This window comes from Phasianus colchicus, chromosome Z (genome assembly GCF_987193195.1).
Source record: "Phasianus colchicus chromosome Z, bPhaCol1.hap1.1, whole genome shotgun sequence".
Taxonomy (NCBI): Eukaryota; Metazoa; Chordata; class Aves; order Galliformes; family Phasianidae; genus Phasianus; species Phasianus colchicus.
In genome coordinates, this window is record NC_143476.1 from 39,502,266 (window position 1) to 39,574,354 (window position 72,089).

Sequence of the window (72,089 nt, forward strand, 5' to 3'; positions counted from 1 at the left end):
GGATGCTTTCTTTAAAAACAGATGCTGAGGAGAGCTGTTTACTCTTCAAGGATGCCTTCCTAAGAGCGCAAGAACTCTCTGTCCCTCTGAACAAGAAAGCAGGCAGAGGAGGGAGGAAGCCAGCGTGGCTCAGTAAGGACCTGCTGAGGGTGCTGAGGGTGAAGAAAGGGGTGTACAAACTCTGGAAACAAGGGCGTGCCACCTGGGAAGAATACAGGGATGTCGTCCGGACTTGCAGATGTGGGATCAGGAAAGCCAGGGCGCAGGTGGAACTGAACTTGGTGAGAGATGTGAAAAACAACAGGAAGACTTTCTATAGGTACATTGGCCAGAAGAGACAGGCCAAAGCGAGTGTACCTCCTTTGGTAAATGTAAAAGGAGAACTGGCTTCAGCGGACGGAGAGAAGGCTGAGGTACTGAATGAGTTCTTTGCCTCGGTCTTCACTGGCGGCCAGGACTCCAGTACTCCTCCCGTCCCTGAGCCCTGCATCCCTACACCTCTGGGCGGGGACTGGGGTGGTAAATACCCCCCCGCTGTGAGGACAGAGCAGGTCCGAGACCGCCTCATGAGACCAAATGTGTACAAGTCTATGGGGCCGGATGGCGTGCATCCCAGGGTTCTGAAGGAGCTGGCTGAGGTGGTTGCTGAGCCGCTCTCCATCATATTTGAGAAGTCGTGGCTGTCAGGTGTGGTCCCGGATGACTGGAGGAAGGGTCACGTCACTCCCATTTACAAGAAAGGGAGCAAGGAGGACCCCGGGAACTACAGGCCGGTGAGTCTCACCTCTGTGCCTGGGAAGATCACGGAACAGATCCTCCTGGATGACGTGCTTGATCACATGAGGAAAGGGCGTGTGATCCGTGACAGCCAGCACGGCTTCACCAGAGGAAGGTCATGCTTGACCAATCCGGTGGCCTTTTATGATGGAGTGACGGCATCGGTGGACAAGGGAAAGGTGACCGATGTCATTTACCTGGACTTGAGCAAGGCCTTTGACATGGTCCCCCACCACATCCTTCTCTCCAAACTGGAGGGATGTGGATTTGATGGGTGGACCACTCGATGGATAAGAAACTGGTTGAAAGGCCGCAGACAGAGGGTGGTCATCAATGGCTCTATGTCCAGGTGGAGGCCAGTAACGAGCGGCGTCCCCCAGGGGTCTGTCTTGGGACTGGTACTCTTTAACATCTTTATCAGTGGCATCGATGATGGAATCAAGTGCACCCTCAGCAAGTTTGCTGACGGCACCAAGCTGAGTGGTGCGGTCGACATGGTTGAAGGAAGAGATGCCATTCAGAGGGACCTCGAGAGGCTAGAAAGGTGGGCCCGGGTGAACCTGATGAGGTTCAACATGGCAAAGTGCAGAGTTTTGCACTTGGGCCAGAGGAATCCCAGGCATCCCTACAGACTGGAAGGAGCGGTCCTTGAGAGCAGCCCTGTGGAGAAGGACCTGGGGGTCTTGATAGATGAAAAACTTAACGTGAGCCAACAGTGTGCCCTTGCGGCTCGGAAGGCAAATGGGATCCTGGGCTCCATCAAGAGAGTGTGGCCAGCAGGGACAGAGAGGTGATTGTTCCCCTCTACTTTGCTTTTGCGAGGCCCCATCTGGAGTACTGTGTCCAAGTGTGGAGCCCCCAGTACAAGAAAGACAGGGAGCTGTTGGAGAGGGTCCAGAGGAAGGCCACGAAGATGATCAGGGGACTAGAGCACCTCTTTTATGAGGACAGGCTGAAGGAACTGGGCTTGTTCAGCCTGGAGAAAAGAAGGCTGCGGGGTGACCTCATTGCAGCCTTTCAGTACCTAAAGGGAGCCTACAAACAGGAGGGAAATCAACTCTTTGAAAGGGTGAGTGACAGCAGGACAAGGGGAAATGGTTTTAAGCTGATGGAAGGGAGATTTAGGTTGGACATCAGGGGGAAGTTCTTTACAGAGAGAGTGGTGAGGTGCTGGAACAGGCTGCCCAGAGAGGTTGTGGATGCCCCATCCCTGGAGGTGTTCAAGGCCAGATTGGATGGGGCCCTGGGCAGTCTGGTCTAGCATTAGGTGGGATGGTTGGTGGCCCTGCGTGTGGCAGGGGGGTTGGAGATTCATGATTGTTGAGGTCCTTTCCAACCCTGGCAATTCTGTGATTCTGTGATATGGTTTTCAAGACAGTGCTCAGTAGCTAAACACCAGATACACAGCTCTAAGTACTTAAAAACTCTATTTCTGCACTGCAATAGCCCTGGCACATCTATCATTTTGTTGTTGGAATACTGGATAATTGGGTAGTATTATTTTGTAATCACAGAAAATCACAGAAAATTCAAAAGATGGCGCTAGATCAGAATCAGCCATGGAGTTCATATGTAGAAGAGCTCACATGCAGCAGGGTGCTGTTAGCAGAAGTGGTCCTTTCTTCTCAAGCCTGCAGGACACTAGCTGCCATATTACTGGTCGTTGGACTTGTGGACTCAGTGTGTTCTGAGTCCCCTGAATGAAGCATCATCCTTGCTTGTTGCACACATTATTAACACTTAATATGTGTCTGTATTCTTACCTTTGTGAATGATTTTTAGTCCTCCTTGTGTGTACAGAATAACTCCAGAACCTGAATGCACCATCCTAAATCCAAGTAATCTCTACCAGAATAGAAATTTAGTTGAAGAGGAAAAAATAAAAATACCTCCAGCTGCAAGTGTCTATTTTCTACAGTTTTTCCTTCACTGAGAGTACACGTGTCCAAACTATTTTACCATCAACATGATGAGAAGAATGAGCATGGCAGAACCTTGCTACTGTTAGTCTAACATAAAAAAAATTCCTTGGAGGAGAAACAGTAGCAACACCTAATTGTGAGGATGGTCCCATTACTTCAGGGGGATCATAACAAGTCCATGCTTGAGCTAGATTCCTGAGTACACTCACCGTCCTCCCCAGGGGCTTCCTTACAAGCCCACTAGGAGCCCCATTTCAGCTGTGTCTTTGTCTTCATCCCTGCTACTCCTGCCTGCAGCCCTCACACCTATCCTGGACCTGCCCCATCACCAGGGCTGTCAGTGCTCTGGTCAGTGCCTGTCTGTGCCAACCACATTGGCACTCCCCCTGACTGTGTGTTGTGGTGGATGTGGCTGACGCTGGGTTTCTGGCTCCCATCCCTGAGGGATCAGCCAGCTCCTGCAGCTTCTGGATGATAACCTACCTATTTTGTATTTGAGTTGCTCGCTTCAGAATTAATGTGGAATTTCGCTCACTGATACCTTTAGAAGTCACAAAAACTGAGCAGTGAAATATCAAGCTATTTTAATTGAACATCAACATGTCATATTATCAGGTGATTAGCTTGGCATACCACAGGCTGGAACTTCTGAATATGTTACACATGTAGGTATCAACACTCTCATAGATATGTAGCATTTTTAAATTAGTCATCACTGCATTGGCTACCGATAATGAAAATAATAATTGAAAAATGTGTATTATCAGTATTTTCACATAAATATATAATTATAATTATTATTTAAATATTCATGCAGTGTACTTATCAGATTAGGATTATATTTCCTGTCTGTGGTAAGGTCATCATAATAACAAGTTCTTGTCTAAAATTTCAAAAGTAACATTGCCCTAAGGAAAGGAAGGGTTAAAGGTGCTGGCGCTACGCAAGAATATGAATTGTGTGTTAGAAATAGCTTTCAAATTAGAAAATTACTAGAAAATGAGATAATCTATGTGTTGACAAACAGCTAAGGACAAGAATATTCTAATTAGTTGTTTGGAAAAGAAATTCTCTAGGCAGCGTATTGAGAAGGAGATGAAAACAGAATGTTATATTCTGGAGAATGACTGTAAATGCTTATTATTATGTGGATGCAGAGAAGCAGCAAAGCAATGTAAATTTACTTCCTTCTATTATTCAGAGAGTGACTGGTGTTGAAGACTGAATTTTTCTGAATTTTACAAAGAGGAAGGAATTTTACAAAAGGAGAAACTGTTAAAATATAGAATAAATCCTCTAAGGATACTTGAAGAACAGTATCTTCTTGCTCTTAAGATTAAGGATAAGAGTTTTCACTAAGAAACACCGGTGTGTCAGTACTGGCATCAGTGATAGTACATTAATTTATAATAGCCAGCTCTTCATGATGTTCTGCAAACAAATGCAGACATCCCACTCGTATACATCTCTTGCCTGCATTGTTCCTTGCAGACCTACATTCTCATTCAGAAGAGCCAGTGAGATCATGTTTGAACAAGAGGTCAGTGGAATTTATGGAAGGGTATGAAAATCTTATTATTACTTATGCAGTGCCACATGTATTCTCAGAGACCTTTTGTCCGTGCAGAATAAATTATGAAAACAGAAAACAGTGTCCCTTGTCTCAAAGACCTTCCTGTGTTTGAGTATTGGTGGAGTAGAAACTGAGCATGTAGTTGATCCAGATCTGTAAGTGCTCTTATTAATAGATTAAATAGATTATTTAAAAATTATTTTCACATGATTTCAAATCATTCAGAAACCAGAAACCTCTGCTTTTTTTTTTTTTTTTCTGTACTGAATTTCCTAAGGCGACTGAAAAGTCTTGAAAATCCAAAACATTAAGAGACGCTATACATAGTGACTGGGTCAGACGAAAAACTGTTATACATTATATACATGTGAATAACCAGGTTGTTCACAGCTCTGACTCTCAGCTCTCCTGTGCAAGTCTGTTCTTGCAGACTTGATCTGAGACAAACCACTTACTTTCCCAAATGGCAGTACATTTTTCTCAGCCTGGTCTGAGCTTCAGGAAGGTTTTTACATCCCTTTCACAAGCTTGGATGGGTGCTTCCTAAGGTTTCTTTATCAGAGCCATGGGCTCTTTTAAACAATGAGCGCAGCTGTGCTACGTGGTGTGCTCTGCAACTTGTCTGTTGGGGCAAACCCATTGCAAAATCTGGTTTAGACAGTGTGTTGTCATCTTCCTCCTAAAAGTGTTTAAGCCAAATAAATAATATTGAAGATCATACATTAGTTGTCTGGCTATCATATCTGTACACATCAGGAATCTCTCTCCCTTGCTTTTACAGTATTTGTCACTACGGCATCAGGGCAAGTTTCATAGAGTTACAGCATTGTAGGGGTTGGAAGGGACCTCTGGAGATCATCTACTCCAACCCCCCTGCTTAAACAGGTTCTCTACATTAGGTTGCCTGGGAAAGCATCCAGGCGGGTTTTGACTGCCTGCAGAGAAGGAAACTTCACAGTCTATCCACTGCTCTGTCACCCTCACAGTGAAGAAGTCCTTTCTCCTGTTTGGATGAACTTCTTGTTTCCTGTTCATTGCCCCCTGTCATGTCACTGGGCACCACTGAAGAGAGTCTGGCCTTGTCCTCTTGGTGTCCGCCCTTCAGATATGTCTTAAGCATTGCTAAGGGCCATTCTCAGTCTTCTCAGGGCTAAACAGCTCCAGGTCTCTCAGCCTTTCCTCATAAGGGAGATGCATCAGGCCCCTAATAATCATCATTGTGGCCCTTCCACTGTACTCTCTCCAGCAGTTCTTCTCTGAACTGAGGATCCTAGAAACAGACACAGAACTCCTGTTGCTGCGCAACATCGACCTCTGGCGAGGGGACAGTCGGATGGACCAAACAACCAGCGTTCCTACGCCGAAAGCCAATTTATTGCTGCGTAACAAGCACTTATATACCATGACACGCGACCACCCAGGAAACCCATGAACCCACCCAGGAAACCCTCGAACCAATCCCCACTCCCCTTGTACCACCCTCAGCCCTGCCTATTACCCCAATATCTCTCCCCTCTCTATGACAGTTTATATGACCCTGTAATAGTACCCCACTTAAACCCGGTTTCCCCATTCCCAACGTGATAAGCAAATGATTACATTTCTTGATGCGGCAAAAGCAAGAAGTGAGGTCTAATTAGATGCCACCTGATCAGGCCGTTTAGCATTTGGAGTAACATTGGAGCGAAGCAGATTACCAGCAAAATAATCACAATCCACGTAAGAACCGTCCCCAGCACACCTCCCAGCCAAGACCAGTCCCAGGACCACCAACTTTCCACGATGGAAATCTTCTTCGAAGTGTCCCTCAACTCCTGACCCATCTGCTGTGCCCATTGTAGCAGGTTTTCCACAGAACCGTTGCTACAAACACAACAGTAATGTGTGATTTCTTCTGGCTCCAGCCAAGAACATCCTGATCCTAAAACTCAAAGCGCAAAGTCAATGGCTTCCTCATGAGCAACTTTTAAAGCATGAAGCGCTTGGGCTAGGGAATCAATTGCAGCCGCCGAATGATTCGTGTTTTTTGCAACAATGCACGCAAGTTTCTGCACGTTGGTCGTTGTCCAAGCTGTGAGCACAGAGCTAGTGAAGAAGCTGGGGAAAATCCTGAGGGATAGATTTGGCAGGTAGAGTTCCTCATGGCAAGACTCGGAGATATAATTGGTTGTCAAGGCTCTCCTTTCCCTACCCCCATGTCTATGGGAATGTGCTGCGGGCCACAGCAATACCCCAAAGGTGCATAGGCCAAGGGTTGTGTTAGCTGGGACAGTCTTCCACGCCTTGCCATTGGCGCAGACTATCCACAAGGTCCCTGGTAGACGAATGGGAACCACCTTTGTCATATACCTGTCACCCCTCCCAGGGACGCCCGCTAGGTGTGGGCCCCACGTCAACCCAAAACCCACGCGGACAAAAGTGAACAACACGACCATGAAAGGAACCGGCATGCAGCCGAACTGCGCAATTCTTGCATCTGGGGTACTTTTCTCTCTTAGCGAGACAACACGCAGTCGAACTGCGCGACTCTGCATCTAGGGTTCTTTTCCCTTAGCTGCAATAACTTCAATGCTGTGTTCAGCCCCCTTTCCACAAGATTGCAGGGACTGTTTGTTCAGAAGATAATGTTGACATCAGTGTGGCTTGTTCCAAGCTAAAACGACTGTTGCAAGAGATGGTAAAAGACACCCTGGAACTGGGTGGAAAGCTATCTAATGGATCATGTTGCAGTAATCCACTGTAAAGCTGAAAAGAGGCGTGCTAGTGCATAATATATACATAATTCACAGATCTGGTGTCTTTGTCGTAGGCACCAGATGGACCCATCTAGCCGGCAACCAAAGCAGTACCCTCGCTCAAAACGAGAAGTGGGTACTGGTTAACTGACTTTGACCAGCACCCCCTCCGCGAATTCAAACCTCTCCTATGGGAGCACATTCACCTAAGCGAAATCCTCAGCTCGACTCTCAAGGTGATTCAAACTTTATATCGCTGGAGGACATAGCTCGAGCGGCTCCAGCCCTTCCCCCTCTCTAAGCACGTCAAGCCGACGCTTAAGCGTGAGATGTTCCCGCTCAACGATAGCTTGACCCTGATTGTTCCCAGGGATCCCCGTGGTATGATGAATTCCCCATTGGGAGCACCATCGGGCAAACAGCATGCTCCGGTATCCTGGGCCTCTATCAGACACCCCACCTCCCTACGCACCAGTCCCCGACCTTGGACGCATTCTAGAAATAACAACAGGAGGCAATGAAATTGTGCTAGTAATTCTCATGGATCTGCCAAGTTAGCATCGCCGCAGAGCAACAGAGCAAGTCTGTAAACTGACGTAGCCACTGTAGGATGTCGACCAGCTGCTGGAGTTGATGTAAGGTGGTAACTCATGTCATAGGCACGAGCAGCTTTTGTGGCAGGATCATCTGTTCTGTCAACTTCGTTCCCAGATACGAATAAGTAGCAACACATTGAGTCTTGTCCTCACCTATCTTTATGCAAGCCCCCACAGACCCTGCAGCGCAAGCGCCGCCCCACTAAGTTAGCAGGCTCTGTTGATCCCTATTAGGGCATTCTTGAGCTCTGTGGTCAGACACTTTGCAGTTGTAGGAGCCGGCAGTAAACACCTGCAAAGTGTGCACCACAGGCTGTGCCCCTTGAGCTCTACCAAAGTTGCACCCATGCTGAATAAGCTCGCCAGCCGTCGCGGTGGAAGGAAGTGTGGCTAAGGCGCCCAAATGAAACTATCGTTTCCTGGTTAGTTCGCTGTTGGGACAACGGGGCCAGTAGCTTGTCTCTAGATGGTAATGAAGCCCGCCAGCTAGGAGCCATTGCCAGACATCCAGCTATTGACAGAGGAATTAGTCGATGTCTGGATGGGGCTGCCTCCCTCTGGGAACGAGTATTAACAGCCGTGAAGGAAAGGTACCCCTTCAAAAGCGGCTTGAAGCCTATGACGAAAAGATGGGATACAATTGAACAGGGTATCCAGTATTTGAGGGAAATAGCCGTGGTGGAAATGTTGTATGACCCTAACTGTGTTTTTAACGACCCACAAGGCCACGACCCTGAGAAAGTGAGAACAACGCGTGAAATGTGGCAGCAACTCACATCAACAGCACCAGCCAGATACGCCTCTGCACTATTGGCAGCATCTGACAGATACCAGGACCAACAGAGAAGCCCCTTAGTTTATGAATTGATTCTTACGCTCCAAAGCTATGAACAACAGCTACCCCCAACTCGCGCCGCCATCGCCGCCATCTCACAAATGACGGAGCAACTGAATGAAATGCGAGAGCAAGTGTCTTCACTGATGAATCGTGACAAACCTGTAGAAGTATCAGAAACGCTTGATGAAGATCAGAATAGTCAAAAGAGTCTACTGAAGGAGATGAAGGAGATGATGGAACAAGTGTGGATCCAACTAACTAAAGACGATGAACCCTCCTTCTCAGGTACAAAATCAAAAATCTCAGCTGTTAGAGGCAAACGCTCTCCAGCTCCAGGAAGGAATCCTACATCGCGACTTGCCTTGTGGCGTTACTTACGTGACCATGGAGAAGACATGAGGAAGTGGCATGACCAAGCTACTCATGTACTATGAGCACGGGTGAGAGAATGACAAAGCAGATCAACCGCCAGTGCAGTTGCTCCGGTTACCACAGGTAATGAATAGAGCGGCCCTGCCCTCAGTCAGGGGGGGGAAAGGGATAATAGAGTTTATTGGACTGTGTGGATCCAATGGCCTGGCACATCAGAACCACTGAAATATAAGGCATTGGTGGATACCGGTGCACAGTGCACTCTGATGCCCTCGACTTATGAAGGGACAGAATCAATCCATATTTCTGGAGTGACTGGGGGCTCTCAAGAATTGACTGTGTTGGAGGCTGAGATAAGCCTCACTGGTAGGAACTGGCAGAAGCACCCTATTGTGACTGGTCCAGGGGCTCCATGTATACTTGGTATTGATTACCTCAGAAGGGGGCATTTCAAGGATCCTAAGGGGTATCGATGGGCCTTTGGAATAGCTGCTGTAGACACAAACAACATTAAGCAGCTGTCTGTTTTGCCTGGCCTGTCAGAAGATCCGTCTGTTGTGGGGTTGCTACAAGTAAAAGAGCAACAGGTACCAATTGCTACAAAAACAGTGCACAGACGGCAGTACCGCACCAACAGGGATTCCTTGCTCCCCATTCATAAGTTGATTCGTCAACGAGAGAGTCAGGGAGTGATCAGCAAAACTCACTCGCCTTTTAACAGCCCCATATGGCCAGTGCGTAAAGTCAGTGGAGAATGGAGGCTGACGGTGGACTACCATGGCCTGAATGAGGTCACACCCCCACTGAGTGCTGCTGTGCCGGACATGTTAGAACTCCAGTATGAACTGGAATCAAAAGCAGCCAGATGGTATGCCACCATTGACATTGCTAATGCCTTTTTCTCGGTACTGAAACACAGCTCCTTCTGGCACCTCGACTACCAGTGTTGAACTGGATGTTTAAAAGAAAGGTTCCCCCCACCCATCACGCAACTGATGCCACTTGGAGTAAGTGGATTGCGTTGATTACGCAAAGAGCGCGGATGGGGAACCTCAGCCGTCCAGGAATCCTAGAGGTCATCATGGACTGGCCTGAAGGTAAAAAGTTTGGAACACCAGCAGAAGTAGTATCATGAGCTAAAGAGGCCCCACCATACAACTAATTACCAGAAAATGAAAGAAAGTATGCCCTGTTCACTGATGGATCGTGTCGTATTGTGGGAAAGCATCGCAGATGGAAATCTGCTGTGTGGAGCCCCACATGACAAGTTGCAGAGGCCACTGAAGGGAAAGGAGAATCAAGCCAATTTGCAGAGGTAAAGGCTGTCCAACTGGCCTTGGGTGTGGCTGAACGGGAGAGGTGGCCAGTGCTTTATCTTTACACTGACTCATGGATGGTGGCAAATGCTTTGTGGGGGTGGTTACAGCAGTGGGAGCAAAATAACTGGCAAAGAAGGGGTAAACCTATTTGGGCTGCTGAACTGTGGAAAGATATTGCTGCCCGAATAAAGAATATGGTCGTGAAAGTACGCCATGTAGATGCTCATGTGCCCAAGAGTCGGGCTACTGAAGAACAGAAAAATAACCACCATGTGGACTGAGCTGCCAAAATTGAGGTGGCTCAAATAGACCTGGACTGGCAGAACAAGGGTGAATTATTTCTAGCTCGGTGGGCTCATGAGACCTCGGGCCATCAGGGGAGAGATGCAACATATAAGTGGGCTAGAGACCGAGGGGTGGACTTAACTGTGGATGCTATTGCACAGGTTATTCATGACTGTGAAACATGTGCTATAATCAAACAAGCCAAGAAGATGAAACCACTCTGGGAGGAAGGGCGATGGCAAAAGTATAAATATGGGGAGGCATGGCAGGTTGATTATATCACCTTGCCACGATCCCGCAGTGGTGTTATGTGCTTACCATGGTAGAGGCGACCACTGGGTGGCTTGAAACATATGCAGTACCCCATGCTACTGCCCGAAACACCATCTTAGGTCTTGAGAAACAAGTCCTTTGGCGACATGGCACCCCAGAAAGAATTGAGTCAGATAATGGGACTCGTTTCAAAAATTCTCTTGTAAATACTTGGGCATTGAGTGGATTTACCATATTCCCTACCATGCACCAGCCTCTGGTAAAGTCAAACGATACAATGGGTTGTTAAAAACCGTGTTGAAAGCAATGGGTGGCGGAACATTTAAGCACTGGGAGAAGCATTTGGCAGAAGCCACCTGGTTAGTCAATACCAGAGGATCTATCAATCGTGATGGTCCTACCCAATCCAGCTCTCTACATACTGTAGAGGGAGATAAGGTCCCTGTTGTACATGTAAAGAGCATGTTGGGAAAAGCAGTTTGGGTTCTTCCAGCTTCTGGAAAGGGCAAACCTCTCTGCGGTACTGTTTTTGCCCAGGGACCTGGATCCACTTGGTGGGTAATGCAGGAAAATGGGGATGTTCAGTGTGTACCACAAGGAAATTTGATGCTGGGGGAGTGCAGACAGTAATTCCATGTATATGTATATAGACGTGTGCGTGTGATGCATTTTTAATCATTTTGTTTGTTTGTATATGTCCATGTATAAATCTGTCACGGAACCATGACAATATATATATTAAGTGTGATGTAGTGATGTAGAATAAGGGGTGGAATGTCATGGTTTTGGTTTTTGCTTATTTGCTTATTTGATTTTCAATATTCCACATCAAAACATCATGTACTGGAATTAAAGTGTTAATGCTCTAATTCTACGTACCTATCCCTATACATTACAGAAGTCATGGGATCTGACTGTTCTGGGTGGGGCGGTCTCTTACTGCCTGGCAGTGGGTGCTGGAGGGTGCTTTCCTAGCCGTTCCAAGCTTTTTCAGGTTTGACTCGGTCTCGGGAACTCTCTCTCATATCTTATTTGATTTATTAGTCTCAATTTCAATTAGATTGCATTATATTGTATTATTTTGCATTCTGATATCATAGTTAGTAAAATAAGTTCAGCTCCATAGATTGTTGCCGCTGTTTTTTTCCTTTTCCCCCTTTCTTCCCATTTTTTGGGCCCAAGCGGGGGGTGGGGAGGGCAGGGGCCTACTGCCCCCTGTCATGGACATAAACTGATCTAGTTAATTCCGTGACACTGTAGTTCGCTCCTCCCCCCTTTTTCTGAAGAAAATTTGAGGGGAGAAGCATCTTTCAATTTCAAACTATCGTCGCCTGGTCTCCCTTCATTCACTCGCAGACAACAGTTCCACGAGACACGTCCTGAGTTTGAGCAATTCCTCTCCTGATTCAGAGGAGCTCAGTTCCTCTCCTTTTCCTTTAACCACACTCCGATGGTATGATGGAGGGGCCACAGAAGCGGGGGTACCCCTGTTAAGGGGACTCTTACCCACTCTAGCATCAGGAAAACAAACATAATGGCGACCCCCCTTAGACCACAATGTGCCATCAGCTTCCTCCTCCACCTCCTTTCTTTCTCCTATCTCTCTCTCTGAACATTCTGATTCCCCTCCTGGACCCTCATCAATGGCTTCCTCCCTTCAGTCAGACCCTTTCCCCGAGTTCCCCCTTTCTCGAGATTCCTCCTCCAACCCGTTACCCCTGTTGAGTTCCTCCCCTGTCGCTCCCGCAGTTTCCAAGGAAAGAACAGACTTCTCCTGACAGAGCAACCTATACACGGTAGCCCACAATTGAACCTCACCACTAAGTTTCTCTAACATGCCTTTTAGAGCCCCATACGCAGGAAGCAGAGACAGTGCCTCCTCGTCCCCTACGCAGGCACTCTCCCAAAGCTCCTTTCCCACCACCTCTAATACCACCTTCTGCAAACACTATGAAGGCATCGAAGCGAGTTGCCACCGCAATATCCAATTTAAAAGCGGCTGGCACTCCTCCTTATGTAGTGTCATCCCTATTTCCTTGGCCAAGGATTTAAGCGTACTCACCACCTTGTCCACACCAAGCCCCATTGTTGGCCGAGGTCTCGCACACCGCACTCACACAGACAACGCCGCACCTGACAGTACGCGACACACGGGCCCCCTGCGCACCTCACTCGTGCGCCCACGCTGCCTCATGCGGCCACCGCCTAACGTGGCCAGCGCTCATCCCGCGCCCGACGCTTAGCGCCCAACAGATCACATTGGAGTCACCAGATGTTGCTGCAACCTCTGGCGAGGGGACAGTCGGATGGACCGAACAACCAGCGTTCCTACGCCAAAACCAATTTATTGCTGCGTAACAAGCACTTATATACCATGACACGCAACTGCCCAGGAAACCCACGAACCCACCCAGGAAACCCTCGAACCAATCCCCACTCCCCTTGTACCACCCCCATCCCCACCTATTACCCCAACATAATCCAGATGTGACCTCAGCAGGGCTGACCAGAGGGGAAGGATCACCGCCCTCAATTGGGTGGCCATGCTCTTTTAACACACCCTGGGATACCACTGGCCTTCTTAGCCACAAGAGCACACTGCTGGCTCATGGTCATGTGTTGTCCACCTAAGCATCCAGATTCTTCTCTGCAGAACTCCTTTCCAGCAGGTAAGCCCCTACTTGTATGCAGTTATTCCTCCCAGGTGTAGGACTCTGCACTTGCCCTCATGGGGCCTCCTAACGTTCCTGTCTGCGCAATGCTCCTGCCTGTCCAGTCTCACTGAATGGCAGCACACCTTTCTTGTGTGGTAGCCTCTCTTCCCAATTTTGTATTATTCTGTCCCTTCATCTAAGTCACTGATTAAGGTGTTGAAAAAGGCCAGACCCAGTACTGACCAAGGAGGAGCATCACTAGTTACAGGCCTCCAACTGCACTGTGCTGCTGATCACAACTCTCTGAACTCTGCCAGTCACCTCAGTGTCCACTCATCTATCCCACACTTTGTAAGCTAACCTACAAAAATGGGAGACAGTCTCACAAAGGTCTTTCTGAAGTTGAGGTACACATCTGCTGCTTTCTTTTCACTGTCTAAGCCCACAGTGACATCACAGAAGACTGTCAGTTTGGTCAAGCATGATTTCCCCTTGGAATCCATGTTGGCTACTCTTGATAACCTTCTTCTCTTCCAGTTTGCTCGGAGATGGCATCCTCAACTCAGCTTACAGAGGAGGAACACATTTATGTACTTTCTTGTTAAAACATGACCAGACTAAAAAATAAGGTAAGCTTTATGAAAAGAAAATATACTGGTTTGGGGCAGGATAATTTTAATCATTCCACACTTCCAAGCCTGTTTATATTAAATTTTGTTTTTCATAATGTGTCTGCATAAGCTGCATGCAGATTTTCCACTCCTACATTTTAATAGTGAGGAATGTGACTAGACAAGTCATGCAACAGTGAATAAATTGATCCAGAAAACTGAAATAAGTGTGTATTAACAAGATTCTGTAACTTGAAAGAACTGTCCTTGAACAAAGTTTTCACATATGTATAACTCAAAAAGGTCTGTATCTTATAAAGTGTAAACAATGTACATTCATTTATGACCAATTAATATTAAAAATAGAATAGTTATCATCTTTAGTTATCATTATTTATTAAGATGTGATAAAAATTCTACCCTATAATTTGCATACAGTCCTAGTAGAATTTGAACTCTTTCAGATAAATACAAACAAGCTTCTACAGAAGTCTGAAGTTCTGGGCAAAGGTTGAAGTTTAAATGTAAGGCTAATAACAAGTATCTAAAAGAAAGAAGAAAGAGTTTTGTTAAGACTTTCTAGACTTATCTGTTCTTGTCAATAGTAATAACTACATTTCCAAATTTTTTTTTTTTTTTCCTGAAAGGAGTTATAAGTGGAAAAATGTGAATGGAGATTCTTACTAGCCCTTTGATCCAAGATTTAATTTCTAAGATTTTGAAAATATTGATAATATTTTCTTATTAAAGGATGATGTTTTAACAATCCACAGGAAATACATTTTGTGCAAAACATTATCCTTACTGTAGAAGGGAAAGAAAGATATAAATTATTTAGAAGATAGAATCAAAAGCTAAAATATAGGGAGAAATATTACAGGGATACTTATAACTGTGCAAAGTATTAACTATCATTTAAAGCCATAAACTATGCAGAAGTTAGGGTTTCTTTTTCTGGATTAAACTGAGGTTTTGTGTTGTAAGAGAATCTAATGTTAATAAAAACAAGCAAACAAACAAAAAAAAAACACCCAATAATCTCTTTCTTTTTCTAAATAATAAAAAAAAATTCTTAAAAGACATTAGGCAAACTTAGATATGAAGCCTTCAGAAATTCAGTTGATTTTGTAGGCTATGAAGAGTCACGAAAAGAGTGTCTGTTAGATTGTCTTCTAATTTTCTATTTAATTTCCTAGTCTCTTATCTTTGAAGTTCTGGGGAAAATATTTATTTTTAAAGATAATTCCTTTCTTCACAAAATGGCACTCAAAAATATCATATCATATTTTCTATCGGCTAGTGGAGTTAAATCTTACTTTGCTATTACCCATGTGAATTTTTCTGTAGACATTTCTTGAATTATGCTTCTTAATTTTGTGTGATAAAACAGCTGCTATATGCAGCAATGGACTTTTTCAGCATAAATGTGGAAGATATTCCTGGGTAAATAGTATAAGTGCATATTACCTTTTACCACAACCATAACATTGAGCTACTCACAAATACTTGACTGGTTCATAAGCAGGCCTATGCAAGAAGACATATGTGAGGAGCCCAACACTGCCTTCCATTCACTGAAAAACAGGCTATTGCACAATGAGAGCTCTTGAAAGGAATGGCACTAGAGAGAAACTGATTAAAGAAAAAAAAAAAAGGTTTTATTGTGTCTCCACAGAATTCAACAGCAAAACCAGGATGACAATTCATTGTAACAGAACTTCACTTTCTGAAGAACTTGGAAACAAATAAAGGCTAGAGTTTGACTTCTTCATTTCTGTACTGTCATGCCAAAGTGCAAGCTAATTGGAAAAAGCTGTGGGATTCCCTGGTGTTTCCTTACTGCATTTTAGTCATTCTCTTCTGTGGCAAATGCTCAAAAGATGCCTATGATGTGTAACACTGCACATGTTGAGGCTTCAGAGCAAGTTCCTAATGAGCCAATAAATTTCTGTTGCAGAGAGCTGTACCTTAGGTTTCAGAAGTGGTACAGTCTCATGTTAGCCTAGGCAGAGAATTATTAGTTCCTCAGCTTTTTAACACAGCTAATTGTCTTGTAGGGAACAATGCCTCAGTGCTGCTCTGCACTTGTTCATGTAGAAACACCCATAGCATTTCTGAAAACTAAGTATACAGACTTGAATTTTGGCATTTTGAATTTTGGTTGCAAATTAGACCATGACAAAAGTTTAAATAGTTGCTCAGTTATGTACATATTTAAAAAAAAAAAAAACAAAAAAAAACCAAAACAAACAAACAAACAAAGGATCATGTTCACTTCTGCGTTTGAAATGCTGTCTACGGTACAGGAAAACAAGAAATAATTTTAAGAAGCATTTGCAAAGATAAGCAACTACAATGGCAAACTATGTGGTGTCTCAGCAGCCACCATGTGATCCACCATGTTACTCGGTCTGATTAAGCATGAATTTACAATGTCCTCTATATTGCATTCCAGCAAGGTGTTTACTCCAGCTCCACGCTGCATTATGCTCTTTCCTCTTAGCCTCATTCTTCATGCAAATTAAAGTTGTCTTTAGTGCTGTGCTGTGGTTCAAGGCTCTAAATTCAGAGTGTAAACTACCACACACTAACTTCTTCATGTTTGCAAGCCCTTAGACTTCTGGCAAAATAATTGGCTATCACACCAAGTATTTGAAACTTCTTTAAATAGGATTTGAAAGCTTATGAACAAAACTCAGAATAATATTTGAAAGATTAGAGAACATAAATTTGTTTTTAACTTTTCTGAGATGACACAACAATTTACAGTTTTATAGAATAACATTTTTTATTAACATTTTGCCTGTCATTGTCAGAGATTGCATGCAAACAAGAATATTGATGTTTTGTAAATCCTTTTTACCACTACAAAGTACTCTGCTGCTTGAATGGCACTTTTTATTAAGTTCCTGTTTATTTCTACCATTGAACTCACTAGCAACTGTGTATATCCTATCTTTTTGGATTGAAGGTCTCACGCCATGAATTTTTGCTAGATTCTCTCAATAGGCAAAAATAGAACACGAAACTGGAACAAGGCCATTCTGCCACTGTAAATCTTTTGGTATGATATTTATTCTGAAAACTCCCATTCTATTTCATACAATGCTAATAAGAACCTTGGGAAGATTAAGGGGTGACGGGGGGAAATGTCATATCAAATGATGTATTTCAGAACTTCACCTGTAGTGTTTGAGTACTTGAAGGAACAAAAGATTTCTTCCTAGTTTCATGCTGTTTAGTGAAGAGTAAGTATAAGTTCAGAATATTGTCTATTCTTCAACACCACATCTACCTGAAGTTCTGGAAAAAGTGCAGTTCTTGCAGTCTGAAGTCTGCATTAACAACTAGACCCACTGATTTCTTGCAGTCTTCTATCATCACAGAAATATATGGACAGGGAACTCAGGCCTTTTGCTATGGCAACAGTGGCTTGACTGTCAGATTGCGTATTTCTTAAATACTGCATGAAATGCAGCTTTTCAGCATTTTCATCACAGCACTAAGGAAATAACAGCTGAAAATGCAGTGACTAGAAAATCTATTGTCCTGTGGAGTTTTAGCCACAGTCTGGAAAGTAGGTTTTGCTATTGCAGGAAGTTCTTCATGATTTACAGATGCAGAACACAAAGTTAGGGTGTTTGTGTAGAGAAGTGGAGAGCTGGGTGGAGAGATAACATGGATGAACAAGGAAGGGCAACCTGTTTTGTCTACCTGGATTTGTATAAGGTCTTTGACATGCTCCCACTCCACATCTCTATCTATAAATTGGAGAGATGTAGATTTGAATAGATAGACTATTTAGTGGATGAGGAATTGGTTGGGTGGTCGCAGCCAGAGGGTTGTGGTCAATAGATCTATGTTCAGACGGAGACTGGTGAAAAGTGGTGATCTTCAAAATCTTTATCTCTAACAAAGTGGAATCATGTACTCAGCAGGTTTGCTGGCAACACCAAGCTGAGTGGTGCAATTGATACAATTGAAAGAGGGGAGATCATCCAGAAGGATCTGGACAGACTTGAAAAGTTGGCCCTTGAGAAACTAATGAGGTTCCACAGGGCCAAATGCAAGGTCTTGTACCTGGGTCTGAGCAATCCTAGATGTGTACAGATTATGAGAAGAACTCATTGTGAGCAGTACTGCAGATAAGGACTTTAGGTCCCAGTGGATGAAAAGCTGGACATGAACCAGCAATGTGCACTTGCAGCCTGAAGGGCCAACAGTGTCCTGCTCTGCATCAACAGAGGAGTGGCCAGCAGGGAGATGGAGGGAATTGCCCCCACTCTGCTCTGCCTTTGTGAGGCCCCACTTGTATTACTATGTCCAGGTCTGGGGCCCTCAGCACAAGAAGGATGCAGAGCTGTTGGAGGGGGTCCAGATGAGGGCAACAATGATGATCAGAGCGTTGGAGCACCTCTCCGATGAAGAAAGGCTGAGGTAGCTGGATTTGTTCAGATTGGAAAAAAGAAGGTTGTGGGGAGACTTCATTGTGGCCTTCCAGTTCTTGAGGAAAGCATATAATCAGGAGGGAGACTGACTTTTTACATGATCTGATAGTGAGGGGAAAAGGGAGAGCAGCCCTTGTCCAGAGAAGCTGTGAATGCCCCATATCTGGAGGTGCACAAATCCCAATTGGATGGGGCCCTGGGCAGCCTGACCCAGTAGATGGCAGCCCTGCCTATGGCAAGGGGTTGGAGCTGTACAGTCTTTAAGGTCCCTTGCAACCCAAACCGTGGTTCTGCAATTATGTTTTATTTGGAAGGATGCAATATTTTCATGAGATGCTAATAGCAATTTTCTTCTCCAGAGGGGAAAAAAAAAAAAAAAGAGAAACATAAACAAAAAAATCTACCTCTATTTTCCATGTGATCCATTTATTAAGTCTTTTCAGTTAATGCATGTTATTCTGTTATCACGTGGTTATTTTAGTACAGGAATACTTACAGTTTGAAATTTCAATTTTTATTTTTTTTAACCAAATATGAAAACTTTTGTCTTAGTTAATTTTAAAAAGCTATTTATACTCATTGATACTGTCTTTAAATAGTACTAATTTAAACCATTTCCCTTAAACTCTTGTCTTCACTTTTCCATAGTTGATCAAAATGAAACATCCCCTGGTTGAGTTTTTGCAAATTTAACTGAAATGGTTCTGCTCTGTAAAGAAATAACCAAGCAATTTAAACTGTTGTACATTCAGTTTGTGAGCATGCACGTCTTCATAGAATTGCTTCGCCTTCCTGTTCATTTGCCAGGAGACCAATGATATGTAACCTCTATTTTAACCTTTCTTGTGGTTTGCTTTCACTTCTGAACTAGAAGGCAACAATATACTTTTAACACTCACATACATAAATGAAAACACATGCAGTAACAACAGAAATGGGAACAGTGAGCACAGATAGTTTCTGGGTATGTGGGTGAGTGCTTCACCAATAAGTCTGTAAATTATCTTCTAATTGCCTCAGGGTTCTCCTGGGTACAGGATTTCTTTTAATGGTTAAGAACAAAAAAATTCCATGAAGTAAACTCTTTGTTAAATACCAATACCAGTGAAATCCTAATCAAGGAAGTAAGCAATCATACTTGACAAAAACACCTATAATAAGCTTTTGATAGAAATCTCTTTTCTTTATGCCTGAGGGGCCATCTGCCACTGGCTGAATTGAGGGTTTGTAAGATGAAAAGGTTGTGCAGCCAAATCCACCCCCCGAAGATGTTTTGAAAAATGAGGCTGCAGCTGCAATGTCACCATTTATAACAAACAAACAAAAAAATCAAAAACAAACAAACAAAAAAACCCGCTGAGTACCTTCTTGTTAAAATGTCTTTTTACGAAGCAGTGGAGAGACTCGTATTTTGAAGAAGTGATTTAATGCTACCTGAAATCTATCAGACCGAAAGCCTAGGAATAAGGGATATAGAGAAGAGCTCGATGAGAACAAATATTTACTTTGACTCTAAGAACCCTACAGTTGTGTAGCTTTTATGTTAAAACTGCACAGCATAGGAGAGAACCCTGTTCACTGCGCAGTTTTGCTTTGCTAATGGTGTCAGTGAGACATCACATTGATGCAATGTTTAAAAAATCCAAAACATTATTAAAATTACTTCCATAGAAAGGCTAGGTTAAAAATATAGTTGGAAGATAGGTAGGGAAATGATTACTTGCATTTTCACTTCAGAACATTTTAAAGTATGCTTTCAGAAAGTCTTTTCCTCATATGAAACAGTGAAAAGCCATGACAAGTAGAAATTAATAATAGTCAAAGCAGTAGAAGTCATACTGAGTTTTATGTCAGAACTGCAGGATAAAGAAGCATAGTATCTGTTATCTATAGTAGGGACAAATCTTGAAGCCATTAAAGTTCTCCTTGCAGTCTTCATTTTGAATCTGTAACATGCATCATTGCACACAGGAGGCCTAGAAGGTTAAGAAGCAAGGTATCACAGCAGTGCTTTGCATTTAGTCATGCTTGTTTTTCTGACATAAGCAAATTCAAACTACTCTGGTGAGAAATTTAAAGAGCAGAGGCTTGGGAGATGTATTGGACTCTGTTGTGGCTACACATCATCATCAATTTTGTTACCCTAGTTACAGCTACAAAAATCCTTGGATGGTGATGTTTGAACCAAAATTAATCTCTTGACTTTACTAGTAGCTGAAGAAATCATAGTTTTACCTCTAGTCTGATTTTTTTGTGTGCTGGCAGCTGTATTTCAAGGTATGACAGATGTGAACCAGTTCATCAGTCTTAAGAAAAAAAAAATGTATCTTTAGAGGCCACATCTCAATAATCAGAAACAATATACCTAATTATCTATTTAACAAACACAAATACCAAGGAAGTTGGCAGTAATATAGAAATAACACAGAGAGTTTCACTGTTTCTTGTCATTTTACACGATTGTTTCAGGGTGTGAATCAACACTGGTATCTTCACTCTGGAACAATGCTGATGCTTGAGCTGACTGTATCTGGGGTGTATCAAAAGAAGGGTGGCAGGAGGGAGAGGGCATTGTCCCCTTCTGCTCTGCACTTGTGAGGACCCACACATTAGGATTACTGCATTGAGACCTTCCCCAGCACAAGAGAGATGCAGGTCCACTGGATTGGATCCAGAGGAGGGCCACTAAAAGGATCAGAGGGCTGGAACACCTCTTATATGAAGAAACATTGAGAGAGCTGTGCTTGTTCGGACTGGAGATGAGAAATCTCGAGGGAAATCTCTTTGTGGCCTTCTGGTACTTGAGGGGAGCTTATCAACAGGAGGGAGACTGACTTTTTACATGATCTAATGGTGATAGCGTAAGGAGGAACAGTTTCAAACTAAAAGATTTAGGTTTGATTTTAGGGCAGAAATTTTTCACTCAGAGGCTGGAGAGCCACTTGCATGGGCTGACCATTGAAGCTCTGGATCCCCTTCCCCAGAGGTGCACAACTCCAGGCTGGATGGTGCCCTGGACAACCTATCTGGTGGCTGGCAACCAGCCCACTGCAAGGGTTGGGGCTGTATGGTCTTTGAAGTCCTTTCCAACCCAATCAATTCTGTGATTCAAGAGTGAGCCCTACTCATAGAATGACTTGAATCCAGCTCATCTGCAAAACTGGCCACTCTGAAAAAGAGCATCATTCCTATTTTCCAGAGGCAAGTAGGAAAGTTCTAGTCTGTAAAGGTGAGGAAAGATCACGATTAAGGTAGCTGATGCAACCTAAATGTTGGGTACAATAGCCAAGTGTTATAAAACTCTTCAGCTTTTCTTTACATCAAAAGAAAATCACCCCTGCATTTGCTTATCTTTTACAAAAATGCAGATGCTTGACATGTAATCTGTAGTGGATAAGTATAGCAGTTTTTTATTTCTATTTTCACCACTATGACATACTACAGCAGAATTTTCAAAAGGTAGGTACCTCAAAAATCTATGTTGCAGAGTATATTTTCTTACCCTCTAAAGAACTTTAAGCAGGTATTACCTAGCTTTCTTTTCATTAAGGGTAACACACTCACAGATGTTCTAGCTAAGTGCCTCATGTAATGAATTCAGTCTAGCATCTCTCTGAAGAGGGGCAAGTACTGTAACACCAATAAATTTATCACAATATTCAAGGCCACTGATGAGATCTAGATTAGATTAAAAGAAAATATTCTCCACTCTCCTGCATCTTATGATGAGATTTGAATTTGCAAGTTTATGAACTCTTCCTGTCTGCCCTGGCTGTAAAAATGTAATTGTGAATGAAAAACCGATTTGCAGAACATGCAGCAGTATATCAAAAGTCACACTTTGACTCCAGGCTGTGTACTAGTGCACTAAGTTTGTGTTTTTACATAAATTTTCTCACATTCAGATTTGTGAGCCCTGATTGAAGCCTAGTTTTCCAGCTGAGCTTTGCATTTTCCCATTCTTTAAAAGAGCTACAAATAACAATAATTTTTCTTATTTCTATCAAGACACCAATACCCAAATAAAAACAGGCTGAACACATGCGACATGCATGCGTGCACACAGTAGCTCAGTTTTGACTTCAGCAGTTTTGATCCCAGGGCCCACACAAAAGCAGAGGGAGAATAGACTGTAAGGAAGAAGAAATCAGATGTATCTTGTTTATCACTTTTAGTTTTATGGAAAAGCTATACAAAGGGTACTCATCTCTGAAGTTTTACATAAAAACGTAGGGAACTCACTTTTTATGATTGCAGTTTTTCAAAATTTTCATTTCATGTTGCTTCATTCAGTCTTCCATCACATGCTTAGGTGAGCGGGACCTCCACCAGTCTTTACCTAAGGTTCTTTATTTTCTTCACTATCTAAAATAATAAGAGGTTGAGCTTCTATGAAGTATTGTTAATTTGGAAGCATCTGTAGAAACACCTATGTCTATCATCTTAGCAATTTGTCTCTTTTTAAGTATTTGAGTTCCTTCTATATTTGTGTGTGAACACTTTTTACAGAAAAAGATCTACTGAGTCATAATTAAATAATGTTTTTCTAAGTCTATCAAACTGCATAAGGATGATCCCAGACGTCTCATATGTAAGAGAACTTGTACAATCTTTACTGTGTTTTCTGACCATCTTTCCTTTTGTTATAAACAAAATATTGTTATAAACAACATGTTATAACCAGAATTGTATTGCATTCCATTCCTCACAGTACTGTTTTGCTAAAGCATTAAAATCTGAGACAGTTTACCTTCACAGCCACTCTTCAGGATGCCTCTCTTCAGTTGAGATATAAACAGTAATGTTACAAAAAATAGTAGCAAGGAATGCAATTTAACTGATGTTTACACCTTATTTCTTTTTAGTAAACAGCATTAAAGAGAGCCAACAATAAATTTTTGTAAATCATGGGTACCATGGTGGATTCTGCCTAAGAAGATCACAGAAATTGAAAAATTCACTCACAATTTGCATGCTTCTGTTTGGTATATGTTGACTTCTACTGCAAGTGAGGAATAAAAAGTGATCAAACAATCACAGCATGGTAGAAATTAATTCATACACTGCAGATTTTATGGTAGCCCCAGGTGTGTAGTTCAAACCAGACGTTTCCCCACTCTTGCATGCTTGCATCCCATTACAACTGTCTTAAAGGATCTGATAATCACAGAAATTTTCAGCTTCATGGAAATAATAGACACAACCAAAGGAAGGCTGGAAACCTTATGCAAAATTAAAAAATTACAAAAAACATGCTAGGAAAATATGCAGTAATCATTGACTCTGCAGTCCTGATGACATCAAGGCAATGGACCTACATCATTTTTACTGGTTCATTGTATATCTCCCTAGATGCATACAGACACAGTAGTCTTCTTTGTTTTTAGAAGCACAACTGGACAAAGAATAATGCCTATGAGCAAGAATGCTAAAATTTGCCCATCTTGCAATGGCAATTTTGTCATTTTGGATCTCTGCTTAGCACAGATAATTAATTCTTACTTCTGCTACCTTACAAAAGAATGTCTTAACACAACCACAGTTCTTAAAACAGTATGTGGTTCAAGACTTGTTAAAACTTCAGTGCATCTTTTATTATAATATCTTTTTATTAGGCACTGATCAGTTTTGCAAGATGTTTATGGAAAGAGGCTTTGGAATGCAGTAAATTGCACTTCTGTTCTGTAATTAATGATTAATTAATTAATGATTAATTCTTAGGATAATATTCACAAGCAAGTATTTAAAGAAAAAAAAAACTCATTATAAATGAATATTTGTGTGCCATTTTCTAAGGTGATGATTTGGTATTGAATGTATTTCATTAAGGACAAAGAATTTTTCTTTCTCTTTGAAGTTTATAAGAGTTTATGCCTCTCAAAACTGTGATAACTAGCAGTGAATCTTGCAAGTCTGCATGTTCAGCTGACCGTTCGTATGAGAAGTAACATAATGTGGTCTTCTGAGCTGCAGCTTTTTGGATGATGAAGTGGCAGACTGATCTTTCATACAAATCACTGGAAAAAAAACGTATAATGGAGCATACATTACTGCAAGAATTAATTTACAAATGAGAATAAATTAATTACATAATTGTAGTCCATCAGCAATATCCCTAGAGAATTAGGTATATAAGAGTTCTATCTTCATTTTATAGATGAGAAAATGGAGATGTTCATTTTTACTTTTCTCCTCAAGCTGCAAATATGGTGCATATATCAGGGTTCTTAGGCTAATTGTACTTTTGATCTATTCTGACTGCCTGAGGGTATATGTGGAGATCAATACCAGTTAGCCCATGCAGCCTGACTTACCTTCATTACATGCATTTTTCTTCCAGTAGAAAATGGAAAAGTAGATTAATGGAAATCCTCCTAAAGCACAACATTATTTGTCTAGAACAAAAGAACCTGAGTGAGAATGAAGAAATAGTCTATGCGAATATCTAAACTTATCCAGTATCTTATATTTTCTTTTACAGCAAGACCAGTGGATACAGCTTTCTTTCCACTGCCTACAAACTTGTCATCCTGAAATTATTCAGGTATTTTTATCATTAACAGTTTTTCTTCAGTTTAAACACTCAGTGAAATTATAATTACATTCAGACATGATCTTATCAACTATCATATTGCTATTCTTAAAGAGTAGGTGACAGCTATATAAACATTAGCAGGAATACTCATACAAAATTTGGTTATGCCAGTTATCTCATCCAGAGATTCAGCTGTCTAACAAAGTGCTTTGTCGTGTTTGAGCTGGATATATAAAGCGACGAGGTCTATTTTTAAGAAGACAACACTTTCACACTGGATTTATATCCTGTAAGATTTCAGCAATAGTTTGTATTTAAGGAAAATTTCAACTTTCAGCAAATACAACGTACGTGTACCTAATGTGCTCTGTTAATTTCACATCAGATGAAAAAAATATTGAAAGAAAACATTTTACTTTTTAACAATCACAAAAAATGACCTGCTTATCAGATACAGAGGAACCAGAAAGCTGAGAAATAGACTTGCAAATAAGCAATTTTGCATAGAGTAGCTAATTAAAAAAATAATAGTCCTATTGACCTTGAGGAAGAGATTAGCATGTAAGCAATGCAGACGGAATTTCCTTACGCAATGTGTAATTAAATTAGAGCTTTCAATTATATTAGGCTTTTGTAGCTTTCTCAGGGCAAAAGACCTAAACAAATACAGCGCTGCACAAATGCTACTCTTATCACCACCAGGTAATTTGTAGCTACAACAAGATTTTAAACAGACACTTTGAAGTCTCCAGTTATTGTAGAACAACAATAGAAGTGATAAATCTGAACACCATGTAGCAATGCAGAGAAAAGTTGTGTTTATGGTAGAACAGCTCAGGAAATATGACTTGATATGGGTCTTGAGGAAGAGGAATTATTCATGCCCTGGCCCTCCTGCAGTTGACACAGATTGATGCTGACTTGTCATTGATAAATTGAGGATAATGCATTGGTCAACACATGCACCTACCAGGTGCAATCCTGGGGGTACTAAAAGTGGATGCAGATGTCAACATGTAGCAAATATCATATGGACAGTATTTTCAGATTGTAAAGGAGTGGATTAGGTAGAAAGGCGTTACAAAGCAGGAAGACAAACCAAATATTGTCATCTGTCAGTAGCACTGAATCTGAGACAACTCTAATGGACATGACATATGTCACCCTACCATTCTACACAAAATGGACACAGTGGCTAGAAAGGCAGTATAGACACATTTAATTGATGATTTAGGATGGTGGGTTTTTTTTAGCTTTTATGTTACTTTTCTCTATCTACTCCCACTTCTTGGTGTTTTTGTAATTCTCACCTTCAGTTTGAGTTCATACATTCACATTCTTAGAGAAGACATCCTGTGCATCCAATTATGAATTAGCACAGCAGTGTTAAACAGTTTCAGATTCATCCTTGTATTTTAAATTCATTATAGGTACCCAAACTCAAGATTTGCTATTATTAAAATGTTCATCTGAGACGTTCAAATCTAGATATGTCCTTTTGAATTTTACAAAATTTCTTCCAACATTATGAACAGAAAAAGCTTTTGTTCAAAAAGACAAATTCTAAGAACTGACAGATTATACAACCCTGTTTTCTCTCCGTGGTTCAAAAGGTAGTTTCTTTTCATGAAGTTCAAATACCCATCTTTAGCTAGTTAAGAAATAATCTGTGAAATTAAATATGTTTGCTTTTATGCTAGAACTCTATACTTGCTTTACTGAAGGAAGCATCTTACTTGAAGTGGATGAGTGATGTTTATTTCACTTTATTTTCATCTTTTTGTTTTGGATAGCCCATACTTTAATTAGTTTACTACAAATTTGACATTCATTTCCTTCAAATTTAAGTCAAGATAATCTTCAAAATATCAGTGATTCACTCTTTATTCTCCTACAAACCCTAGCACTCCTATTCTTTCCTGATAATTATTCTTAGTATTATGTCTAAAAATAGCTCTACAGATAGAAAAAATTCTATGCTTCGTAATCAAGAAGCTTCTCCAAGGGAAGAGAAAAACCTCAGCAAGAGCACTCCTTTTATCTTTTTATTAAAATTTGGAGGAAGCACATATAAATCAAGCAGTAAGAAGAAATTATCAAAATATGGAGTAAGTTAAAGAGTGTCAGACAGCATTATAGATTCAACTCACTGCGTCCACTAGTAATGGACCATCATGGAAGAATAGATAAAAGCATTTCTACTACTGCAATTTCATTAAAGGATATCTCAATCAAAACCAGGAATCAGCGTCATTTCACCTGTCTTAATGCTGAATGAGAATAGATTAAATTTGTTAGCTACATCAATAAATGCAGTAAATGCAATCAATAAATTCAGTTCAAGTGCTTTCCCATTGCCAGAAGGATCACTGTCAGGAGGTAACTTCCAGGAAAATCTGATTGCTCCCAGGGGCTTGCTCATGATGGAATCCTTCTGTACTGATTTGTATTACCATTTCTCAGTCCCACATTCATCAAACTAAATTTAGGCATTTCATGTACAAAGATTTGTTTTTCTGAGTTGTATCGGGACTTAAACTCTGCTTGTTGGACAGAAATATTGACAGTGATTGTCACAGGCTTGAAATTAGGCCCCCTAACTGGAAATAGAAACATACAGATTTGCAATTATACAATGCAAAGGAACTATTAAACTACTAAAATAAAAAGTTTTAATCAATTATATTTCTTCTCTAACAAACAAATAACTCTAAGATTGACAAGCACCTCCCCTCCAGCAACCGGATGAGAAAGCTGGGGCTCTTCAGCCTGGAGAGGAGAAGGCTCTGGTGGACCATTATAGCGGCCTTCCAGTATCTGAAGGGGGCCTATAGAAAAGCTGGGGAGGGACTTTTTATAAGGGCAGATAGTGACAGAACAAGGGGGAAATGGCTTTAAACTGGAAGAGGTAGATTTACACTAGATTTTAGAAATAAATTCTTTACTGTGAGGGTGATGAGACACTGGAGTAGATTGCTAAGGGAGGTTGTGAATGCCCCTTCCCTGGAGATGTTCAAGGCCAGGCTGGATGGGGCTTTGAGCAACCTGGTCTAGTGGGAGGTGTCCCTGCAGGGGTTGGAGCTAGGTGATCTTAAAGATCCTTTCCAATCCAAACCATTTTATGGTTTTATGATTTGCATCTGTTTATCTTGTGGTTCTATGGTTTTTACACTTCCTTCACTAATAGGAAGCCATCCCCTTGTTCTGTAGTATCATGAGTGCTTTGTGTTAGCCTAGTTCAGAAAAACCATGGTAATGTTTATTCCACTGTTAGTTTTAAGTCTGATATCTAAAAATAAACAGACAGCCTCCCTACAAAAGTTTAGTTCCACTCATTGTTTCATATTTTATTAGAATTACTTGATTAATAGAAATGCAGATTGCATTTTCCTTCTCAAATTAACTGAATAAATATATATTGTTCTAGAAGTTCAAGTTTGCATGAGTTGCATTTATCTTTTGCAGCAATTAAAGTCCTTGAATTCATGGAACAGGAACCTTACCAGAATGACTTGCTATTTTAATATTCATTGAGAGTATTTGTAACAAGAACAAAGTAGCTAATGTGTCTATAGTAAATGCAATTTATAAATTACTGCACTAACATAAATCCTTAAGATTAATGTAGCTTTACTTAGCCAAGCGTCTTATTCATAAGAACAGATTATGTTGTGTCTCTATTCAAATGGAGAGTAGCAGCTATACACATGTACTTCTTTTTAATACAGTGTTTTCAAATATGGAAAGGTATGTTCCTTAAAGAACAATCTTTTGTATGTGAATATATTTAAAGAATATCAGCTTTGTCATCCTAAGGAATCAGATCTATTTTCCCACAGCATCTCATTTCTGGTGCAAGAGGACATTAGCTCATGTTAGAGCTTTCTGTAAAACTGTACACTTCCAAAGTTCTCCAACAAATATTTTAGCGGAGATATCTGCTTGCCTATTATACACATCTGATATGGGATCAAAACACTCTCCCTTCTGTGACAAAATTGTGATTTTGAACTTTTTTGGTTCTACACATATGATCTAAGTCTTAGATCTTTTTCATTTATTGTTAAAATCACTTACCCTAATTAGTTATTTGAATGTGAGTTTTAAAACTTCTGTCCTTTGGTACTCCGAAAACCATAGTAAGATCTGGTATCTTTTCTGTAATCTAACAGAAGTATCTATTCTCTTTAAGGTGGCCAACTGTGTTGTATCTAATTACAAATTAAGCTAATGAACAGTTGTGATGATGTGCTGAAACTTGAATCATTCAGATAAATCAGTATTCAGAATCCAACGAAAAAGGTCTGTACGTACTTAAGTGGTAACACCATCTGTTTAGTTGTGAGGGTATTTCTTTTGTGTTTTAATTTCATATTTTCAAATTTTATTTTATTTCATTTATTTATTTATTTATTTATTTATTTATTTATTTATTTATTTATTTATTTATTTATTTATTTATTTATTTTGTCTGGGGCAGTAAATATTAGTTTCTCAAAAGAAGTTCTGCATACTTTTTAGGTTAAATCCTTATAGTTTTATGTCTGAGAATAAAATATTTATGAGCAAAACATGGAAAAAGTGTTCAGGAAGGTTCGGGAAGGCAAAAGATGACTTTACTGAAGTATTATGGAAGATGTAATCACAAAATATTTCTTAATTCTATGTAGGCCAACTGCCATTTAATTGATTTAATAAACAGTGTAGCTGTTACAAATGCAAAATTGTTTCTGATGGCCAGGCTAAAATGACAGCATTAGATTTGTTCCATTTTGTGTATTTGTAAACAACTAATTATTTGCTCCACAGTTCAAAAAGATGAGATTACATGTTCCCTTTATTCTGAAGAACAACAGAGGAACGACAGAGCGACAGATGAAGCTCTTGTTATGTTTTCTCATTTTCGTGCATCAAAACATGAGTTTCAGTGTAGTTCATGTAACCTAAAAAGTTTAGCATTGAAAAGGTAACTCTTCCTAAATAAGTCTGTAAAAAATCTCACGTAAAAACTCTTTGTACTGCCTGTGATGGCAGTTGCTTCAAGAAAGTCATATCAATTTCAGAATGAATTGTCCGACATAGGAATACTCCCCTCAGTTTGCTCTGTTAGCATGCTTGCTCATGCCTGATGCTTAATCACAAAGTAATTTCTTTGTCCAGATTTTTCTTGCATGTTCTATGCAAAGATTAAAATAATAGAATAGTAGAATGGCTTGGTAGGGACTTCAAGGATCATCAAGTTCCAGCCTTCCTGCCACGGGCAGAGTTGCCAGCTACCAGATCAAGTACTAGATCCAGGGCTCCATTCAACCTGGCCTTGAACATCTTCCAAGGATAGGGCATCCACAGCCTTTCTGAGCAACCTGTGCCCAGATCATCCTTGTGGCCCTCCTCTGGACCCTCTCCAACAGCTCCACATCTTTCCTGTGCTGGGGTTGCGAGGCCTGGACATAGTACTCCAGATGGGGCCTCACAAGAGCAGAGAAGAGAGGGACGATCACCTTGCTGTCCCTGCTGGCCAGTTCTTCTGATGGAAATGAGGATACTGTTGGTATTTTGGACTGCAAGTGCACATTGCTGGTTCATGTTCAGTTTTTCATCCACGGGGACTCTTAAGTCCTTCTTAAGACAGGGCTGCTGTCAGGGATTTCTTTTCCTAGTCTGTATACCTCAACCCAAGTGAAAACCTTGCACTTACCTTTATTGATACCCATGAGCTTCAGAAAGCCCTAATTTTCAAGTTTATCAAGGTCCCTCTGGATGGCATCTTTGGTCACTTGTGTAGTGTTTCCTGATGTTCAAAAAGAATGTTCTGTGTTCCACTTTGTTCCTTTTTCTTTTTGTTCTGCTCCTTCCCACCTTTTGTAATTTAATATCTGGGGGCCTGAAAATGAGTGTTCTGCTGCTGACTTGAGCAGGGTTACTCCTGATGAATAAGGGTGTAAATGTAGAATTAGGCTATATGCTAATGACCATATCAAATTCAAATCAAAGATTAGTATTTATCTAATAGAAAATGCTAAATGCCATGCAACAATAGGTATCAGTCTTTTCATTTGCATTATGAATTATTATCATATATTACACTGTATTTAATCTTCTGCCTGAAGCAGTTTTTCTTGTGAGAGTGTTAGTAGATAATTCATCTCATTGGAGCTTTGGTTGCTCCTTCAGCAGACCCAGTTTAGCCTCAATTTATCACTGAAGTGCTGTCTAACGCAGTTTATTTCTGTTACAATCCTCAAATTTCAAGGTCCATTGTATTAATTATGTACGATATTAAACCACATAGTTCTGTGCCCAAAATGACAATCAACTCTGATGATGAAAGTTTTCAGTACTATGCTTCAGGGATGTTTTTAAATACACATTTGCATGATATGGCTTTTCCTGGTGAGACCTTCAATATTTGAGGGTAATTGCAGGTACACATGGAACAAAATTCAGTCATTTTGACTTAGAATCATAGAATCATAGAATCACAAGGTTGGAAACGACCTGTAAGATCATCTAGTCCAACCGTCTTCACTGCTACCACAAACTACTAAACCATATCTCACAGCTCCTCATTCAGACGCTTCTTGAACATTGCCAGGCACTTGGCTTTGTTGAACCTCATCCCATTCACTTCAGCCCAGCAATCCAGCTTATCTAAATCCCTCTGAAGGGCCTCCCTACCCTCAAGCAGATCCACACCACCTCCCAACTTGGTATCATCTGCAAACTTACTGAGGGTACACTCAATCCCCTTGTCTAGGTCATCAATAAAGATATTAAACAAGATGGGCCCCAGTACCAACCCCTGAGGGGCACTACTTGAAACAGGTCGCCAGCTGGACTTAACTCCATTAACCACCACCCATTGGGCACAGCCCTCTAGCCAGTTTCTTACCCAAAGGAGCATATACCTGTCCAGGCCACGTGCAGCCAGTTTCCCCAGAAGAAGCCTGTGAGAGACAGTGTCAAAGGCTTTGCTGAAGTCTAGGTAGACTACATCAACAGCCTTTCCTTCATCTACCAGTCTGGTCACCAAGTCGTAGAAGGAGATGAGGTTGGTCAAGCATGACCTGCCTTTCACGAACCTGTGCTGGCTGGGTCTGATCCCCTGGACACCATGCACATGCCATGCGATCTCACCCAAGATGATTTGCTCCATTACTTTCCCCAGTACTGAGGTCAGGCTAACAGGCCTATAGTTCCCTTCTTGAAGATGGGAATCACATCAGCAAGCCTCCAATCCTCTGGGATGTCTCCAGTTAATCAGGAGCACTGACAGATGGTCGAGAGCGGCTCAGCAATCACCCCCGCCAGCTCTCTCAGCACCCGAGGGTGTAGGCCGTCCGGTCCCATGGACTTGTGACAGTCCAGATGGAGGAGGAGCTCTCTGACTGTCTCCACCTGAATCGCTGGGGGTGCTTTCTGAGTAGCGTCCCAGACTTCCAGATCAGGGCATAAAATGCCCAGAGGATAACTGGTCTGGCTATTAAAGGCAGATGTAAAGAAGGCATTGAGGACCTCAGCCTTCTCCTTGTCCTCAGTGGCCACATTCCCTGCTGCATCAAGTACAGGATGAGAATTATCCTTGGTTTTCTTTTGCTGTTGATATATTTATAAAAGGATTTTTTATTGTCTTTTACTGCAGTGGCCAATCTGAGTTCAAGTTGGGCTTTTGCCTTCCTAACGTCCTCCCTGCATATCTTAGCTACTCCCTTGTAATCTCCCCAAGTAGCCTGTCCCTTCTTCCAGAGGACATAGACTCTCTTTTTCTCCCTGAGTCTCAACAGTATTTCCCTGTTCATCCACACCGGTCGTCTACCCCTGCGGCTTGCCTTATGGCACTCAGGGACAGCCTGTTCTTGTGCCTTTAAGATTTCCATCTTGAGGAGCATCCAGGCTTCCCGGACACCTTTACCCTTAAGAAGCAATTCCCAAGGGACTCGTGCTACAAGCGCCCTGCACAGGTCAAAGTCCACCTTCTGGAAACTCAAGAAAGTAGTTTTGCTGGTCACTCTTTTGACACCTCCAAGAATAGAGAATTCTACAATTCCATGGTCACTCTGCCCAAGACGGTCCCCAACCTGCACTTCTCCCACCGGTCCTTCTCTTTTAGTGAAGACCAGGTCTAGCAGGACACCACCCCTGGTAGGCTCTCCTACCAGTTGCATAAGGAAGCTATCCTCCACGCAGTCTAGAAACCTCCTGGACTGCTTCCTCTGTGCTGTATTATACTTCCAACATATATCAGGGAAGTTGAAGTCTCCCATGAGAACAAGTGCTGGTGATTGTGTGACTTCCACGAGCTGCTCATAGAAAGCTTCATCCAACTCTTTATCCTGGTTAGATGGTCTATAACAGACCTCCACCAAGATGTTGCCCCTACAGGCCTTTCCTTTGATCCTTATCCATAGACACTCAACTCTGTCATTACTAACCTCAAGCTCTACAACATCAAAACAGTCTTTGATATAAAGGGCCACACCCTTCTTTCCTTGTCTATCCCTTCTGAAGAGCTTGTAGCCACAAGTAGCCACAAGTCACAGCACTCCAGTCATGGGAGTGGTCCCACCATGTTTTGGTAATAGCAACAAGGTCATAATTAGCATGACTCACAGTCACTTCCAGCTCTTCCTGTTTGTTGCTCATGCTGCGTGCATTTGTACAGATGCACTTCAGTTGAGTCATCTGCCTCACCCCCAGCTTAAGCATCGTTCCCCTAGACTCATCTCTTGTGAGACCTGTTTTGTCCCCTTCCCCCTTCATAGCTAGTTTAAAGTTCTTTCAATAAGCCTTGCTAGCTCCTGCACTAGTATTCGTTGCCACCTTTGAGATAGGTGGGTTCCAAGGACAAGACAAGAGGCCAGGGGCCCCATGATCAAAGAACCCAAAGTTTCTGGCTCGACACCAGCCTCTGAGCCAATTATTCATTGCTCATGCTTTCTGATCCCACTCGGTGTCCCTTACTGCCCCCCCTGAAGGTATAGAGCAGAAGATCACTTGAGCTCCCGCTCCTTGAACTGAACGCCCTAAACACCTGAAATCTTTTTTCATAGTTCGTAGATTTGTCTCAGCAATTTCATCACTGCCCACCTGAACTATGAGTAATGGAAAGTAGTCAGATGATCTAACCAGCTTAGGAGTTCTCTCCCTGACCCGAGCCCCAGGAAGGCAGCACACTTCCTGACGGCCTGGATCGGGTCTGCATATGGGGCCCTCCGTTCCTCTGAGAGGGGAGTCACCCATCATGACCACCCTTCTTTCTTTTCTGTTGGAGGCAGTCTCAAGGCATGGGGGTGACCACCTCATCCTAGGCTGTCTCCTAGGCAGATCCTCCATCACTTCTCCACTCACCTCCTCTTCAACTTCCAGCAACTGGAATCTGTTGCTTAGAGAGAGCTGGGAAAGTGGGCTAGGCAGGCGAGGGTGTCTTCTGTAACACCAAGTAGGGACTCTCTTCCAACTTAGTACAATGATAACTTATTCCTAAGTTTATTCTAATAGTGAGCATACAATGATACAGTCTTGCTTACACTTTGATTCTATTAATTCTGATCTTTGTTGAAAAACATACAAACCTCTTTTGTGTTGTTTTTATTCAACTTAAGTGTTCTGAGACAGTGGAGATAACATCCATAACCTGACTGAGTTAGAAATAGAAAGTATAATTTACTTAGTCTCAATTACACAGAAATTTCACACTGAAACAACAACAAAAATTCACAAGCATTCTACAAAAAGAATGAAAGTTTTAGCATTCCTTTAGGGCAGTTATTACATTTTACAGAAAAAAACCACATGCTAAAAGAATGATAATTGCAAGAAGATCAGTAGCCGTTTCAAGGGACTCCACAGTTTCTCTATTAAAAAAAAAAGAACCATTTCAAAGTTAATGAAACTAGCAAAAATCAGTTTAAATACACATTTATTTTGGATTTGTCTGTTAGCTTTTTAGGAAACATTCTGCTGCACACTGCACTATTAAATTATAACTGTATTGCAGTGTTAGTATGCAGGTTGCTCCAAAAGTAATGCCTTCTGTTTATTTCCATGGAAACTATAGCTGTTACAAAGAGTACATTAACACATTGGTTCGAGAGACCAAATCCTCAGCTATAAAACACTATTTTTCAGCATTAGCTATTATTATATTATTATTATATTATTATATTAACTACTATCAGCCATGCATTTTCCCAGTGATGAACAAGAGCCTGCATTCCATGCTCGTAAACATCTGCATCAGTGGAGGTGACCCACTGTCTCTGTTGCCACTGCTGAAATGTAACATTCACCCCTGACTGTACTGAGTTCACTGGTTGGTCTCCATAAGCATTCATCAAGTGTCAGTGGATATCATTGGGTGCCATTTTTTCTGCATGGAGCAATTCAGTTCCATACCTTTGCTCCATATGCATCCCAGAATGGCCAGATACCATTCTGCCAATGGGGACGTTCAGTGTGTACTGCCATGCCATACCACCAACACTCACCTTTGAAATCATAGGCCAACATGATAAAATAGGAAGTGTTACTTTCAGAGCAGTCCTCATATGTTTGTCATATTACGTGGATCTTGCAGAATTTAGCTAATTCATTTCATTATGTAGATATGCTTTAATTTATTGCTACTGTCGTTGAATAAATGAAATAATTAGGGTCTGTCGTCAAACATTTAAAGCTCTGGAATTTGAAGGGAAAAATTGTTTTGAATGTTCATCCTTACATATTTACATCCAGTCACCAAGCATTACTTCAAGTATGGAGGCATAAGTTGGGCCATTGGTTTAGTTAATTCCACCAATGTCCATATGAACATATGATCCTGTGAAGTGCTCTCAGATGGTACCTGGGAGATGGGGTTTGGTGCAGAACTAGTGGCTGGGGGGTGTCATACAGAGAGCTCACCCTGGGTTTGCAGAGGGAGAGTGGCCACGCTGGCATGATGTTTCAGTGCTGCTCATCGTGGGAGTGACGCTTTAGGGAACAAGCTTCCTTCTCCTGCTTCCAGCTTGGGACAAACTGGGCTGCATAAATCCACCTTCAGCTCAAACTTATGGTTGATATGGTGAACTGATGGTGCAGATGTATTTCCATCAAAATGAGCTGCAGACTTCTTGTAACATTTCTAGGGAGGTGCGCAGTACTTGATGGTTTTGTATCTGAAGTAGCTCTCACTACACCTGGGTAGCAGCAGTTTCATCATCTAAGCAAAATTGATAGTCTGGCATCTCTGTCACAGACCATAGAGTTTTTTAAGTTGTCAGTGACTGATTCTGTCCCTGGCTTTAAGACTGGAATAGCAGAGCTACATGCAAATAATTGTAGATTCCTGCTTCAGACAGCTGCCGTTAGCCATACCTGATGTGTCATTGTAGATGACTTTAGACACACAGATTGCATTTTTGCTGAAACACAGTTTTACATCTTGGACTCCAACTGCTCTGAACTGTGTCAGCAAGACTGCTGCATCTGCAGCTTTGCAAAAGAGTTCAGCTCCAATTGTAATATATATAAATTGAGTAAAGAAAACCGTCTTGTGTTTGGGACATGATCTGCACAAACCGCATCTTTGGTTTACCTAAAGTCAAATTACAGTACTGTTTATACAAGGACTTAGCAACTTAGTAACAATCTAAACTATGGTTAAAATGATCCTTGATAAAATGTTAGAACAAAGTGCTGCTGTTCCTTAGTTTGATCAGTCTAAAAGCATACAGAGCTTATATGTCTTTACAAATTAAACAAAACAAAACAAAACAAAACCCAAAAGTCTGTTATATCCTGACCCTATAAATTGCTTAGCAAGAGAGGCAAATGTAAGTCTGCTTCCTTGAGTCAAAATTCAGAACACTTTAACATTATTTTCTGTGTTAAAATATGCTCATGTAAGTTTTTGTTTCCCCTTGCTTTGTGCAGGAAGAAAGCCTCTGTTGCTTTCAAGACTTGTCAGGTTATATTCAGATAAATTATATATTGATGTACAGAGACGTGATAAAAGCAAAAAAGTCATCTTCTCTAAACATGTCAAAGCATGGCATATTGACAGTGTGCACAAACAGAGATTACATTTATTACACATTTAATTAAAAACTTTACTTGTTTTTTACTTAGTCTATGATGCAGTTATTTAGCTTTTGGTAGTATCTCCTGCTGATGATTTCACATCACTTAACTCTTTCTTATGAAGTTACTTTGGAATGTGCAGATTTTTATTTAATTGGAAGTTGTGCTGACCCAACACAATATTCTGTAGCTTCAAACCTCTATCAGGAAGTACAACTACTGTGGTAGGATATGTTGATAATTGCATTTGCTTCTAGTAAACACACCTATTCCCTGCATTTTTTGTGTGTCAGAGTGTAGGGTAATAGGTGGGGTTGAGGGTGATACAAGGAGAGTGGGGATTGGTTCAGGGGTTTCCTGGGCGGCCGCGTGTCATGGTATATAAGTGCTTGTTACGCAGCAATAAATTGGCTTTCAGCATAGGAACGTTGGTCGTTCGGTCCGTCCGACTGTCCCCTCGCCAGAGGTCGATGTTGCGCAGCAACATCAGAGTCTGCCTTTGCTTTGTCCGTATTCCTGTAATTTTCTAATTTTGATTTCATGGCTCCTGCATGTCTGAGACAGTGGGCTTCTTCCATCATTCATGGCCTAGTTCCTCACAGATACACAGCAAAGTGTTAAAAATGTTTTCAGTAGAACATTTTAAAAATATCTGATTTCAGCCTACTTAATCATTTTAAGCAATGCAAAACTCTCCTTGCTGAGTTTTATTTTCTATGGAAACTTCAAATTTAGAAAAATTAGAAATGGTGGAATGGGTCTCATTGTCAATTTTTATCCTTTGCTGACCTTTATGTCAGCAGTCATTTGAAAGCATAACTCCACTGTTGTGTTTGGTTTCATCCACAATTATAATGTTTTTTTTTCTACATGGAGATCCTCAAGAAAAGAGTGAAGTTAATGCTTTATTTCACTGAAGGTTAATCTCACTGTAAAGCATTTACTGAATCCCTGCACAGATTATTTAAATTGGAAGTCATGTGACTTCCGTTCAGTAGAGCTGAAATCTCTTAGGGATTAGGTTACAATGATGGTTGCTTTCCTTCTGAATGAGAAAATCCACGTGGAGCCTGAATAGACTGTGACTTATGCACATTGACTTTAGCTAATTAGCCCTTTGCCTAATTTGTCCTACCTGCCTGTACAAAGCAGTCACCAAGTATTACAAATTATACTTTAGTACAACATTATTAGTGTGGTAACTGACTGCTTTTATTTGAAGAAGCACACTAATAGCAAATACCAGGGAAAAAAAGCACCAAACCACAAGCCTCCTAAGGAAGTAATTGCATATGAGGCATGAAAGTGAGATACTTTCTTGTCCTAAGTACCATGGAGTTTGAATTGTCTGACTGCTTGTGATAGTCTATGAAGAATGTTGACAAGGAGGATGGGAAGCAATAACCACCTGTTTCTTGGAATAGCTTTAAGCAATAACTTCTATCCCTGTATGGCAAACAGTTAAACTTGTATACAAGAATCATACTGAACGGCTGAAAAACAACAGCTTAGGAGATGGGGGAGAAAGATCAACATTACAGAATTTCTTGGAGAACAGACAGACATTGAATTATATTTTACTGATAAGAAAAGTAGCAGGAACATTCAGGTAAAATTTTATGAAAATAAACACTTTCCAAAAGGCTTTTTTATTTCTAGTGTCTGCTTTGGCATTTGATGTCTATGTAATGTTTGGTTTTATTCTCTCTACTGGAATACAGACACAACTATAATCTATCAAATGTGATTGAAAATGTGCTTCATTTTCACAGCCAACTTCTGTATCATGAGAGAAATTCTGGGAACTTTTGCCTTTATCATAATATTACTCCTTCAGCAAAACCATGAGGAGTTCTCAGGATTTGCTCAGGGAGGATGACCTCATAGGACTTATCTCACTTTGTGAGCTTCAAGTTACTTGTTGTAGCTGGGAGGGGACGGACGGATGGACTGAAAAACTGACCCTGACCCCACCTTTTCCTACCTGAGCATCCCACAGGAGCTGCTAGCACATGGCCCAACCTCTTTGGTACAAGCTGACCCACACAAGATAGTGTGTCCTCTGCATCAACCATGATGTGTTGCATCAAGTATTTGGTTAAAAAGAGACCAACAGTAAACCCAAGCACCAACACTGACCTCTAGCTACTCCAGTTCATACAATTTGTGTTTAAACACATTCAACATTTCACCTTAAAAATTCTGAGCATCCTCAGAACTTTGTAGGACACAGTAGTGCTTTCAACACCTCAGAAAGTGGTTTCAGCTAAGGGATGGTGCTAGTTTTGAAGCATTATTCCCTTTTATCTTTCTGTTAGTCTGAAGACTGAACACATATATGCCCTGAATAATGTCTGGGGGCAGTGGAAAGAAAATGCTTGAAGCTTGTTCTAAATCATGTGTGGAGTACTTGTGGGAAACCTGTGCAGTCTTAGAAGTGTCAAAACAGAAGTAGATGCATGGTTTCATCACTGGTCTCATAACAGCTGATGCCAAACAGAATAAGGCACCTTGAGATTGTGGATTATGCTTTTCTGATGACTATGGCCCTCAAGAGAGAGATGGGATCCACTTGTCCAAAGGAAGAGATCTGTGCTGACGAGTTGTCTAACTTGGTGAATTGAGCTTTAAACTGAAGAACTTGGTGTGTGGATTCCAAAATGACAATGCTTATGTCACTAGAAGGAACAAGGTAAGCAACCAAGCAAATCAGAGAAGTTATAAACGCTTCTTGTCTGTCTCCCAGGATAAGACTCAGAAGACAAACTACCTCCAATGTATGTAAAACAGTATGTTCACTGTTTGGGAAACAGGCAAGATGACCTGGAGCTTCATGCACAGAGGATGAATAACTGAAACACTGGGACAGTTCACATGACTGTAAGGACACTATGGAAAGCTACATGCTATTTTGAAAAGTGAAAGAGGGAAGAAGAGGAGGAGTTGCACTTCACATAAGGGAGAATCATCATAGGAGTTAACTATGGTGTCTGTGAAAGCCCTGTGTGTCTGAAAGCCCTGTTGAATGCTTCTGAATCAACATTTCAGAGATTGTTTCCTAGGGGAATTCTACATTAAGTATTTGTTACTGACCTCTCAGTCAAGACAATAAGGCCTTTGTTTTAATTACTTAAGCAAACTTCAGGCCAACAGAATCTGGTTCTCATGAGTGATTTCAACTTCTCAGACATTTGTTAGAAGAACAGTACAATGATGCACAAGTTGTCCTTCAAGTTCTTGTAATAGATAGAGAACATCTTTTTTGTACGAATGTTAGATGTGCTAATAAGGAATCACAGAATTGTGTAATCAGCCATAGAAAGGCTTGGGGTTGGAAAGGACCTTAAACCATCTGCCATGGACAGGGTTGCCACTCACTCTATCATGTTGTCCATGGCCCCATCAAGGCCATGGTCCCTGGCCTTTAACACCTCCAGGAGCACAGCTTCCCCAGCTTCTCTGGGCAGCCTCTGCCACTGCCTAACCATTCTTTCAGTAAAGAACTTCTCAGAAATCACAGAACTGCAAGGTGGGGAGGGACCTCAATAGATCATCAAGTTCAGCTCTTCAGCTGAAGCAGGTTCCCTACAATAGGTCATACAAGTGACCTTCAGCCAGATCTTGAATATCTCTGTAGAAGGAGACTCTGTAACCTCTCTGGAAAACCTGTATTAGTGCTCCATCACCCACGAAGTTCTTCTTCATATTAGTACTGAACTTCCTATATACAAGTTTTAGGCCATTACTTCTTGTTCTATTGCTGCACACCACCGAGATGAGTGTTGCCTCATGCATTTGCCTCCCACCTCTCTTTAGATATTTATATCAGACTTATTTTATTAGTCTTCTTTTCCCCAGGCTGTATAGACCCAAATTACTCAGTCTTTCCTCATACAGGAAATTCTCCATGCCCTTTAACATCTTTGTGACCCTCTGCTGGACTCCTTCTAAGAGATATTTGTCTTTTTGAACTAGAGAGCCCAGAACTGGACATAGTATTCTAAATATGGCCTCCTCAGGGCAGAGTAGAGGGGGAGGATCACTTCCCTTGATCTGCTGGCCACACTCTTTTTAACCCCAGAATACCATTGTGCTGCTTGGTCACGAGGGCACATTCCTGGTTCATGGCCAACCTGTTGTCTATCAGGACCCCCACGTCCTTTTCTGCAGAGCTCACTTCCAGTGGGTCATGCCCTAACCTGTGGTCAATGGTTTACGGGCTGGTTCAGCCCTGTGACTAGCAGGTGGAGGTATCTGTGGATCCGTGCCTCTGGAAAAGGAAACAGGGGACCCCAAAATAATTAAAAACAAAGAAGACAAAGAAGAGCGGATGAAGAAGAGCGCATCAGGTGACCTTGCCAGGAGGTATATCTGCCCTTTGACTGCAAAGCCCCCTGGGGAATGTAGTTCTTTTTCTCTTCCAGACACTTGTACTGATGTTATTCCTCTCCAGGAGCATGACTCTACACTTGCTCTTGTTAAACCTCATCTGGTTCCTCCCTGCCCAACTGTCTCTCCATTTTGTTGAATTATAGCAAAGTCTTCATGTGTATCAGCTAATCCCCCCAGCTTTGTATCATCAGTAAACTTGGTGAGGGTAGACTTAAGGGATCTTCATCCAGGTCACTGATGAAAATGTTGATCAATTTCTTCCTAATGTCTAACATAAATCTCCCCTGTTAGTTTAAAACAATTCCCCTCTTTTCCATCACTATCACACTGTCTAATAAGTCACTCTCCATCTTTTTATAAGCTCCCTACAACTACTGGAAGGAATAAAGCACTGTTGGACTTAATTAAGTCCAGTGCTAACCAAGAAACAAATCAAGTATAACTAACTGAGAAAACCTGTTTAATAGTGTAACAGTTAATGGTAGTCTTGGATATAGTGACCAGGATGTGGAATTTTAGATCCCTCTGAGCATGCTGAAGGTAGGTAGTAAGACAAAGATTTTAGATTTTAGAAGACCAACATGTTCAGAGCTCATTTAAGTGGAGTTCAATGGGAAGCAACCATGGAAGATAAAGGAGCTTTTGTGTGTTGGAAGTTTTCCAAAAGAACTCTCCTGGAACCCTAAGAGCAGTCCATTCATTTCAAAAAAAAAGGGAGGTGAAGCAAGAAGTCACTTTGGCGCATCAGTGAGTTTCAGTAACTGCTCAAAAACAAACAAAAAAGTATACCAGTGATGGAAAAATGGACAGAGGTCCATTGAAAAATATAAGGACATTGCTAAGGAAGTTAGAAAGGCAAAAGCCCAGCTTGAATTACAATTGGCTACAAATGCTGAGGTTTCTTCAGATACGTAAGCAAAAAATAGAAACACAAGGAAAACATAAATCCTCTGTTAAATAAGGCATGCAAATTAGTTATTATCAACACAGACAACTCAGAGATTCTCAACTTATTTGACTCCCGTCCTTACTGGCAATGTAGAGTTCCAGATTTGGAGAATAAAAATCCATATTTATCTGGGCACCAACACAGTGTCAGTGAAGAAAGAGTTGTTCTGAGCCTTATTACCAGTGCTTTCCCCCTGCAAATCAATGGGTCAAGCCAATGATATTATATTACCCTGCTTAAGATTGCTGAATACACCAAATTAAGTGGAGAAGTGGACATCTCTGAAGGGAGAACATCTCTGCAGGAAGACCTTGTTAGGCTAAAATAGTGGGCTTAGAAGAACCTCATGAAGTCCAGTAAAGACAAAAATAGGGTCCTGCACATAATTAAAAGTGTGGTATATGCTGGGGTATGCTTGGTAAGGGAGCAGTTTTGTGTAGAGGGACCTGGGGGTCCTGATGCATAATAAATTCAACATGAGTTGAATTCTACAAGCAGCTTAGTCTAGTGAATGGCAACTCTGCCCATAGCAGGGGCTGTTGAAGCTTAAGGATCTTTAAGAGCCCTTTTAACCCATGCCATTCTATGGTTTTATGACTTAACAAGGCATAGCTGCAGCATAGAAGGCATACAGAATCATGGGTTGTCACTTCAAAGACACCATAATCAGAGATAAGGAAATGAGTGTTACACTCTACTCAGTGCTTGTCAGGCCACAAGTGGATTACTGTGCTAAGTTTTGGTCTCTGCCATTAAAAAAAAGCTTTCAAGGTTCATCTAGTTGACTTGTCAAGCCATCTTGTCTAGGCCCTGATTTTATGTTGGAAGATTGAACCAGATGATTTCTGAAATCCCTTCCAACCTGGGCTTTTCTGTGATTCTGTGATTCTGTATCTTCAGTTCTTTGACTTGTTGCAAGATACTGATCACAACAAATGACCATCCCTTTCCTCTAGAGTTGTTTTAACCTAACAGATGGAAACATCATATGGAAAACTATTGACTCTACCAATGATGCTGAGTTCAGCCCTTTCAGTGCAGATTTACTTATGCTCAATGGACTCCATGTAAATCTTGTATTAATTCGGAATGTGCTCCCATAGTGGAAGATATCTTTTTGAATGTTTAGAGACAAATATGCTTGCTCTATAATGACCACGCGTGTTTTAAGTCTGATTAGTAAAAACATATTTTTGACATGATGACTGCATCCAGCCTGAGCAACAGAGAATCCTGTGACCTGACACTATTATATGTAAATCTATTTACTTGTAGGCTCCAGAGTGTTACAAACATAAAAGTCACTAAGCAACAGTTAGCACAGACACATTGTTTTCATCATCTGAGAAAGGTAAGCACATATCTCCTGCTAACAGTCACTGGCTTCAAGCTATTAGTTTAATTTTGACATGATCACAGTCTTATAAAAATAAATAAGTAAATGACAAATGAGAAAACAACAGGTAAAAGAGAACATCTTTGGTTGATGAAATCATCTGCAGCTTTCAGTGTGCTGCTAATAGGATTCAACCTCAAGTGGATTAAGAACGAGCTGCAATAGAAAAGACAAGTGTAAGAACAGTATAACTGCCCTGTAGGGAATACATCACATTAAAGTAATAGTAAAAAAAAAAAAAAATGTAACAATACCTGAACTGTTCAAATGGTGGGAGTGTCTATAAGGCAAATCTAGCTGAGGATCCAGTTGTGCTTCACAGGTATAGACACATGGTAAACACATGCCTTTGTCCCAAATGTAGATGAAAGAGAACAATGGAAGTGGAAAGATACAGAGCCACTTTATTCAAGTGCAAATAATAGCAGTTGGGCCAAGAGGAATATGAGGTGTATGGAGCTTGTTGTGTATTCTCAATAGGAGTCAGAGGCTAAAACTAGGTTCCCAGTCCTCCACAGTCTTAATTAGAAGAAATTTTCATAGTTACTGCTCTTCTAGCATTTTCCAATTCTTGAATTCACCAGTTACTGCTTTGAATGGCTGTTCTTTACTTAAATATTCATTTTGTTGCTTCACTAGCAGAAGGATACATTATGCATCTGTGCAATGTGTTACTAGTAGTCAAATAAACAAAGACCTCTCTACCCCTTCAGGACAGAAATATATTTCTGCAATACGCACACACCTGTACACACTTACATGAAAACAGATGTGCTTGCTGATATTTCAAAAGAAAAGCGGAGAAGAGTTAGTGAGATTTCAGTACTGTTTACTGCCTTCCAGTCTGCCCAGTGCATTCCCATCTTATCATCAGTGGTCTGTATTTTTCATGGAATCTGGCCTCACAGTGGCAGTGACCACCAGCTGACTTTGTCACAGAAAAGTCAGAGTGAAATGACTGCATTGCCCAAATTCCTTAAACCTCCTCCAAAGATCTTTATTTGTCAAGATTATCCCACTTGCTAATTAAGGACTATAGAGATAAGGTAACTTTGAGGCCATGTTCCTCTTGCCAAAAGCATGGAAGATACAAAATTACAAGACTGCTCTTCATTTTGTGTCATTTCTCCCCATGATTAGGTGGTGGCTGGCAGGTTGTAGTCCAGCAAGTCTGTTGTTCACTGCCAGAAATATGTAGGTGGGCAATTTTTCATCTAACAGGCCTAACTGGCTCTCTTTAACCAAAACCTGCACAGGATGGAACACAGTAGGGGGAGCCTTGTCTGAGCACAAAGAATAGCGAGTGGAGGGTAGCAATGAGATGGCATCCACAGAACAAAATTCAAATTAGCAGCTGGAGGCAGCAATAGATAGGTGGCAGTAACAATCCATACAACTCTCCAGGAAGGGATGAGTGATCTTTAATGGAACTTTGTCATCTGTATCAGTGGACAACTGTGGTGATCTGGTTTCCCAGGTCGTCTCAGTAGACGAAAGTGAGAAGGAAAAAGTGGCTCTGGAGATCTGGCATTTAAGGACAGTTATGCAAAACTGTGAGGGGATCAGAGATCTCTTCACAGTTCCTTCTCATTAAGAACTCTTGTAATGCTGGAAATGAAGAATGGTTCCAGGGAAAATGTCTCTTGTATACTCTCAAGCATTTGGTGTGAAGGAGCAGCAACATTTGTGTTGACCTATCCCTTAATTGCACATGATAAGATCCTAAGAGCTCAGCTTCAGCACTGAATCTTGTAGTGGATAAATTTAATGTAGCTACAATCTCCAGTGCTGACAATGATTTAAGATAGACTAGGAATGGTGCTCTGACCTAGACATTTTTGGTGTATTCCAATAAAAAAATGGAGATAAAAAAATGGAATAGAACAATTAATCAGATTAGAAATGGTAGACTGACACTTGAATAATTTGATGTGGAAAAAGAAAGCCCGTATAAGTTTTTTCTGATCTTCCTTAAAAATATATATATATATATATATATATATATATATATATGTATGTATATTTTTAAATATATTTATTTCCTACATTCCAGTTTATTTTTCATTCAGTTCAGTTTGCTTCTGGTTCACTTAGTTTTGACATATGACTAAACAAAATTGCCAAGGGCACAAAGATGATGGATGATACAATGATGACAGACTTATTTTCATTCCAATTCTAAATTATTGTGAGTAGAACATTTTTCTTTCTAAGTTCAACTTAAAGCATGCATCAAAGTGCGAAAGTTCACCTGACGTGACTGCAAAGGAAGAAAAAGAAAGAGAAAGCTGGGCGGCAGTTTTGCAGACATATTAACTATATTTGGATTCTTCTTCTCTAGGAGTCACATCCCTCACAGCATTGCAAAGAGACACTGGTACCTTCTGGTGTGTTGAACAGCAATATTAATGAGCTCTTTCTCTTTTCTGGGTGGGAAGCAAAGAAAACCACAGCAGAAACATCACAGGTTTGAACCTGCTGTTCCAGTGGAGTGCAGAGTGTTGGAAATAAGTGGCATCAAAAAGCAGAGAGTGTACCCTAAAGGGATCAGCTGTTACTAGTGAATGGGAAGGAAAGGCTGAAGAAATTAAGTCCTCTTATTCCTACCATATGACTGGTAAAGAAAATTGGGTGTTTCCTTAGTTTGCGTGTTCTGCTTCTACTTGGTACAAAAGGAAGAACAAACCTTGCCAAATATGCTGTAGGAAACAAGTTATGCCACTTATCTCTTCCTTCACATCAGTTACCTACCACTACGAGGTCATGAAGAAGATATGGTTTCTCTGTTGGTCTCTATTGCTTTTCACTAATACAAACCTCTTTCCTTAAAACTGGCAATGGTAAATAGATTACTCCATTGGTTTTCTGAAGAAGTGTATTTTCTGTGTTCTTCTAGGACAACAAAGACAGGGAGGAATATTTTCATGATTGAGCAAAACCAGAGTAAGTTAAAAAGGAAGAATTTGCTGCAAATCTCTTGGAAATGAAAGCGTGCAAGGCAGATTTCAGATTTTTGTGTAGTGCATGATGGAACAGATTTTAGGAGCATGATTCTGGAACTCTACACAATGTTGTTTTGTTTTGTTTTATAAACAGCCTGACTTTAAGACAAAAGAGCAAGGTGCTCTCTGTGGCACCTTGCTTGCACATCAGTGTTTAAGAAATCCCTTGATATCCCATGAAATCCTGTGCAAGATGAAATGGATGAACCTTACTGGCAGCCTTTAACAGGTTTGGGCCCTTTACACCATCCCTAAATTTGGCATAAATGACTGATCATGTTGTTGGTGCAAGATAAGAAATTCTTTTCCACTATAGTCGGGCAGTTATCTGAGTAGCCAAAATCAGAAGTGAGATTGGAGACACATTAGGGGAAAGGAAGGATAATGAATTTGGTCTGTATATCAATCTTCAGGAATGGCTAAAGTTTGAGATGGTTTTAATTCTGTTTAGTTTGGTTTTATTTTATTTTAGCCTATTCAATTTTGTTTGTTTGTTTGTAAAAGAAAAAACATGCTTACTTTCATTAGGAAATCAGTGATCAAAGAAATCTGATTTATTTTTTAGCAGACAATTATTAATCTTTGACACAGATCATAGCAGCCACTTAGATGTGGATACTGCTATAGGGAAAGGTCTTATTGATATGTATCCAAGATTCGCAATGTTTAGACAAGATAAAAATACAAACCGAAGTGGGCATGAAAGTAAGAATTAAATAGCAGAAGTGCTTGAGTTCTGGTTAATGAATAGTGTAGAGCATCTAGGATTTTTACCTCTAAGGGATGAATAATCCAAAGGGCCATTTCTGTTGGTTTTGTGTGTGTTTGTTTTTAACTATATGTACTGCAATGGTAACATAATAGCAGAGGTAGATTTAAAAGCTGTTCAGGGACAACCAGACCTGCAATTTGGAGAAAAGTATGCATTTTTAGATCAGCTCTTACTTCTGTATTTCTCCAACAGCTGGTAAATCAGGCAGTACAATAATGCTGCAATTTCCAGACATATGCAGGTTGAAAAATGTATTTGTCAAGCAGGAATAAGGAACTGTTTCAAGATGGTCTGGCACTTCCAGAGTCTCTTTTCACTCAGCCCTCATGCTTCACAGCAGCAGTTCCATTCTTTCAGGCTTCAGACTGAAAACCACAGCCTTTGGGGAAATCTTTCATATATTGTTTCTAAAGCAGCCCAAGCAATCTGTTCCTACAGAGCTGCACAGTGATGTCTTGATTAACCCCTTACGGATATTTCAGGATAATAGTGTAAACTAAGAGGCAGAGTTGGAAGGTAGACTGTCAATCCGGTCTGATCTCAGTAGATCAGTTCTATATTACAGAAGCTAAGGTTAAAACACGCAATGTGATATAGTGTTAAAGATATCCAAGCTAGCTTTGAATGCATACTGAACAATATAAAGACATTAGTTGGTATCTAAGATATGCAAATTTGCACAGTGTAAACATGTCTTGAATTTCACAGAAGAAATATTGGTTTATGTAAACATTTCCCACATGTCCATCACAGTGTGACTTCTGACTCCTTTCTTGTGGACCTAATTGCTTTTTTGCTGAAGACATTCAGGAAGTTCCTTTGCTCAGCTCTTCCAGGAGATCTTTTCTTGCAGTGTCCTGAAACCAATTTCTTCCCTGAAAGAAGAGATGATCTTCAAAGTTGATTTTTACTTCAAGACCACGTTTCTTTATCTCTTGAGCTGTGTAGAATAAATGATGGTCACAAACTTCTCACTTAACAAGAAACTGGTTAAAGAATTTTTTTAGGAAGAAAAACATATGAAAAACAAAATCAGCACTTGAACAGGATGCCATCTGAAAGCAGTTTACATGATGCTATAAAGCACCAAGATTGCTGCTGCAGTTTGACGATGGGCACTAGTGTTTCAGATTCACATACTGCTCTTTGACTTCTTTATTTGTATCTAAAGGTTCTTTTCTGACACTGTATTCCAAAGTTGCTAAGAAGTTTGGTCATAGAATCACAGAATCATAGAATGGCCTGAGTTGAAAAGAACCACAATGATCATCTAGTTTCAAACCCCTGTCATAACAGGGTCGCCAACCAGCATACCAGGCTGCCCAGAGCCACATCCAGCCTGGCCTTGAATGCCTCCAGGGCATCCACAACCTCCTTGGGCAACCTGTTCCAGTGCGTCACCACCCTCTGTGTGAAAAACTTCCTCCTAACATCTAACCTAAACCTCCCCTGTCACAGTTTAAAGCCAATCCCCCATTGCCCTATCACTATTAGCCCATGCAAACAATTGTTCACCCTCTGGTTTATATGCTCTCTTCATTTATAAGCTCCCTTTGATTGATGAATTTGTGTCAGTGTCATCCCACATGACCACAAATACTAATTCTCAAAAGAGATACCTGAAAAAATGGGCCATGATGACTGTCATCATCTGCACTGAAAACTTCTACTTATCATTTAATAATTCTAGGTAGTAGTATAGCATTCATAGCTTATAATACAGACATGGCATCTTGTCTCAGTCCATTTTAAGACTCAGTAAGGTCTAGAACACATTTATCTAGCTGGATATGCTCTGAGCTGGGTATTTGACTGTGTGAACTCCAGAAGTTCCTTCCAATTTAAATTATTCTACTTTGCGGTATTCTCATTTTAATTCAGATGATCAACTAACAAAAATAACACTCTTCATCATATATTTTTCCACTAAGAACAAGCTGCTCTCTCCACTCTTACTGTCACAAACTTAGTCTGAGAATCAGAGATTAGTTTGGGATAGAAGGGACTTAGGAAGTCATATACTTTAGTTCCTGTTTGGAGAAGGATCAGCACAGAAAATTCACACTAAGTTCCCTGGGCATTTATCCACTCCTGTAAATCTTTAAGAGCAGAGAGTCTGAACCCCTCTGAGAAACTTGTTCCAAAGCTTAGTTATATTTATAGTGTGTTTTTGTAGGGTTTTTTTTTTTTTTTCCCCATCTGTTTACTTGGGATCTTACCCATTTTTACATGTTTACATTGTCGCTCTGCTACTTTGCCAGCACTGCTGCAAACAGCCCATCTCTGTAATCCTGATCACCTCTCCATAGGTACTTGGGTACTGTCAGGGGTTCTAAAGCCAGGTTGAAAGAGGCCAGGTCCCACTGCCTCTTCTCAGAAGGTGTGTGCTCCACCATGCTGTCATGGTTTAATTCTCTGAGCTACACTACTCAGTCAACACCATTCCTGTACTGAGAGACTGGAGTCTGAATATGCTAACAAAGTAGGGTTAAGGAAGTGCTGAGGAATGAGCTATGTTAAATCATGTGAGAGTCAGGTCATGATTCAAAGCATAGCTTCAGAAAAGGCCTTGTGGCCTTCTGTGGCAGAGTGGTTACTAAGGTGGATGAGCGAAAAGCAACCGATGTCATCTAACTGGATTTTTGTAAATCGTTTGACAAAGTCCCAAACAACATCCTTGCCTTTAAATTGAAGAGATACATATTTGAAGGGTGAACTACTTGGTGTTCAAGTAATAGGCTGGATAGCCACATTCAGGGAGTTGTGGTCAATGGCTCAATCTCCAGGCAGAGATCAACAATGTGGTCTTCCTCAAACATCTGTACTGGGACCAGTGCAGTTTAATATATTTACCGATTACACAGACAGTGGAATTGAATGCATCCTCAACAAGGTTGTGAATGACACGATTCTGTGGGGTGCAACTAACATACTAGAGGGAAAAGCTGACAGTATGTGCTTGCAGCCCAGAAGATCTACTGTATACTGGGCTGCATCAAAAGGGGGATGGCCAGAAGGGGGGGGGGTGATTGTTCCTTTCTGCTCTGCTCTTGTGAGACCTCACCTGTAGTACAATGTCCTCTGGGGCCCCCAGCACAAGAAGGATACAGAGCTGTAAGAGTGGGTTCAGAGGAGAGCCATGAGGATAATCAGAGGGCTAGAACACCTCTCCAGTGAAGAAAAGCTGAGGTAGCTGGTCTTGTTCAGTCTGGAAAAAAAATAGCTCTGGGGAGACCTCACTGTGGCCTTCCTGTACTTGAAGGGAGCTTATGAGAAAAATGGAGACTTTTTGCAAGAGTATGTGATGATAGGACAAGCAATAATGGTTTAAAGCTGAAATATTATTAGTTTAGATTAGATATTAGGAAGAAATTAGGAAGAAATTGTTCTCTGTGAGCGTGCTAATACAGTGGAACAGGTTGCCCAGAGAAATTTTGGATGTCAGCCTATTTATGACAGGGTCAAGCATTATTCACATTTGGTAAAGCCATGCTGACAGTTCCCATTGTGTTCCTGTTCTTTGCAAGTCCAGAAATACTTTCCAAGAGTGTTCACTTCATGATTTTACTACATGTTCACTTTATGATTCTGACTGGTCTGTACTTCCCTAAATGATTTTTTTTTTTTTTTAATTTCAGATGGTGTGACATTTGTCTTTCCACATTTGTGTCAGATTATTCTAAATCTCTGCAACTTTACAAAGACATTAGAGATTGTGACCTCTAAAGTCATTAGCCAGTTCTGTGCACTATCATATTCACCCCAGTAGGTCCCATGTACTTACAGAAGTGTGTGTTCCCAACTCCTATTTTATATTTCCTCCATTCATGTCAATTCTTCTCCTTGAACTCTTCTAGAAGAAAAAACAAAACAAAAAAATCCTAGGAGACGTTGCTACTGAGCTAAAAAGTTGTGTACTCTCTGTAGAAAGAATAAAACAAAATTGTACCTAAGTGCCCCTCTTACACAATAAATAATGTGTAGCCAAGACTGATCTTTAGATACCTGAGGGAAGCAAGCTAATGTATCATAGAGGGGCATCATTATTAAGTTATCTGTTGTACATCTTGTAGTCCTATGTACAATTTCTGCATGGGAAAAAAAAATGCACTATTAAACGATTAATAAAAACTTGATTTTCAGGAAAAAATAAAATTGGTATATATATGTTAGTATTTGAAGAACAAATGTTCTGCAAAATAATAATTGCAACATACTGGATATTATTTCCATTTTGCAAATATGCTGTGAAGTAATTTTACACTGTATTCATAATTGAGATTTACTATGCTATCTGGAGAATACAGAATTTTGAAACACTTCGGAAACTGAAGACTCCTTAAAAACCAGGACAGAAGAACAACTATATTAAATCACAGTAGGGGCCACTCAATCCTTCTTATTCTACTAGCACAAGCTTTAGGAAAAAATTATAACATACAGAAAACTTAAGAAGGGATGTAAGTGCTTGATTGCCGAGGATCGCTGCTTCGGAGCTGGTCCAGCCAGAAGCGCAGCGACTGATCGCGAGGTACAAGGGGTTTCGGTCGGTTCCCTCACTCAGGGATCCCCGAGAGAGCAGAGCAGCCGGGCAGCTCTCGGCCGGGCAGTTAGTTCTTGCGAGAGCGGCCGTCGCGGCGGCGGCGTTGCCAGGGCAGCGATTCCGCACCCACCCCCCTTGCCTTGAAAAAACGTCGGGGAGGAACGTCGCGTCGCTGCCCACCAGAGAAGGTGTGTGGGAAACACCTAGGCTTATTTGTCGAGGAGAATCCGTAAGCCACTCCTGCACGGGACTCCCCAGCAAGGACGGTTGTTATTGCCAGGATGAGTGATAAGTGCGGGGGCTCCTGTTAACGACCCGGCAACGGTGCGGGGGCAGTGCCAGCACTACCGGCAGCAGGGCGGGCCTGATCAGGCACACCCCGTTAAGGCTATCTAATAGTGAAAAATAACAGGAAGACTTTCTATAGGTACATTGGCCAGAAGTGACAGGCCAAAGCGAATGTACCTCCTTTGGTAAATGTAAAAGGAGAACTGGCTTCAGCGGACGGAGAGAAGGCTGAGGTACTGAATGAGTTCTTTGCCTCGGTCTTCACTGGCGGCCAGGACTCCAGTACTTCTCCCGTCCCTGAGCCCTGCATCCCTACACCTCTGGGTGGGGACTGGGGTGGTAAATCCCCCCCCGCTGTGAGGACAGAGCAGGTCCGAGACCACATCATGAGACCAAATGTGTACAAGTCTATGGGGCCGGATGGCGTGCATCCCAGGGTTCTGAAGGAGCTGGCTGAGGTGGTTGCTGAGCTGCTCTCCATCATATTTGAGAAGTCGTGGCTGTCAGGTGTGGTCCCGGATGACTGGAGGAAGGGTCATGTCACTCCCATTTACAAGAAAGGGAGCAAGGAGGACCCCGGGAACTACAGGCCGGTGAGTCTCACCTCTGTGCCTGGGAAGATTACGGAACAGATCCTCCTGGATGACATGCTTGATCACATGAGGAAAGGGCGTGTGATCCGTGACAGCCAGCACGGCTTCACCAGAGGAAGGTCATGCTTGACCAATCCGGTGGCCTTTTATGATGGAGTGACGGCATCGGTGGACAAGGGAAAGGCGACCGATGTCATTTACCTGGACTTGAGCAAGGCCTTTGACATGGTCCCCCACCACATCCTTATCTCCAAACTGGAGGGATGTGGATTTGATGGGTGGACCACTCGATGGATAAGGAACTGGTTGAAAGGCCGCAGACAGAGAGTGGTCATCAATGGCTCTATGTCCAGGTGGAGGCCGGTAACGAGCGGCGTCCCCCAGGGGTCTGTCTTGGGACTGGTGCTCTTTAACATCTTTATCAGTGGCATCGATGATGGAATCGAGTGCACCCTCAGCAAGTTTGCTGACGGCACCAAGCTGAGTGGTGCGGTCGACATGGTTGAAGGAAGAGATGCCATTCAGAGGGACCTCGAGAGGCTAGAAAGGTGGGCCCGGGTGAACCTGATGAGGTTCAACATGGCAAAGTGCAGAGTTTTGCACTTGGGCCGGAGGAATCCCAGGCATCCCTACAGACTGGAAGGAGCGGTCCTTGAGAGCAGCCCTGTGGAGAAGGACCTGGGGGTCTTGATAGATGAAAAACTTAACGTGAGCCAGCAGTGTGTCCTTGCGGCTCGGAAGGCAAATGGGATCCTGGGCTCCATCAAGAGAGTGTGGCCAGCAGGGACAGAGAGGTGATTGTTCCCCTCTACTTTGCTTTTGCGAGGCCCCATCTGGAGTACTGCGTCCAAGTGTGGAGCCCCCAGTACAAGAAAGACAGGGAGCTGTTGGAGAGGGTCCAGAGGAGGGCCACAAAGATGATCAGGGGACTGGAGCACCTCCCTTATGAGGACAGGCTGAAGGAGCTGGGCTTGTTCAGCCTGGAGAAAAGAAGGCTGCGGGGTGACCTCATTGCAGCCTTTCAGTACCTAAAGGGAGCCTACAAACAGGAGGGGAATCAACTCTTTGAAAGGGTGAGTGACAGCAGGACAAGGGGAAATGGTTTTAAGCTGAGGGAAGGGAGATTTAGGTTGGACGTCAGGGGGAAATTCTTTACGGAGAGAGTGGTGAGGTACTGGAACAGGCTGCCCAGGGAGGTTGTGGATGCTCCGTCCCTGGAGGTGTTCAAAGCCAGATTGGATGTGGCCCTGGGCAGTCTGGTCTAGCATTAGGTGGAATGGTGGTGGCCCTGCATGTGGCAGGGGGGTTGGAGATTCATGATCCTTGAGGTCCCTTCCAACCCTGGCAATTCTGTGATTCTGTGAAGTGATATAAGCTTTAAAAAAAATTAAAAATTAATATTCCTGGTGCTACATACAAGACAGGCTGGGAACTCTTGGGATAAAAAAAACAAAATCACATTGTTCTGTCATACTGATTAGCAATGCTTATGAAAATCAGCACAGAAGCAGGGAAAATGGTGACATTTGCATAGCCATATACCAAGTATATTAGGCTTATATCTTTAAAGCTGCTTAGAGGACTTGGGTACCAATTCTCAGTAAAATATAGGTCTAACAGTTAGGAATGAACAAATCCAGAGGGAAAAGAGCTGCTTCTACAGCTTCTAAGATTTTGAAAACACTAAAATGGAGAATATGGTCTAATTCTGAAAACACCTAAATAGGAGCATCTTTTCTCTTGTTAATAATCTCATTAACTCAGTGGGACTGTTGACATGAATATAATTACCTCATACATACATAAGCATTTTCAGGTTTCTGCATATCAGAGACAATACCTCTCAGAACAAAAAATTAGAGTTTTAATAATGAAATCTCATTACTTGCAAGTATCTCTTTACAAATGTTTGACAGTAAGCTTACTGGCAGAACAAATACTATGTCAATGAAATATTGCCTAGTTGTGCTTTGGAGATGATAAAGTACATGTTATAAATTAGGAGAAACAAATGAAACATTTTTTAAGCTAGGTGTCTAATACTTTGAACAGTTATGCAAGTACATTTTACACTTGGGATGTAATTCAATTTGATGAAAGTAGTGCTTTAAAATAAAATAATAGGAATCATTAGTAGGGAAAAATAAAATGATCTAGCAACAATGTAGTTTGGGAAACTTCCAAAAATAAAAAAATATATATATTATTTAAGATATTTCTTGCAAAACAATAACATAATCTGGGCACTCCAACAGCGAAGTATTTTTAGTCTTTTAAGAAAACAAAATTGCTCCAGGCAAAATGACAAGCTATATTTTCCAAATTCAGGTAGTAAAAGACATTTGGCATTATCCAAAATGCATAAAAATATTTTTTTTCAGTTGACCTGTTGTGATGATTTTAACCAGTTGAAAAGCAAGAAGACTCAATTTGAAGTTATAATTCCATGTAGCTTACGTTACATTTTAATCAGTGTTTTTGGAACTCAGATATGTACATGACTACCTACTGCGCAGTGGTGTTTTGTTCCATTAACAGAGAGCAGAAAGCATGCACTCTGAAATTAATATATTTACATTTCAAGAAAGAACAAAGAACTTTAGGAGTAACAGAACTGTGATGTGTTGTGAATGTCTGATTTATCTGAGTAAAAACGGAAGACTCAAAGAAACATCGGTTTCTGCTGACACTCAAACTGTGCAAGGGAACACTCAAATGCAGTGGAGTATTCAAAGTATTCAATCAGGATTTTAGAAGTTTGCAGATTATGAAGTTTAACAAAAAATAGCATTATGCCACTGAGCCTTATGTACACTAGAATTTCAGTGGAGATGGAGATACATGAGATTCTTCTAGATTTAAAAAAAAAAAAAAAAAAAAAGGACAAGTGCAATTTGAATCCTAACTTAAGTTTTCTGTTAATTAAAGTATATTTTTAAAAGATGTTTCAGTGACTTCTTATGCTGTGAGACTCTCAAAGGAGAAGCAGAGTTTTTTAATATTAAACTAATCGCCAACAAAATAACTATTCAGATACAATTCTCATTCATTTCAGTTTTTATTAAGTGCAGTGGATCAAATGGAAGGGTAGAAACATGTAGAACTCACAAAGAAAATGTGCTCAGCAGACACATAATTGTCCTTAGAGCAATCCTTGGCAACTGACAGTATATCAGGAGATACTCGGGGAGGTTAAAGCAAAGCAGTTTACATCAGAGCTGCCAGATCTTTAAGTAACTTCCCCTTCCTTTTTGCTATTATATGGAATGCTAGAGCTACCTGGAGCTTTTTCTTAGCAGGGGAGAAAGATGCAGGCATTCTATTCTCAACTATGCAAGAATGTGACTCCCTTGAACTATATGTTAAGTTTCTTTATCTACTGTCAGTGATATGATAAAAAGAAGAGCAATTACAGGGACATACTGGTGAATGCATAATCTAAACAGTAGAGTGAAAAAGGATTTAACATGTTAGAAATGACCTGAAGATAAAACAGAAGTTTGTCAATAGAACCTATTTAGAAAAGCATAGAGAGCATATATTTTAAAACCCTTACAAAGCCAGGAACAGAACAATGACCCAGTCACAGTTTCATTTACTGGAAAAAAAATAAAAAATAAAAATAAATCCAGAATTTGAATTAATTTGATTATATCTTAAGAATATCAACTCCTCTCTCCATTTTTTACATAAAATAAATAAAAAGAAATCAGGAGACAGTAGAGATCTCATTAGAAAGTAACTTGAATTAAGACAATTTAATGCCAACTTTTAGGATAATATGGAACAAATATGAAAGAGGAAACTCTAATAATGTTAGCTCTAGCATTCAGAGCATCTTCATAATTAAATTTCAGGAAAGAAATTGCAAGTAAACTCCTTCTGTTGCTTTTCCTGTCTATACCTCATGAAAATATTCCATATTTCTTGTGAAAATAATCTGTATTTCTGTGGATGTGTCTAACTGTATATATATATATATATATATATATATATATATACACAAATGAGTATCATGTAATCAGTTTCCCATAGACTTTGATTCTTATTTAAGCAGTTAAAAGAGTCAAGCATCCAAATTCTCCAGTTATGATGCTTATATCACATTAAACTTTCAATAAGTCATGTCTTTATGAAGAATTCCAGTAAAGTACCAAATACTTATTTTCTGGTGATTCTCCTTTTGTGAGACCCCACATCCAGTACTGCATTCGGTTCTGGGACACCCAGCAGAAGAAGGACATGGAGCTGTTGGAGCAGGTCAAGAGGAGGGCCACAAAGATGTCCAGAGAGCTGAAGCACCTCCCCTATCAGAAGAGGCTGAGAGAGCTGCGGCTTTTTAGCCTGGAGATGAGAAGGCTCCAGAAAGACCTTATAGCAGCTTGCCAGTACCTGAAGGAGGCCTACAGGAAAGTTGGGGAGGGACTTTTTATAAGGGCAGGTAGTGACAAAACAAGGGGAAATGACTTTAAACTGGAAAAAGACAGATTTAGACTAGATATTAGAAATAAATTCTTTACTGTGAGAGTGGTGAGACACAGGCACAGGTTGCCCAAAGAGGTTATGGGTGCCCCCTCATTGGAAGCATTCAGGACCAGGCTGGATGGGGCTTTGAGCAACCTGGTCTAGAGGGAGGAGTCCCTGCCTATAACAAGGGGAGCTAGATGATCTTAAAGGTCCCTTCCAGCCCAAACCATTCTATGATTCTGCGATTCTATGAGACTCATAGAATGGTGACAGTTAGGGACTTCTGTCTGTAGTATTAAGGCCTACCAGAAGTAACTACCAGCAAGAATTAAAATTATTACTTCCTCTTTATCGTTATAATATTCAGGTATTCATTCCTTTGGAGAGAAGGATTGCAGTCACGACTCTCTGCAGTTCTAACATGCAGCCACAATGTCCTGTTTATGAATCAAACTTCTGCTATCTGATATCAAGGAGACAAGATATTGATCATGTTATATTAAACAGTTTTTGTGTCTGCCTTTTCTGTGATTACTTTCACCATACAATCTATCTAACTATTTCATAAGAGCCATAAGGAAGAAGTAACTGCAGAGGAAACTAGTAGCTAGCAACAAATTTGTAGTGGAAAATATCTACATTTGAAATATATATTCTGTGCCTCTGTAGTGACATTCTTTAAAACACTCCAATAAAAACACCACACACACAACACTTTTACATCAGGAAATGTCATAACAGTGTCATTTTTCTCTTACATTTGTTTGTACTGCAGAAATGAACAAGACTAATGCCTACAATAATATAAATAGATTTGCAAACTCAGATTTTCAATACTGACTCCATACTCTGTTCCACGGTATGACAAGCAAATATAAAAATTCTAATAGCTGAAGAAGGCACACTTGCTTGTAACCATACTAGCTTTGTAAAACTTGGTACTGCTGCAACTTATTTTCTTCTGTGTTGCCTGGAGAGCTGAGTGTTAATATTATTTTTCATACCTACCTAGAGGTTTTAAACCAACCAATGCAATAAAATAGAAGGGGCCTACTTTCTCTCTAATGTCTCCTGTTTTGTTTTAAAGAGGGCCTGAAAAAATATTTCTGACACCTTAGGGAACAAAGACTTCTGACTTTCCCCTTTGGCAAGCGTTGGAGGAGAAAATGTTTATTATTTGTAAAATTACACCTGTGTAGCCAAATAGAGAAAGCCCCAGTACTTGTCACTGATATTCTTCAGATGATCTCTGACAGCCTTCTCTAGCACCCTGGTTCATCACTTTACCTGGAATACTAGTGCAATCCCACTAAGAGAATATGAAACAAAGTTTTATCAAAATCGTGAAATAGGTAAGATAAATGCAGAGTCATTAATTGCCACACTTCACAAAACTAAAATGATGGGGTACTTACTGATACTTACATGAGATCTTGTTAAAGGTTAACAATACATATTTATACAGTAGATGGTGAGTAGATTTTAGACTGAATGTTGTGGAGAAGAGTCTGTCAGAATCTTTGGAAAAGATAAGACAAAGTCATGAAATCCAAAAGCATTTAGTGAAAGGAAAATATAATAATAATAGAATCATAGAATAGTTTGGCTTGGGAGGAATCTCAAAAATCATATAGGTCCAACTTCCCTCTTTTAAAAAATTAGGTTTATGTTTCCCCCTTTCCAGCCTGTGGGAATTTCACTGGACTGTCACTGCTTCTCACATATGATAGATAGACGCTGACCAGCTTCATCCTCCAGTTTCTTCAGTGTGCTCAGATGCATGTAATCAAGTTTCATTCACCTGTGCACCTTCAGTTTCCAAAGATGGTCTAGAGCCTGATCTCCTGCAACTGACAGTTATTCAGACTCCCTAACATTGCTGTTGTCTTCTTTGACTTTGTTAGTGTGGCTAGAACTCTTGCTAGTGAAGAATGAGGTAAAAAAGTAGTATAGCATTTCAGCCTTCTCTGTATCTCATGTAACAAGGTCTCCCATTTCCCTAGTCTTCCTTTTCTCACCAGTGTAATTATAGATGCTTTTCTTCTTGCCCTTGATGTCCTCATCCAGATATAAACTAGTCAGGGCTTTAGCTTTACTAACCTGATCCCTGGTTGCTTGGACAGTTTCTCTATATTTCTCCCAGGTTACCTCCATCCTCTGTAGATTTCCTTTTTCTATTTGAGTTTGTCAAGAACTCCTTGTTATCCATGCAGGACTCTTGGTGTTTCTGCCTGACTTTTCTCTTTGTTGGAATGCATTCCTCCTGAGCTTGAAGGTGATCCTTGAATATGAATGACCCTTGTTGCAATCCAGTTCACTGCAAGGCTTTATGTCATAGTTCTCCACCAGCAAGATTCCTTGAAAGGCCAAGAACATACTTGAAGTCCAGGGTATTGAGCATGATGTATGTCCTCTTTGCTGTCTTGAGAATCTTGAATTCCAGCATTTCATGGTCTCTGCAGCCAGGCTGCTCTTAAACTTAATGTTCCCTACGTGTCCCCTCTAGTTGCTGAGAAGGACATCCAGTATAGTACCTCTCCTTGTTGCCTTCTCAATCACTTGGAAAAGGAACTTCCTGGGTTGCTTACACCCTGCTGTGTTACCTCTCCATCATGAGGACCATGGCTTGCAAACATGTGGCTGCTCCTTTATCTCCTCAGAGGGCTTCATCAGCTCAGTCTTCCTGGTTGGGTGCAGCAGAACTGCAACATAATGTCATTTGTCTCTAGTAAGGCAGCAGACCAGGCCTTACTCAGCTCCAGCTTCTCTTCAGTCTGTGAAGCAATGAAGAGATCCTGCAGTGGCACTCCAGACTGTGAGGTAAGTTTTTTCCTTCTGCTGGGCCTTGCCATTTCAGGTTTTCTTTCTACTGCATTACTACCTGTCCTCCCTTATGTGCATGCTGGTGGGGCAATTTTCATCTCTTTGGCTGTGGGTTGCACTTGGAACCAGCTATCCAGCACATTCTCAGGCCTCCCTTCTCACTTGCTCTTGCACCTCAACCACTTGCTGCAGGACATTCTCCACCTGGACAACTCTTTTCCAGACAGGTCTGCCACCCATTCCTTTCACAGGAGAAAAGCCTAGGCACCTCTTGCAGTCAGGGGCCTACACTATTGTTGTGTGTCTATCCCTTCCCTAAGCTGCCAAATGTGAAAAGCTTTATGGCACTTCTGAAAGCACATCTCTTGGCTTAACTGTCCATGATAGTTTATCATTCTAGATGGATGGCTTCTTGACAGGTGGCTGCTCTGACCATGTATAATTTCTTACCTCTTAGGTTACTGTGACTGCTGACATGCACTGTCTTAAGTATGAATACAGAAAAATTCTTTGGTAAATTTACCTTTTGTCTAGGTTAAAAGCCTCCCAAAACAAGTTAAAAAACAGCATATTTATTATGCATTGCAAGGAATATAAGAAATTCTTGTCAAGCAAGGTGCCCAAATGGACAACATTAGTTTGGCTCTTGGATCAGATACAAAGGTGATAAGACTCAGAAACTCAGTTATTTAAAAATTTGTCTCCTGAAATACAAAATCCACAGTCAGGAAATGTTATTAGTAATTCATTAATTAATATTGTTTTGCATGATATTTCTAATATCTTTCCAGATCTTTGACACCAATGGCATAAACATTCTTCATTAGTGAATCACGTTCTAAAAAAGTTTCTATAAAAGGTTAATATTGTGATATCTCATTATTCTTTCAGCAGCTGTCAAGATACTTTAAGTGTTGTGTGATGAGTTTGATCTCCTATCATGACTGTCCCCTTGTTCTAAGACATGGAATTTAACAACAAGGTATTTATTTGTTTTAGTTTTCTGTGTGTCACTAATGCTGTATTTAAAGCGCTGATGAGTAGATATGAATAACTAGTATATAATGCAGAATGATGAAATTATAACAATCCTAATTTACTTAGTGGGGTTATGAGAAATTGGTGGTAATCCCATGACTGCATTAATTAGGAATCCATGATGCTAATTATAAATTACTACAAGACAAAAAGGGTCAAAGGTTCTTTCCTAATTGCCTCCTTCTTCCCTACATGCACTTGCACATGCATACCTAACATCAGTCAAAATCACTCCCTAGGTACATGCTTTTCTTTGTATCTATCAGCGAAAGAGAAAATCAGTATGTATCACCGAAAGGGTTACTCTGTTAATTCCACTTCATGGGTACCAATGTAGTGTTCTCCTCATTTTTTTTTTTTCTGTACATTCAAGATAGATTTCTCTTTATAAAAACAAACAAGTAAACAAAAAATAAAATAAAATAAAATAAAAATAAAACTCTTAAGTGTCTGTTATTCATTGTGATGCTTTTATCTCTTGTTGAAAAGATCCTCCATGAGTATATTTAGAAATAATTTGATCTTGCAAGAGAAACTTTAATAAAATTAGGCAGCAAAAAGCTAGAAAAAAATAACTTCTGAAATACTGCTTCTCTTTGGCCACAAGCCACATAAATTCAAACAGAATCATCCACAGCAATGCCAGAAACATGTACACATGCTGCAATATTACAGATACTGTTTGCATGTTTATAAGATGCCATACATGCTCACCTTTCTAAGCTTTCACATATAATCACTAAGCTATCATTGATCTATCAAATATCTTGAAGTTGACAGTAGACTCCACATTTAGTCTTAGACTAATAAGGTGTGCAGAAGCTATAGCTAGAAAGAAAAAAGCACAGGAGGCCTTTTGCCATCCATTGAGATGTTACTTGTTGAGCAGCAGGTGATGCATATTTGTAAAACAGTGGAACCTCCAAAACTGGCATTGATACTATGGGAGCTTATGCCTGCTTAGTGACTGTGCTCAAGTACACATGATGGGGCTGTTCTTTTCCAAACAAATCATAGTCACTGAGGTAAAACTAATTTTGATAACCTCTGATCTCCTGCCACAGTCAGTCTCTTCCCAGTTATTTTTATTTTGTTTCTGTAAGCCCAAGAAGGTTTTAAAATGTTCGGTAGTTGATAATCAAATAATATTTTAAAAAGCAATTCTGTCAAATATTTTTGAAGATAAACAATTCATATATTTGCCATTTCAGAATCTGTTGGTATTGGTCCTGGGAACCTATCCAACTGTTCCCATCTTTTCCAGAGCTTTCATGCATTATAGAGGAACTTGCTTGCTTACTGTCTATAATTTGCTCTAGTCATGTCAGGGTCAAAGGATAAATTCTTCTTACCTTTATATATCTATATAGCTTAGCATTTGTATAAGTAACAGAAAATATTTTAGAAGCCATACTTATTAGAATTCCTAGAAATATCACACGATTTTTGTTCTCTCCTTCAAACATTGAAGAGAAACTTCGCCAAGACCAAGTATAAAGGCACATTTGTAAGAGTAACAGAAGCTCTTGTATCCAAAACACAGACAATGTATTTCATTCTAAAACCTTTGACTTCGAAGAAATCCCTTGCATTTTATACAGTCTGTCATTCAAAGAAAATAAGGATTAACCTCGGGCTGACATTTTGAATAAACAGCAGAGACACTGTGATCCTAATACAACTTGAACAGAAAGTTCATGTTTGTTGATAAACCAAACATCATCTAGAATGAGCTTTGCTGAGTTGCTAAAGTGTACTCCACAGATTAATAATGATGGTTTTTTTAGGCTTAGCAAAACCAAACATAACTTGTTCAGACTAGACTTAAGGTAAAAACAATCCAAAATAATATCTTTTGGCTTAAATCAGTAGAAAAATAAAGTTTGTCTAAAACATCCTTGAAAGTCCATCTTTCTGTTTAAGAGCAGTATCAAACTTTCCTGAAATGTTTGTCTTTGACCAAGGAAAATATACAGAACTTCTAACAATCCTTACTTACCACATTTTCCTAACCTGACTAACCTGAGCTTCTTTCACTTCTGCTTCAGTGCTTTAATCCTCAATCTTTACCTAATGTGTGCAGAACAGTATAGTTCCTTCTTGTTTGAAAGAATATTTTAAACACACACACACAAACAACAGCAAACAAACAAACAAACAAACAAAAAACCAAGTCATTTTAATTCCTACTATTTTTTTTTCTACTAAAGTTTAAAAAAGAAAGCACAAATTCTTCCAGTCTTGAACGGTAGCTCATTTTTTCTGCTCTTCCAGTTACATCTTACAATGTTTAATTTTATAAATCATTCTTTCAACTATTTATCAGTTTTGTGTCCAGCTTTGTGTTATGTTCTTCATGATGCTTGCTGTGCCTGATGGTGCTTGTTTTATGCCTTCATCTAATGTATTCTACTAGTTATACAGCTTGATACTTTTATCTTGTCTTTTCACATGATTTTTAATGAAATGAACCAAAACTTGTTATTTTCAACTAGGTTAACAGAATAAGGAGTAAAGGAACACTATCTAAAACTTCTGATGGAACTTTCTGTTGATTGATTTTTCAGTTATTTTCAGTTATTATTACTATTGAGCCCTGTATGTATTCAGTGTGTGAAGGTAATTCATTGAGCGCAAAAGGCCATCCTAGGAACAGAATGAGCTGATATGGCCACAGTGTTCACACCCCCTGTGTTCCTTTTCTTCTTTTTGTAGCTGAAGACAAAGTGAGAAATTGTATCTTCAGACACAAGGTTTATTTAACAGCCTTTAGAATAAAGTAATTGTAGGAAAACAGACAAAAAGAGAAGGGTAATCTAGAGATTTCAAACAAAAGAAGTCCTCTGCTTCCAAACAAAATCCTTGCACTACATGTATTTGTTAGAAAAACCAAACACTCAGCTCTTCTTCAAGTCTTCTAATTAGCAATTTCTAATTTATTACTGCATTTGTCCTCAATTCCTTGCACAGGACTTTCACTTCAGGGCTACTTGACAATTGATAATTGTAGTTTTTCCTCAGAGAAGAGTTGTTTAATTTTTTTTATGTTCTGAAAGGACATTAATATATGGATTTGTAAGAATTCAGCTGACAGCTTAAAAATAAAACCAGCAGGAGAACAGTATCTTCTGAGAAGAACTGGAAATGATACTATGAACACATGTGAGAGGTAGGAAAAAATGGGAGATGTAGAACTACGCATTAAATCAGCTTACGAGTTACCAATATTAAACCATCCTGTAAATGTGTACACATTCAAAAAGAATTACAATGAATACAAACAAAAATACATGGAAAATAGAAGGAATGTGGTACTGTTGCAACCCATGGGCATTTTATGTGCTGTGTCTTTTATTTTCCATAATCAATAAAAACATGTTTACTTTCAGCTGTTCTACCTTTCTTAGTAAAACATACCTTGTGATTCATTTCCATGACAGAGAACAAACTTGACATTATCAGATCTTAAGAGCAGAATAGACAAGTGAATCTCCCACTTAACTAGAAATCTTCTTGATTGTTTGCTGCTGTATGCTGTTCTTCCAAGTAATCCTACAAAATAGTATGTAATTGCCAAAACTAATGAAAGTCCAGCAATAAGCTAAGAAAATAAAAACTTATCTTTAATATTCATATAAAATGTAATAGCAAAAGTATTTTATAGTCAATATTGCTTGCTGAAATAATAATGCGTTAAAACAGAAGGACATCTTTAGATGTTCATATTAAACAACTGCTATTCTTAAAAATAAATAAACAAATAAAAATACAGTGGGAGTATACTGTTTAACTGCCAGAACTTCAAGGTTTATATATGTTCATCACATGTATGTGAAGTCATACATAGTTTCATTATTTACAGATAAATCTAATTAGTATTAGATTTATATTTCTATTTGACAACCAGTTGAACAAATCACTGTGTAATCTGCACAATGCATTTTCAGTATTTCACCATTTGAGTGTATTGTGAAGTATGGGGTGTTGAAAAATGGGTTGACGTGGAAAGAGTACCCCCTTATATTTTGAACGCACCCAAAGAGCTTTATTATAAAATTAAGGGCTGCAGTGCCCATTTAGACAATAACTCATTAGACAATAATAATCTGTTAGACAATAATAACTCTCTGAAAGCTGAGAGAGTGAAAAGGAGAAGCAAAGGTACTAGTTCTGCAACACATATCTTTCTTCATCCCTCCTCTGAATCTGCTATGGTTCTGCTGTTTACAACTCTGCCTATTATTGGAGAATATTTCTCAGCTGACTCCATTTTTGGATACTATGATCTTACTGCTTCTAGTCCACTAGAATCTACAGCAAAGACCCCATCATGCATTTCCTTAAAAATAACCTTGACAAGACTATCTACCACCTACAAAATCTAACTTTCCATCTCCATAAAGAGAGTGGTAGAAAAATGAGGCTTTTATGCCCATCCTGCATGAGAGGAGTAAAAAGTGGAATGATAAAAATGAACTAAAGCTGTATAAGAAGAAGGACAATGCTAAGGCAGGGAAATGAACAGCTATCTTCTAAACTCCATTTGGGCAGCTGAACAAAACCTTTCTTATTCCTATTTTTTCCTCAGAGACATATATATGAGCAGCATTCATTAAAATCTTTCAAAGGTTTTTTTTTTTTTTTTCCCATCTAAAAAAGCCCAGGTTTAAAAGTTTGGGTTGATTAAATCCCTCTGAGAGTGAGAACATGTAATTCATAATAATTAAAAGGAATCCAGTGCTTAAAATTCTTAAAAACATTTAAGGTCTTAAAAAGACATGAAACTACTTTCCGTACCTTAGCATGACTACACGTAGCATGAGAGAAGAGGAAATCTAAAATCTTTCTCAGCATTGCATAGTTCTCAAATTATGAGTAGATGCTTTTCACCCCATATTGCCTGTGTGTTTCTTGTAGTGAGGACATAGCTTTTTTTCTTTCCTTTGGCCTATAGAAAAGTAATAAGTTGAAATACCCATAGTTTCATACAGATCAGGCTTGTGCAGCATTTCTGTTATTGCAGGCAGTGAATTGTACTGATGGGGAGGTTCTTAATAAATCTTTATGTGTTTCTACTGAATTCTGCTGAATGTCAGCAGAATTTCAGAGGAGATTTATTTCAAACATTTCTCCAGATTTGATAATTAAGTACCTCCTGCAATCAGAGAGGAAAAATATCTTTCAACAATCAAACCAAATAACCAGATTAGTCATTAGGAAGACTGGTGCATCCAGGCTCAGCAGTGGTGCATCCCCAAGAGTAAGAAATCAGATAAAGGTAGCAGGTGAGTCACATGGATGAACAAGGTGGTCATGGAAAAAATCAAATGGAAAAAAAAAATCTTGACTTTGAGTGTGACAGAGCTCTGGTACAGGAAGCCTGGGGAGGCTGTGAAGTATCCTGCTCTGGAGATATTCAAGACCTGCCTGGTTGCTTTCCTATGTAACCTACTGCAGTGAACCTGTGTTAGCAGAGGGGATGGACTGGGTGGTCACACAGTTTCCTTCCAATCCCAGTGATTCTGTGTGAATTAGTTCCTAACAAACTGGTAAAATAAATAGGCGATCCAACTCCTTGCTAGACTTCATTGAATCTCTTGTTACCAAGAAAGGATTTCTGGATAAGACCGATCTCATTCTTGATCATTTGAGCTATCAGTATTGCCATGACAACAGTAAGGATTGTTTGGATACAGAAGACTGAGTGGACACACAGTGTGTCCTGGAAACTGAAATGGAGGGAATGATAATTCAAGGAAAAATTGAAGCAAGTTATGAGTTTGGAAACTTCTGCCCATGGTATCCCTGGGGAATTTTGTCTAACTCATTTCAAACTTCTGCTTCATTTATTTATTATTGTTTTTATGAAATTAGAAACCGTCTCACATCTAAAATTACAAATTCATTACAAAGTAATCGTAAGATGTAATGTGGAGCAATTTTTTTTATTATTATTTTTGTTTTCCCAGGGCACAGGCTGCTTTCTGCTTTATTATTGTTGCTGAGTTAAAATTAGAGGAATAACAGGTTCATTTGATTTTTACTCTAAGATGTTTTCTTTGTTCATTTGAAGGTGCATTTTCTTCTAGATCAAGAACAAAGTTTTCTTAGGTTAAAGTAGTAAAAGAATCTGAATAGCAACTAGAGTTTGGAATATACTGATATACTGTTCCAAGTTAAAGATAATGGAAATTTTTCTATATAACTTATCTGAGCTTTATATATATATATTTATATTTGTTTGTTGTTTTTTATTCTAAATCAGAAAAATTCTAAAATTTATTTTTGTATAAGTACATTTCTACTGGTTGAATATAAGTGTTTTATAGAATTTAAGTGATATTAGTAGTAATGCTAAATAAAGTTTCAGTATACCAATTGATCGTTCCTACCATAGATTTTTCTGTGTTTACATAAAGCTATTGCTTTAGGGACTATAGCATAAATTTGTATGCGCATACTCAAGCCAGTGAAAAGATATCTTAGGTAACAGGAATATTCTCACTGTAACAAACAAATTTTGGAAAAACAATGCTGTTTAATAGACAGGATAATTTATTGCTCATTTGAAAATCCCTGTGCTATTCTCTTGATGCAGGCTGCTTTTTCAGCTGTAGGAGAGTCTGGAATTTTTTCTGGCTTCTTCAGAAAATAGATTCAGGATCACTCTCAGTTTTACCTTACTGAAGAAAAATAGATTCATTATAATATTGTATATTTATTGGTTTTAGACAGCATTCTCACAAGATGTGCCCATCTTTCTGGGTTATACAAAGTACACTTGGCTTTATCAGTAAAAGAAATTGATAACTTGAGTACACAGGGGTCCTAATGCTGACACAAATCCATATAACTTAATTGGAGTCAAGTTAACTCCATAACATTGCCCCAAAGGAAAATCTAACCCAGAGAGATAATCTGTTCTGAACAGAAGTGTCATTATTATGGTTACTTTTCCAAGCACAGCAACTGTGTCATTCTGACCTTTCAGAAATACCTAATGCTCTGAAAATGATCCCTTCTATATGTAAACAACTCATGGTAATGTTCCATTTTCTATGTCCGACAGTGTATATTACAAGTAAAAAGACAGACAAACAAAACCCATGATTCTGAGTTTTATTCTCAATTGGTTGTGTATGCAGACTTTAAAAGGATATGTTTATTGTTTCTATATTGTTTGAAAAGCAGATGATGTACTGTTTGTATTCTTAAAGAATTTAAAATAATTTTTACCAAAATGGTTGAAAAATGATGATGGAACAGTTTCTAGTGTAAGGATAGCTTGTTATTTTTTAATAAGATTCTGTTTCTAAAATATATTTTGTATGAACATATTACACCATACAACTGAAATCCTAATCTATTATTATTTTATATAACCATGTGTTTTAATTGCACTGAGTGCTGCAGATGTCAATGGATTTTAGTCAACCTTGGGCTTTCTGTGGAAATCCCTAGTATAACTGTCCTCACTGCACTGAGAAGGAAGAAAACACTGTGCTACATAAAACACATTATGTAGAGATATCTCAGTGGGAATGGGTCAGTGGGAAGACAGGAACCACAGTCAGCATGAAACACAGCAGTCTGCATACAAGTATTGTGAGTTATGATATTTTCTCTTAGTGAATGGCCATTCTCTAAATAATAAATGACTAAATATGAGTGTACGAGGGACTCCTGCACTTGTCACAAGGAGTACAAAGGCTTTGTCAATTTTCTAACTACAGCCACATTGGTGATTTAGAGATCTATTTCCCTGAAATAATTAATTAAGCCAGTTACACAGTATGGACACCATCATAGGTTTATTTATTCTGCTTCTCATTCTGTTACATCTGTCATCCTTACAAAATTGACAGTAATTCTCGATACCAGGAGATGTACACGGTTGCTTCCACTGGGAAAAAAAAGAAATCCCCTCTCTCTGTGTACTGTCAGATCCATTGAGACAATGGTCTAGTCTTCTCTGCCTCAAGAAAAGGTAAATGAAATATTTTCACCTGATCATTCATGTCCTTAAGTACAGTGAAACAAAAACCTTTCAGCAAAAAGACTTTGGATTTGAACTGGGAATTCATTGTCTGCCAGAGCTCTAGTAACTTGAAGTAGCAAATGTAATCTGCTTATTCTTTGTAGCATAGGGAAGCTAGGTTTTATTTACATAATACTTCATTTACATTTGTCATACACAAAATTCAGGATTATATTTATTTACTCCTTTTCCCAGCAGTATTCGAACAAAGCTTTTAATACTTTACTGCCTTATGTCATCATTTATAGCTGAGTAAAATGAATGCAAGATCTGCTGCTCCAGATCTGCTGCTTGCTATTCCAAACTGTCCCAGCAAGTGCAAATTACATATGAATGTGAAACCACAGAATAAGTGCTAGATTGCCACTTTGGGAGAAAATGCAGTACATAGAGTGAGGTAATGCAACAAGGTTATCTGCAGTCTTTAAGGATCACTTACAATTTCAGCCTGTAAAATCCACTTGTAGAAGTGAGGGGTACTTCAGTTTCAGAATAAGTAAGAGCTGACGCTGAAATTTTTACCAGAACATACTGAGCCAACAGCACTCTAATTTGAAATTGATTAACAAAAAATAGTTTTTCTTTACAAATGAGTATTCTTTGTCTTCAGCACTGTCATCCTTTTCCTATATTGCCTGCCTATCTATTACGAAATGAAATATCGTCTAACAAGCTAATACTCAATTTTGCTTACTTTGTCCATTATCATTAGGATTTTAAAATCTTTTTCCATGATTAAAACTCTAAAACCTCATCTAAATCTCAAGGTAATTGTCTCAGACACTATTTTTATAGGCCATTTTATCTGATCTGAACATTTCCTCTCCTCATAAGAGTTCTGACAATAGCATTAATAACTCATTGTTAAATACAGTTTTGGATCTACAGGAGGAACGTATTTGTCTACTGACCTAAGTTCTGTTTAGAAGATCCTTAATTGCCACAGTCTCTGTACTTGCTGATAATGCTTCACATTGTAAACTGTGTAGTGGTAATATATTATTTTTGTTAACAGCATCCCAGTTCCTCACAATGTGAATTTTTATCCACTTGCTAGTTAATCACATCAGAGTTCTGGTTTGCTGATAGCTTCTTTATGTCTCAGTGGCTGCCCTACCTATATTCTTCTTCTGCTTCCTTATAATGATGTCTTGTACTAAAGAAGCAGATACAGGTATCAGTTTCTGAGAGCAGCCAGTACATTATTCTGAAAAGTAACAGGGAGATGGATAAAATACAACAGTTCCATCCAGCACTTTCCAAGTGTCAACGGTTTACGGGCTGGTTCGGCCCAGTTCCGTGACTAGCAGGGCGGAGGGATCCGCAGATCCGCACCTCCGGAAAAAGGAAACAGGGGACCCAAAATAATTGAAAACAGCGGCAACGATCTGAGGGGAAACAAACTAATTTACTAAATATAGTAACAGCAAAATATAATGAGAGAGAGAGAGAGAGAGTGTGCGTGAAAGGTGGAAAGGTCTCACCACAACGCTGAGGTGAGAAGTGCAGTCCAGTTGAGCCGATGAAGAAAAGCAGATGGAGACGAGCAGACGGCGAAGCGCAGGCAAAGAGGAGCAGGCGAAGAAGAAGGATCAAGTGACCTTGTTGGGAGTTACATCTCCTTGCTGACCGCAAAGGCCCCTGAGGAATGTAGTTGTTCTTCTCCTCCAGACAGGCACCCAGAACTTGAGCATCCACAGTCGAACATTACATGATGTTATGATGTGGAATACAGATAACCAAAAATCATAAAACTATGACATTCCACCCCTTATTCCATATCACTACATCATGCTTAATATATATATATACACACAAAATATAAACACATGCACATACAAATCTATGTATAAACACATGGACTTACTGACTGCATTCCCCCAACATCAAATTCCCTTGTGGTATGCATTGAACATCCCCATTTTTCTGCATCACCCACCAAGTGGACCCAGGTCCCTGGGCAAAAACAGTTCCGCGAAGAGGTTTGCCCTTCCCAGAAGCTGGAAGAACCCAAACTGCCTTTCCCAACATGTTCTTTACATGTACTACAGGGACCTTATCTCCCTCTACAGTATGTAGGGAGCTAGCAGGACCATCATGATTGATCGAACCTCTGGTATTGACTAACCAGGTGGCTTCTGCCAAATGCTTCCTCCAGTGCTTAAATGTTCCGCCACCCATTGCTTTCAACACGGTTTTTAACAACCCATTGTAGTGTTCAGTTTTACCAGAGGCCGGTGCATGATAGGGGATGTGATAAATCCACTCAATGCCATGATCTTTGGCCCAAGTATTTACAAGAGAATTTCTGAAATGAGTCCCGTTATCTGACTCAATTCTTTCTGGGGTGCCATGTCACCACAGGACTTGTTTCTCAAGACCTAAGATGGTGTTTCGGGCGGTAGCATGGGGTACTGCATATGTTTCAAGCCATCCCGTGGTTGCCTCTACCATGGTAAGCACGTAACGCTTACCATTGCGGGATTGTGGCAAGGTGATATAATCAACCTGCCATGCTTCCCCATATTTATACTTTTGCCATCGCCCTTCTCCCCAGAGAGGTTTCATCCTCTTGGCTTGTTTAATTGTGGCGCATGTGTCACAGTCATGGATAACCTGTGAAATAGCATCCTTGGTTAAGTCCACCCCTCGGTCTCTAGCCCATTTGTATGTAGCATCTCTTCCTTGGTGGCCCGAGGTCTCATGGGCCCACCGAGCTAGAAATAATTCACCCTTATTTTGCCAATCCAGGTCTATTTGAGCCACCTCAACTTTGGCAGCTTGATCTAC

At 40.2% G+C, this 72,089-nt stretch overlaps 2 long non-coding RNA genes across 3 annotated transcripts; one reads left to right on the forward strand and one right to left on the reverse strand.

Annotated features, from left to right (window-relative positions):
* The first annotated feature begins 12,661 nt into the window (after window positions 1–12,661).
* Window positions 12,662–48,350, forward strand: LOC149912898 (uncharacterized). Of its 2 annotated transcripts, XR_016461614.1 has the most exons (7): window positions 12,662–13,359; window positions 13,882–13,973; window positions 24,885–24,947; window positions 29,131–29,240; window positions 43,615–43,690; window positions 46,632–46,678; window positions 48,263–48,350. It is a non-coding gene; the product is annotated as an uncharacterized LOC149912898 (long non-coding RNA). The 2 variants fall into 2 exon arrangements; XR_016461613.1 differs by lacking the exon at window positions 12,662–13,359 and having other exon boundaries at window positions 13,831–13,973.
* Window positions 48,351–48,364: 14 nt separating this feature from the next.
* LOC149912899 (uncharacterized) lies at window positions 48,365–52,115 on the reverse strand. The gene is made up of 3 exons (XR_016461615.1): window positions 51,951–52,115; window positions 51,294–51,362; window positions 48,365–48,449 (listed from the first exon to the last, which is right to left on the reverse strand). It is a non-coding gene; the product is annotated as an uncharacterized LOC149912899 (long non-coding RNA).
* Window positions 52,116–72,089: the final 19,974 nt, after the last annotated feature.